A 72,089-nucleotide genomic window follows, 5' to 3' on the forward strand; every position below is an offset into this window, starting at 1 on the left:
GACCCAAATGCAGCCGCCGGTTTTGTGGGAGAAAAGTTCGTGAAGTTTCCTTTCAATTTCGGGCTGGAAGTCGCTTTCCGGCGGCGCTCGGTGTTCCGTACGTTCCGCTTGCGAAGCGAAGGAAATGCGATTTCTGCGAGAGCGCAAACCGGAAATCTGTTTCGCTTAATGTTTGAGAAACCGTCTTGCCGTGACCAGCATTCCCCATGGAGAAGGGTACGAGGTAGAAGGGGTAAGATTTGGTTGTAATTTATTTGAAGTATTTCACCCACCCCTACACACATACACCCAGCAGACGGTTGTTGCAACTGGAGCATTTTCCCCCTTTCCATTTCATTGTGCCAATCTTAATGCCTGCTGGGATCCGTTTCGTTCAATTGTGTCTATTTTATCGTTTTGACAGCGCGCAAACGTCATTTCTTTCTGTTGCATTTGACGCGAAGCTCCGGTATCGTTCCACCATTGTTGCTTTACCGTGCACCTCGTCCGATTGAATTTCCTTTAACATTTTATCCTTCGAAGTTTCGCGAGTACGAAAACCGTTTCCAGCAGTGTCATGTAAAATGTCACACTTTTTCCATTCCACGGATCGCGTTTTTCCTCTTTGGCGCGGGCGAGGAATGTTTTAATTTCGGTTTTAATTATCCTAATTCTGTCAAGAAAATGAATGAAGATTAATTTCTCTGTTAACAAGCGGTTATGGATGGGCAGAGGTTTTTCACGTGTTTTTTGTTTCTTTTCTTTCCGTTGCCATCCGTCAAGGTTTCCTTTTGTTTGCTTTGTGGCGTTTCTTTTTATGCCGGGTGAATTCCGGGCGAAAGAATTAAATGGGTAAAATTCGAAGGGAAATATTGCCGGGGAATGAAATTAGTTACATGAAGGTTCGCCATCACGTAGTCCGGTACGTGGAGTTACGGATGAAGCTTAGGGAAGGATTTCCAGTGGCCAACTGCATTAGGGTAATTAATTTTGGCTTATCACAGAGGCCAGTGTTTTACTTGACATTGATACCGTTTTTTTTTACTCATTAGGCAAATTTTTAATACCCAAATATTTGGTAATGGAGGCGCCTGGTGGCTCAAGAGGGTTTTGTAAGGACTCCCGGGTTTGCGCTTCAAACTTTCCCGTTTTCAACTGTCCACACCGGCTAACTATGTTAGCAAACAAAAATATTTGTGACAAGCATGAAATTTAAAAATAAAATGCAGCTACTGCTGTCCCGGACACCGACACAGACTGTCCCAAATTAGATTATGAACTACGGGCTGTGGATCGTTAGAAAATCACCGCACGGACTGTCATTTTCCGAGGGACGGGCGCCCGTTGGGTGGTGGACTCCTCCGATGTCCAGAAGGCGATAATTGTTTTAATTAAGTTTTCTTTCTCCCTAATGGGCGTTTCATTTCGGTCTGCGTCCTTCGAGACAGGTGGTTTGGGAGGATACTACCCGGTACGAATTAGAACAAATGTTCTCCCGTTGGTCGTGATTCGAAGGAGACGTCGGTTTGTGCATGTGTGTGCGTGTTAGGTTGGGTGTGTGTGTGTGAGCGCATAAGCAACCAACCGAGCAACCAACATGAATGCATGCATGCAGGACAGAAGTTATTATAGCCATGAATTTATTCCTATTAAACGAACGAAGTCCACCACGAAGACTCGGTGTTGCGAGAAACAGATAGTCGACCAAACGCGCTTCCACACAAACTAATGCTTCCACACGAAGAGATGCCGTAATGAAGCTTCCCAGGTTCTTCTTCCGACGCAAAAGTTTCCGGCATACATATATAGATATATTTTCAGGGCTTTCTGGTGGTCCTTACCGATCGGTTCGCCTATTTTTCCGAGCTTTGGTTGTCTGGTGCGGGGTTTCTCCAACCACCACACTGGCGAGCTGTAATGTAGAATTCTAGGGCATATCGCGTGTACGTACGTGCGCCCTCGGCTCGTACTGAAACCTTTAGTCCTTTGGTCAGTTCGCACGTACGGGTTAACATACACACCCTGGGAACCGGGACGCCGTTCCAACTCATTTGATGCCTTACTATCCCCACTGCGCCGGGCAATCTGAGATCGGGAATGGAAAGGGGAAATGAAAACTTGGTCCATATTTGAGTTTAATAGTACCGGAGGCTTCGTACATGCAGCCATTATTAGTAACACCGGTTAGAGTTCCGCCTTGCGGCCATGTTAAAGCCAAGATGAGGCAGAGACCAAGCCAGGTTTATGCCTTCATATGTTGAGCCCTATCTTTTGACGAAATTTTCCCAAGCTTAATGTCTGCTTAAAACGTTAAGCCGGAGTTGGATACGCTTTCGGATGCGGTGAATTATGCAAAAACTGGTCGAGTATTAAATGCCAGGAGGAATCAAGTTCACTAAGGGAAGCTGAAGGATTAAGTCGTCATCACCAAAAACAATTCGATTAATCAAAGTGCTACCGGGGTTTGAGAGGAATGTTGTACCATAGTTAAACCGTTAATTTATATTATAAAGTGATGTATAGGGATCAAATTCTTTAGTAATATTATTTTAAAATAACACTATTACACTTTCGATTTCAAACAATATTAAATGGTACTGATCTACGTGGTGAATAAAAGGAGCCGTATTAGCTGTGGACTTTATCTTAGCTCTTAGCATACCTCTTAACTAATATGGCTTTACATAAAAATCTTGCAAATTATCCTATACAGAACTAATTGTTTGAATCCACCTTGAATCGTACATTTGAAGACCGGTAGACAGTGACCTCCTCCTCACCACCATTCGTCATCGACTTACGGTTTGTTGCACTTTCTCCCAACACTCAGGAGTTCGGTTTGTTGTTTGACTCGGATTTGGGGCTCGTACCGTATTTACGCCGAGGTTTTCAAATGTACATATATACGACCATCTGTGAGAGGGCGCTGGGAGGGATTCGAAAAATATTTAAACAACTTTTAGCTTTCGCCAGCATCAATCAACAATTGCATCTCGCAGGGGCCCCACACCGAAGTTGCTACAGCTCTTGCGTCGCTGGAAAAACCCCAAACCCAGGGCCTCATAGAAACAAAAAAGCTGGTGGCCAAACCCGGACCGAACAGTGCCCGTTTTGTTATGCATACATGCATGAATGCAGCGGGCTAACTATTGCGCTCGGCAGTTGACGGCAAGAAACGTTGTTTTGTGCCGCGAGTGTGTGGGTTTTGTGTGAAATATGCTGCTATTTGAGTTTTTCGGTGAGAGATTTTCCGTCTGGCCATAATACATTCCCTGATTCGAATCATTTGACGGACGATTGTGGAACGTGCGATCGGGGAAGATGGGGCAGGTTGCCCCATCGGTTGCCTGGGCATTGGTTGGCCGGGGGTTTTGCTTATTTTACTAGTCACATATTTAAATATTGTACCTTTTTTGCTCGGTTGGACGGGTTTTCCGGGTTTTCAGGTTCCTTGTTTTCCGTTCCGTTCCTATGCGAACAAATGCCTCGTGTACCAGTTGTTGCAAGTGGCACAAACACACACACACATACAAAACGGTGTACTCTTTTATTTCTCTCGGTCGGTTTTGTGTGTCTGCATTGTTTAATTTTCGACAGTAGTGGCACAAACGGTTTTAAAACGCTTGGCACTGTTGCAGCGTTTAACACGCGTTCGCTCTCCTGCCCGCTTTTTGTTGATCCAAAACGGACGTACGGGGTGAGATGTAAATAGTGTTTTACTCGAGTTACCGGTTTTTTTCTTCTTCGAAGTGAAAGTCGTGTTTGGAAAAATAATCCTCACGGCTGAAATCCTGTACGGATTCCGAAACGAGCCGAAAGGCGCCGTACGAGTGGAAATTCCTCCAGCAACCAGAGCAAGGCGCAATAATATCTCTCGCTCTATCTATCTCTATCCCTCTCACTCTCTAGCACTGTCGCATCAAAAGACTCCACTTCATTAATAAAAGGATTTCTCGAAGACGAGCGCTGCTGCTGCGTTCCAGACGGGCTTAAGCCACTGGGAGGCCACCGACAGCATCGAGCGAGCGAGCGAGCGAGCGTTCCGGGTTTTCGACGGAAGAGGAGACTTCCATTAATTGGCAGCAATTATCATCCCGTTGGCACTCCATTATCGTCGGCTTACGGGGCCCGGAACGAAAGGACGCACGCATCTCGTGCGTCTCCATCGTGCGGAGTTGATGATGTTTTCAATTTAGTCTCTTCGCATCCACCTTCCTCCCTCCGTGCGCCCGAAATTTCCACACTAATGCCAAGCGACAGCAGCGTGCGCCCATTTGCATAATAATACTTAAGATTCCCCGTTTTCCGAAAGGTTCGACCAGAGTTCTTTCCCTTCTTCTGGTGGCTTCGCTCGTTCGTACGTTCCGTCGGTCGAGGAGCGTTCGAAACCGTTCCGTTTTGGGGCGTGACCGTTTGGGGTTAGGTCCACGACTTTGCGAAGAGGGGGGGAAAGGGCCGGTTTGGGCGTCTGCAATCAGCAAACGACATCATCGACATCGTCTGGTGAGATATCGCCTCAAACGGTCAATAATATCTAAGCTCCTCACTCAATTTGGCCAAACAACGGGTAGCTTTCAATTTCGATCAACAGTGGGGAGAGGAGGGGGAAGTTTCTTGAGCAGCGGGGATGGAGTGGGAAGAATGTTTTTGATGGGCCCGCAAATGAAATCAACTTACCTGAGCGAGAAGAGGAAGCAGCAGGAAGCGGAGCGAGCAGAAAATTTCCATCGAAGGTGTTTAGGCAGAGTCTTCAAAATTAATCAAATAGAAAGTAATTAAAGGCAAGCTGTTACGGCAGGACCAGAACAGGGAGCCAGAAGAGCAAGGGAGAGGCGAAAAGGTCAGTTCGGAAAAAAGGTCCACCCTTGGTTTTAGGGCGACCGGAGGCTTAGGAGGGGGAACAAAAAGAACTCCGTTTAATTACCGAAAGTCAACCATAATCGCCTGTCGGTAAAAGCTGTTCTGTGGTTTTCTTGTGTATTTGCGTTGGAGTTGTTTGGAAGAATAATGAGATTGGCGAGGGCGTGGTGGTGCAGGAACGGGGGAAGATGGTGTTGTTTGGGAGAAAAATGGTTTTGGTTTGATTGTAAGCAACCATGATACCCTAGGATTATGTGCCCTGAAGTGATTCTTTAAAACGATGGTGAGCCGCTTCTTCTATTTCTCTCCTACGAATAGGAAGAGATTCCACCGAAGAGCGAAGGTATTTATTTATTATTCTTTTGTTTGTTTTTCTTTTTTGTGTGATAATCTGCATTTCATCAGCAGCCAAGTCCGTTGGATGATGAATCTCGCTTTCCGTTTCCGTTTCTAATTTTCTTCATTTTCTGTTATCTCATCACCTAATAGCGTCCCTAATTCTTCGTAGCGAGATTTCCAATTAACACTGGCCGGAAAAAAGGAACGATGGAGACCTTGAGCAGTATTATTTTGTAGATATATTTGGCCCAACATAAATTTTCCCCTCATCTCTCGTGTGGAGCAATAGTGCGATGAGCTATTTCGAATGTGTTTCCCAGCTCAATTAACTCGCTACACGGTCCCTGAAGTGCCCTTAAAAGGAATCTCTGTCAAAAAAAAAAAAATAAAATAACACTGTACAGGCGATCTTTCGAAAGCGCTTTCCCCGAGGAAGCAGATGTTCGTTCTTAATGGTCCGTATTTATTTGTTCAGTTTGTGAGCGGAAAATCGGTACGAAATGATGGAACATGATTGGAAAATAAATTTTGTTAAAGTAAACAGTTTGCCTCAGCTGGTGGATGAGCGAACTCGTATGTGTGCTGTGTGTGTGCCAATTCTGTTTGATCGCCTTTGAAATCGTTTACGTCCTTTCACGGGAACGGTTGGCCATTTTTTCCCCTTTGGCCCACGCTAACTAGTTGGCATCGTTCCGAAAAGGGTTGAGGCCGGAAAGAGAATAAAGATTGCAAATGTTGCCAAGATTTGGGGTGGGGTGGGGTGGGTTTTGTGGAGCAGAGTTTTCGCCAATGCCGCCCTTTTTTTCCGAGGGTTCCTGATCCTTTTGGCGAACATTAAACGAAAATAAACATATCCGTCTTAACCGTTGGCTTCCTTTGGATCCTCGCCGAGTGCTTTGCATTTTAAGTTGCCAGCTTATTTGGGATTGGGACCATGGGCATGGAGCAAGTGTGTGTGTGTGTGTGTGTGTGAAAGTTTGGTGGGTTTCTGCTTGGTACAATGATGCTGAGCCGAAAGCGATTTGCTGATTTCTTATCCCTCCGGACAGGCTGGGGATGGGGACATCGAGTCCCGGGAAATCAGCGGGAAATGTTGTCTCCGTGCTGGCCTTTGATGCGACGCGCGGTAACGTGCCGCTATTTTCCGGTAGCACTTCTTCTTCCGTTTCGCTCCTTTTCATCTCCTTCACCCACGAGTTTTTTTCCTTCCTTTTCTGTTTCGATCGTACCTTTCCTTTCTCTTCTTTTCATCGGATTGAATCCTTATTGAGCTGAGATTTGTTGGTGCAGGGAAGATACAATTCTATGGCAAAGTCGCGGCCGGTGAAAGGCGAGGAAAATACGGTGGTTGATCTTTTTTTATTACATTTTCACAGGCCATTTTCGGGTAGGAAAAGCCTCCCTCCTTCGCCATCCTCGATTCGCTGCCAATAACTTTACGTATCCGGCTGCGGCAACTTCGTTTCAGTGACCCACCCACGTATCGTGTTATTAATCAGTAGGATTTTCCGTTCCTTTTTTCCGGACGAGCTGGTTGGTAACGGATTTTATTATCTACTGCGAGGGCGAAACGATGGTTTAATCATATTCCGTGGTTTATGAAGTGCGAGAAATCTTTCGACTTTAGAGGCTTTTTGAGGGTGCAATCGCTTATCCACGAATCCGTGAATGTCGCAGAATACTTGAAGAGCAGCACAAAGTGGAATCGAAAGAATGATACAGAAACAACCATCCCACTGTGCCAACTTGTTTGATGTTGTCGATCATTGAGATCACGGTGGATCTTTTCGTTGGTTATTAAAGAAAATAAATACAAACGACCCTTCGAGGTTTGGGTTGTGATAGTGAATATTGCATTGTGTTTTTTACAATACCAAGTTTTTTCGAAAGAATCTAACGAAATTGTTGCAAAACTTTGTCATGAGGAAATAATCAATAATATTTTTGTTGGTTTTACATATAAATGTTTTAAATAGATACATTTGCGTGGATGAAAGTTTTGTACTAATCCTAGCAAATCATAGAACGAACAATTTAGGATGTTTCCTGATTTATAGATTCTTTACATGCCCTTTTCTAATTGACATTGGATTAGCATTACATACAATAGCAAACATTGCTCTATCGTGTTTGTGATGTTATTTGCATTCAAAGTTCATCGTCAAAGCTTGTATGGTTGAATCAATGTATTTTTCAACTGTTTACCATCATCTTTCAGGATTAAAGTTTTGCGCTTGTTCTTTCGTGAAGCGTAGCGCGAGAGAAAATTTCCATTTATTGTCTACGAACACTATAGGAAAAGAAAAACGCATGACAGAACGTTGAGGAAAACAGCATCGCAACGGATGAAAATACTTCAAGACAAAATTGCGACTGAAAGGGTTATGAAAGTTTTGATGGGTTTTAAAAATTATGTTTCATTTTTCACTCCAGAACCATGGCGGGCACTGCGAACTATGGGATTTTTGCTTCTTCCATTCTCGTGTCGGACGCGTTCGTGTGGATGAACGATGGTGAATTATAATGCAACACTTGCAGGGTGCACAAAATTGCACCTTTTGCCTTGGCAGGCGCAAGTAAAGAGATTTATTTGCGTACTCAGTTCGCAAGACAAACAGCGACATTTTGAGCTGTCTTTTTTTTTACGAAATTATCCTCTCAGTACGAGAAAAAGGAATACTTTTGCAGGAATAAACCTGTGCGATTTTTCGACCAACTGTTGCCAATGACGTCGATGCCGTTCGTTAGTTAGCACGTTTATCAATAAAGGAATGCATTTCCCTGCCATTTACACACGCTTGGAGCTTTATCAAAGAAAAACCCGCTGACGTAAAAGCCGGCTTTATGATCGTGAAACGCCGGATGTGGCGTGTTGATTGCGGAAAAACCGGATGGCAAAGTAAATCAATCTGGAAAGTTACAGCTGTAAAAACAAGATCAACATTTCGCTCTCCGTTGTCCACCGTTCGAAGTCCATTATCAACATTGGGCGAAAGCGAACGAAAGAATCCAGAAGCTCTGCGCCTACCATATCCATCATCTTTTCAACGTGTTATATTGTCAGCTCTGTTTTTTACGGAATGGGATACTCCAACTCACCACCGAGCTGCTTTTTCATATTGATATTTTCCCATTTTTTATTTGAATTTTTCAGTGACCAACTTTGATCACTCGCTCATATTCCATATTGCAGCGTGTTTTCGTTCGATTAATTTTACACACTGCACACTTTTTCAATCATTTTTCCGCGATATGCGTGATGAAAATTGGTTCGACCAGTGACGTGAGGGAGGGAGCATTCTGTGGAATGTCAATATCCTTTGTGCCATTTCCACAGCAACGATCTCCAGCTCTTGCGGATGGGAGTTTCTTCTTTCCGCACGTGATGGTTAGGCTCTTTTTCTCATTTTGGAATACGTAGAACTTTGCTCCTTTGTGTTTCCGGCGTCAGAATTATTGCAAAATAAGGTAGAATTGAAGGGTGAAAAGTAGATACTTGCACACTCCCATCATTTTCCGTTCTCCCCCCTTTGCGCACAATGATCAGGTCATCAACATCGCAACCCGCATCATAATCGGTTGCCATTTTGTGCAGGCGTTGCCCAATGGCAATAACCACATCATTGCATTGCCCCTTTGTCCATCACAAATGCTGTGATGCACGAAGGACAACACAAAAAATAATCACACAAACACACACACACACAAAACTGGAGCTAGTCAGCAGGCGTGGAAAGCATTCATCAAAGAGTACTGGTCGGAAAATGAAAATTCGCATATATTGAAACGCCCGCGAATCTGAGAAAACGCAGATTTTTTCTCTCCACCTCCACCTTTGCAAACCTTTCGCCCAGTTTGTACGCTGGCAGTTCCGAAACACAAACACTCTTTTTTAGTCGGATGCATTGGCGCGACGGCGGACGCGATCGGGATCAAGCTGGTGAGTGGATTTTTATGCTGGCAAGGGTGAAGTTCAGCAATGAAATAATTGAATTATATTTAACCGAACCGGAAGAACCCGAACCGGAACGCTACCAAAATGACGGAAGGCTATGTGTGTATGTGTGGGTGGATGTGCAAATCAAAGGGAAAACATCCACCCATGCTTTTGCCGCTCGTCCCACGGAATGGGGATGCAAAAGCGCGCTCGAAAGGATATATTGGAGAGAATTATGGATGGGATTTTATTTTCGAGTGTGGGTGGCGTGCTTCTTTTTTGGTTTGTTTTTCTCGCGCACGACGCGTCGCTGCTGAGAAAGTCTTTCTGGTTTTATTGTGCATCCCTCGAAGCGATGCATCATAGTTGGGTGGGAAAGTATGTATGCACCGGGACCGGAAATGAAGCAGCCAGCCTGATCAAAACCAACAGCATATTGCATATTTGCCATCGGTAGGATTTATGCTCTTCAATGAAGGAGAACGGAGTAGGCGGTAGGAGATGCTTTCGTTTTTGTTAATAATTTTAATTATTTATACTTTACTCTAGCACGAACGCCATCGGGTGATCATAAAATAGTCTCTGTATCATTGCTATTATACACTGTATTCGCAACAGCTGGAGTTTGTTTGTATTTGTTTTTATTCGAGTGAAAACAATCGCCAACAAATTTACTGAAAATAAGTGTAATTTGCGTAATTATATTTTTTCGCAATCTTGAAAAGTGAGCTACACCTATTAGTTGTATATGGTCTGTATATGTTCTCTAGGTTGGGGTATTATTTTTCCTATCGTCATTGCAAATGATTAAAAATATGCAATCAAATTTACAATTGTTGCCGTTGAACGATTTCCGTAATCTCGTGACGTTCTTTTCGATTGACACCTTCTCGTTCTTTTCGATTGACACCTTCACGTTCAATTCACAAATCTAAACGAGCAGAAAAGAGTCGTTAAGATGATTATCACCCTTTTTTTTTGCCGACACCTCTGGTTCTCTTCTCGGACGATTGTTGTCGTTGCTAATACTTCCATTTTTTGTGCGCTGTGAAAATCCTCTTCCACAAACAAATGCCATTAACGAAAATAAAGCAGAATTGTTCACGTTTCAGTGTTAACTTTGCCATTCTCGCTGAATCTCTCTGTGTCTGTGTGCCCATGACAACCGCTGTGGGATGTTGCTATCATCACGCAATCGCCCAAATCGTGCACAAAAATGATACTTTTAGAAGTTTCCCCGTCTGTTCGTTTATTTTTTCCACTCAACACTATCGTTTCCTTCAGTTCGAGTGTTCGCCGTCAAGCCGTTATCGACTTCCGTCCGGCGTTCCGGGGGCTTTCGCGTTTTTACCGCCAGCGAAACTAATCGAATAGTCATCATCATTAAATTTTTGTTCGAATGAAAACAATCCCACCTCGCGTCGTCCTACCAACGCGCCATTTCCAACCGGATTGAGCGGCAACTAATTCCCGCGCTCGTGCTCACGTTGGCGTTGCCAAGAAATGCGAACGGGGAAGGAACACGCCGACGGACACAGATAGCCGGAAACGGAACGGAGTAAAATAGAACGCAACAGACGGTTCAATCGTAAAATTTAATAACGCTAATAACTTTTATATTGCCGATACTATTTTTCAGCTTCTCAAGCGAGAAACTTGTGTACCGCACGTGTATCACGGCCGAGTGTCACTGTTGTTTTGCTTGTTTGGGATGGGTTTTGTTGTTTTTTTTACATCCAATTTTTCACAGTAGCAACACACACACACACATGCCGGGAGGATGGAAAACAGTCGTCCCGTTCCATGTTGACTCCAATGGAGTCGGCCACTCATAAAGTTATATTCTTCCGTGTTCCTCCCTCGTAATTGCCACCGAGCCATCCTTGCCTTGTGACTCCATCGGACATCATCCCCTTCTTCCCCCTCCTTTCCCATTCGTCGCACGTAAAAGTCGAACAGTGATTTATATCGTCCGTTCAGGGCGCGTTTTAATCACCGAGCTCACTGTCGGCAGTCGGGCCCGGTTCGGGATTCGATGCAAGCCGTGCGCCAGGGAAGCATAATGAAATCGAACCGTTAATCCGGAAGCCATCAACAAGCTAGGTACCGGAAGGTTGTCCACCAACCCACCGCCACCAGACTACCAACTGTTTTATGGTGTTTGTTTTGCGGTTTTATGTCGCTGTTCGAAACTTAACTCGTGTATCGTCGAAGCGATGGCAAAAGGTGTACATCACTAAATATGCCCGAGTAATGTGATTATTGGGGCAATATTTGCTGGGCGGGTTCGATGCCAAGGAAGTACGTCAACAATGTTGTTGTGTTTGTTGATGGGGTTTGTGCTATTTACGGATGGCTGTGACCAGTGGCCATTTTAGCCTTCGGGTATTGTTTGATGAACGGATAATCATATTATGGTCTTTTTATCTTTTTTCTGCTTGTTTTTCCTAGTTTTTATGGAAAGGCCACACGGCACTTCCGGTGGATATTGCAAAATATTGATTACTTTTATTCGAAAGCGGTTCGTGGTTTTGCATGGTCTGTTTATTACTTTTTAATTTATATTTCTAGAATCATACTTAAACTCGTTTCAAAAGTACGACACGTGCATTTATTTGCATTTGAAATGTTAAATAAAAACAGAAGTAGTGCGTCTGATTTTGATACAGCTACAATAACTCTATTGATTCTGATATCAAACGGGACTACCAGAAGTAGTTTTATTCTTAGAGTCCTATTTACTTATTGATATTTAATATTGATTAACACTGGTTTGTTGTTGACCCATTTTCGATTGGTAGTGGAATGCGATAGACCAAGGTTTATCATTGGATATTGAACACTCGTATGACCTGAGGCATTGGGTATCGAAAAGAATTTGTCATCATTCGTCGTATCGTTCCAAGGTGATAGTTTTCCGGTTGTGTGCTGTTTCTGTATGCTCGCCGGAGCCAGTATTACTGCTTCGGAAGGATAACCGTCTGCTGGTGTGACAAAAGGTAAGCTAAGAGAAGTAAATACACACACAAAAACACACCTACACACCTACACACACACTAGAGAAACAACAGTAGGGCTTTGATCTCTTGAAGCCGATCCAGACATCGGGGAACGACAGCGAGACAACAGAACGCAGTCCTGTGTGGTTCTTGAAGGGAAAATGAACTCCCAGCTCTCCACTTTGGCTTGCGTGTGTGTGGGTGTGTGAGCTACAGAAGCAATCCTCGTTTCGTTGTCCGTTTCTTATGAACTGGACTGTCAATCACGTCCGTTGCCGCTGGGAAAAATAAAGCGCTTCCGAGCCGACCGGTGTTGTCCGGACCGACGATGTGGTCAAGTTCTAGTTAAAACCAATATTGATTTAAAAACGAATCGATACTGTTCTCCACACTGGCAAGTTCAAGCAGTTGCGACATTTTCGGGGCGCGTACGCTCGCCTGCACGCCTGGTCCGGGTGATGGCGATTCTTGCGGACTAACAGGCGGAAGTGTTGATAAATATGTGTATCGAACGGGTATCGACTGTCATCCGAAAGGCGAATGTGTTGGCTTTATTTTTCCGCCCCCCCCCCCCCCCACCGTTTCGAATTCGAATCGAAGTCTGTGTTTGTTGGCAAAATTTCACAGCAAGCACAAGACGATGACCAAATTGTGTCACCTTTGGTTTTGGAGTGGCTGCCGGTATTTTTTCGTCAGCCGTAAAAACCGGGTGGGATTGTGTTCCCTTTCGAATCGAAAGCGCCGACGATGATGGTGATGATGACGATGATGGGGAGGCTTACGGTCAGTTTCCAGATTTTCACAGCCTTTCATTATGCACCTGATCGAAGGGTAAGGGTTTGACGAGTGCTTCGATTGCCATTTCAACCTAGAATCTCGGCGACAAAGGACTTTTCATGCCGTGTCTCGTCGTATCCGGGGACGGAGCTCTAGTCGAAGGGAGATTGCATTTGAAATGCAAGGAATAAATAAACAAAAACCAGGTGAAATAACAGGAGATGTATTTTTTGCGGCAACTCATATCCCGATTTCCGTACGCCATCTAATATGGTTAGGGCAAGTAGATTTGACCATTGCCTACCGTTCACCCTTTGCTTACAGCCTCAGATCGACAATGCAATAATCAATCATCAATGGGGATAATGAAAAACATTCAAAATTAATGTTTCAATTTCCTTTCTGAATAGGTGCATTGTTGAGCATGATTTCCACGAAATGTTTGAGAATGATATTGTGCTAGCTTTCCATGGTAAAATAGTTCACCGTTATGAAGCAGGAATATTTCTCATCAATCAAATATATTCAATACTCCTGTTGCATCTATCTGGAGGACTTGGGTCCGGAATTTGATTAAGGAAATCGAATTAATTACGTGTGGATGAAATTCATAACCCAACATGGACTTTTACATGAAGAGCTTTGTGTTTTGTGGTTTGTTTAATAGTTATCCAACCAAGAAGATATTGCAATGGCATGAAGTAGAGAAAGGGTAAAACAGTGTCGAGACGGTAGTCATTGGATGTCGAGAAAATCCAGGACAATTGTCACAGTAATTGGTCCAAATAAACAGGGAAAAAAGGATGATAATACATATTCAATGCTAAAATCCGTTCTTCCAGTTACGCAGCAACTGGAAACACGTACACAAATGCGCTGCGTTTCGACGAGAGAGGCCAGAGAAAGCAAACCAAAAAACGCTGGTCGGAGGGATTCCGATAATCCACAAAACGGCAAAGTTCGCTCGTTATCGTTTTGTCGGTGGCACAGAGGAAGGTGTGAGGGGGGGGGGGGGGATCGCTGGGGAGACAAACGGCCATATTTGTGGGTAGAGCAAAAGGATACAACACACATGTGTGGGCTTCCCCCGGCATACATTTATATTCATCGGAATCTTATGATCTGGCACCGATTGTGAGCACTCACGGCGCTCGTTACTGGCGAGGGCGCACCGAGAGTACACTCCTTGTCACTTTATCCGGAACTTTTCCTCCCCAAGGACGCAATCCACCCCCCCCCCCCCCCCCCACGGGCCGTCACTCCTCAACCCGTTACAACGGGAACGAACGGTGCTTGCTTTAAAAATCCTCCGTTTGCCTTTTCCCGTGTTGAACAATTTACTCCGGTTTTCTTCGGATTTTTGTGGGCGACTTCCGGCCTACTGGATTCCCAATATTCTACGGGATTCACATTCGATTATTGGTCCCTTATCTTGCCTTATTTCGATGTCTGCTCGCGCGCAAGAGTGGGCTTAAAGCTGATTCGCTACTTTTTCGATTTTCCACTATCGTAAGCGAGTTTCTCGACGGCAATTCGGGCGTATTCGATTCGATTCGACGAGTCACGGCGCAAAAGATGGAATCGGAATCCCCGGCCAGCAGTCAATTTACATGCATTTCCATTTCCGAACATTCCCCGAGCTCCAAGTTGGGTGAAACCTCCTCCCTTCTGATGCTTTTTTCTTTCTCTGGAGAAAAGCCTGTCAGAAGCTGGGCGTCGGGGAGTGGAATTTTGCTGTCTGTTCGTTTCGGTTTCGGTTGTGTCAAACGTGTGGGGAAATATGAAATGTGTACGGATGGCTTAGACGGGGCCAGGAGTTTTGGCATGGCTGGTTGGTCCTTTCATCATGCGGGCGGTAAGACAATGGCACGTTTCACTGACAGACACCAGTGTGTACCATTATTGTCAAAATATTGGTAACGATACGATGTGCAAACACTCGTCAAAACGTCGGCAGTGACACGCTTTTCGAAGGGTATTTGAATAATGCCCGGGAATGTTGATTATTGCTTCTTTATTATACGCTCGCGGTTTAGCCGATAGATGTTTTCCATTTAGTGCTTTTGACATTTGCGTGTGTGTGTGTTGTAACCAATGTTGTGTTCCAATGTCACGTCGTTTGTTTTGTGGAGATGTAAACGTTGTAACATGACATCACGTAGAATCACACATTTTGTTCAAACGTTTTTCTAACACGTTTGATTTACTTGCTTTATTTTTCTTTAATTCTGAAGAAAACGAAAGATTTGAATAATCAAACCAGAAGATAGACTTCATTGTAATTGATTAATTGCTAAACATCGAGCCTGTTGTAGGTCTTGTATATGAAAACTAATCTAAAATAATTATCGCTTGATAATATTTTCCTTGAAACAATTTTCTCCTCACCGCTCGACGTTATCGGTTAACTGACAATCAAGCCGGGCTGGCTGTGTTCTTTCTCTTGAGCCACCGGTCCCAGTCCTTGTTCGTGGGATAAGGTTTACCAGCCGTATCGTTGCCATCGACACCGGGAGAGGATGCGGGCAAAATGGGGACAAAAACATTTAGCGGCGGAAATTAGACAACTTCTCGGCGGCGCAGTATGATATGTCCTCGTTGGAGCCCCACACACAATGGCACGGGGGATCATTTTCCGGACATGTTGCCACTCTTGCGCACCACCGCTTGTTACCACCGCACCTCGGTGATTAGATAAAGCTGCACAGCAGCCGGAAGCGGAAGCCGAAAGATGAAATGCCAGGAAAAGCACAATCACTTTGTTGACATCTTTGTTCATTTCCTTCCTTCCTGACTGCCTTGTGTGTGCCGGTGTGTGTCTGTGTGTTGCCGGTTGGTATGCTTTGTCTGGCGGGCCGCTTGAGAAAAATCTTGAGGTCGACAGATGGATGCAGACGTACGCGAGGTGGAGTGGGTGAGTGTATTTAGAATTTTTGTTTTCCCACTGAAGTTCACTTGTTTCCCTCCCTGGATGCTACTGACAAGTGGGGGGACGGATCTGTATGTGTGCATGCACATTTTCCGACCGGTAAAAGCAACAGAGCGCCGCGGGAATGGCGTATGATTACAGATATGGTACGTCACAGACTCCTGACTGCAGATTCTACAATCAACGCAATCTGGCGTGTCGTTTTCTGCAAAAAAGCAAAAGGTAACGGAGACAAAGAAAGAACAAAACTACAGGAGACAAGTACACCCAGGGCAGCCGGGGTGTGTTCTTGTTAGCCCGCAATTTCCTCGCATTTTCCTCATGGGAAAACCGTTGCACCATCATTTGATTCTTCCTCCTCGCGCGACGTTCTCGTAGTTGATGAACTTTAACTAGCATTAATGAATGCCTTCCTTCCAATTGCGTATAAAATGTTTGTGAAGCGAGTCGTTATCTGTATCAGCATCTCAAATCCCCTTAAAGAGTTCATCTGCCGCAGGGCAAAAATAGCATGAATGCGTAATTTATAACAATTCGCTGTCAATCGTATCCCCATCCCGTTGCATTGCATTTGCGGGCCCCGGATTAAAACGGGCCATCAAAGTAGGAAATAGAAACTGGGCTCTCGAAACGACGACTGTTGGGGACTGTTGGGTCGTAAAATTTGGCCAACGGTTGACTGGCAAAGTGGGGAGGAAAAAAAAAACCCCTACGTTTACTGCCCATCCGACACGGGGGTCCGAAAAGCGCACAAGATCGGGTCAGTTTAGTTCTCCACGCGAGGAAAGCACACCGAAACCGCAAGCTTCCTTTTTGGTCAGTACCCCACCGAAGGGGGAGGGCAAAAAGAAAATTCAAAGCGGGCACAAATCGTGTGCCATCTGCGTCCATCTGCGATCCTGCTCTGCAGTGCTTCAAATCCTTGGTGGTACGGTGATTCGTAGAAAACCCGAGGCCCGTAAAAAAAACCCCCCGCCCGACGCCGGGATGGAAATGAAAAGATGAAACTTTCATGCGCTACCAACTCATAAATGGACAGATAAATCTAAATATGCACTTCAGGCGTCGGATGGATGGTGTGGTGCTTCGTTACTGCTTAGTTTGGTCCGAAAGCTGCCCTTCGCATTCGCATTCTTCTGCAGACTCCGATGGCCAGCTAGTTTCGCCTCGCCACGTGACTAGTCAGCCGTAGACATCGTGCTTCACGTGGTTTAACGGTTTAAACCCGGGACGGACCGGGACAAAGAATGTTTGGGTTAGGGGAGGGTGAGGGTCATAAACACGACATTTTCGTTGGCGTCATGTCTTGTGGGAGTATTCATCACAAAAGGCAGCGAAATGGCAGCCCCCACCCTCTATCCCCAACGTCTGGCACGTTTCACCGTTTCCAGGCCATTCCGATGTATGTGTGCTCCATGTTGGTCTCACACTTCTTTGGATTGCCACCGCTCCTCAACGCCACGCCACGACAAGCACACAACGTATATATGACTTTTCATTACACATTTGTAGTGTCATGGTAGGATGAAGAATTTCTTCTTCGGTTCTTTTCTTCGCCTCCCTCCCTTGACTGCGAAAGATGTACAAAGAACCAACGATGGGGTATATTAGAAATTTTACGACCGAAAAGATTTCCATTTCAGTTTCATATCCCCAGGTTTGCACACGGCCACCAGCGGAACCAGGAGCAAACGTCAACGCTCAGCGGTGGATGAATTCCAATTCCACACACACACATGCAGCAGAACGGCGTCATGTCTACGGATGCCTCGGGAAAGCAGTTAATGAAAATGGCCTATTAATTATGGCAGTTTATTTCGGCAGGTTGAAGCCTCGAGTTCACTTTTTCTTAACACGAGTTTATATGTCACTTGATTATCGTTAGCACCCTGTCCTGAGTGTGGTTTAATGAAACGCGAAGAATCTTTAAAGCTTTGCTGTTGCCTTGGGGTACATCACTTTCTTCAGAAGTTCTTGTGCTACTGCTGCTCTGGTGACAATATTAAATTTGGATGATTGAGTTTGGTTCCAATGGTCGAACAATGTGAAATTGGTAAGATGTGAAGCTGCTGGCAACTGCTGGTAGTTCCAAAAATTTGCCTGTTTCCGTTAATTTCGTTACCATCGTCGATCGAGTACCAGTACTCCATTGTAGGCAGCAAACCTTCCGAGATCCAACAGATTCCTGCATCGACGAAGCCTTCAGGGCGCCGTTTACTAATCGCCTGAAAAGTTCTCTATTATTTATCAGTCTTTGCTGGATTCTTTCTGCTGCTGCACGGGAAAGTTTTGCGAAAAGTCCACCGGCAGTACGCTTAAACGGTGCTACTGCTCGAGTTTTCCGTCGGCTGCGTTGAAAACGAAAACTTTGTGAAATCTTATTAACTTCATGGTGCGAGACAATGCCCCTGCCCCTTCCTTGGCGCCCGTTTCCCAGCCCCTCGGGAGATGTAGATGGAAGCATAAATCCGTGCAGCTTGCAGTCCATTTCCCTGACCAACCGTAAGTGGTTCGTTGTTTACCAGCCGCACTCCGAAGCACGGCAGCAGGAGAGAAATTCTATTACACTTACTTTGACAAAGTTTCGCACTTCCTGACGCTGGCGGCGCTTCGTGATACCCTTGGGAAGGGATTGTGGGTTGTGTTTTGTGGAATAATTTGTCACTTTCAAACCCTGGAACGGTTCCACTATTTTCGCTCGCTGGAGTCGGTGCTGTCGTCCGCTGGCAGTTGTTATAGGAAGCTTGTCATTCGTTTTGAGAAATGTGATTTGTGTTAGGATTTTTTCTGATAGTTTAGATCTACTTCGGAAGAATCGAATTATACATTTCACATTTTTTACCAAAACTAACATTATTTTTTCTGTTTTTATTTCGGAATTTACGGTACGTGCCGTATTGTAAAGGAAACTAAAAAACTCTTTTCACAAACATATATAATATATTCCTAATCATCATTCTTTGTTTAGGGCCAACCGAAGTACGCTCGAGTTGATTTGGTTTTCCTAGAAATAGTTTATTTTAGTGCAAGATGCCTTTTGACTAGGAGTGGCTGACTAACGATTTCTACTTGTTTAAAATCCAAACACTGAACATACACGTATCCTTCGGTTGGTTCACATTCTCAGTATCCTAACTTGTTGACTGATGGAAATATGTGTATCTTGTGAGATTTGGGTAATTCTTATGCTTGATCGTACGAAACCACGTACCATTGTGTTTCTTTAAGGTGCATTATCCTTTTCCCTAACCCCACTCAATTTCTAGTTTGACCTACGTCTCTACCTAGAGACTTAGAATTCTCTCTCCGTTGGTATTTCTCGATTCGATAAAAAAGGATTAGCAGCCTAGCAGGAAAGGGTTTAGAAGGATCAGTTTCCGATGCAGCAGAATCCCTGCACGCACGATCTGGTCAAACGTCGATGGTTCGAAGTGGTCAGGCATGCATTGATGGGATATTTGTCGTCCGTAAATAGTATTAGCTTGCAACTCCTTTAACGAAATCGAAACGCATGCTGGTAGTGAAGTGGAAAAATACTGGCACACACACACTTTGCATCCGCACAGATGTTCCTCGGTCGGCTACAAGGCTACTGTCTTGTAGGTTTCCTCACTCTCGAAGACCAGGAAGCACACTATCTCGTTAGTTGAATTATGAATCTTCTTTGCGTAACTAACCGCAAACAAGAAAAGCTCCCGATGTGGTTGAAGGAACGACAATATCGTAGCGCACGAAGGAATGACGAGAAGCGAAATGTGAAACTGATGAAGTGGGCAACATATTTCCAATCGTCGGAAAGAGTAAGATTTTAGCATAAGTCAATATTTGCTCGGGCTCGGGTGTATGTGTGTGTGTGTGGGTGGGTGTGTTTGTGTGTTATTGGAGCCTAAGAAGAATGTACCGAAGCGCCCAGCTGGTCCTCTCGGTTGTTCCTCGATGGTTGCGGCTGTGGTTTTGCAACATCCGGAACGACAGAGAACGGCATTGAAGATTAACTCCTCGGTAAACATGGTTATGCATCTTATCGAAGGGTGGATGGAGTCCCATCTAACAAAAGCCGGGAGCATCATGGAGAATCGAAATACGTCCCCATCCTCAGGAACAGCCGGGAGTGAAATGTTGTTTGCCGTTGTTGATTCGATTGTTAACAGTAACAATTACATGTCCACTTGCATGAGGCGCTCGACTGCCGACGAATATTCGCTTGGTGAGAAAGGGGATCGGAGCGTCTAACCACAACACGATCATCTCAAGCCTTCCCGACTGGAGGTCCAAGCTTGAAGAGAAACCGCTCCGTGACAGTCATTAATGGTGTGATTATGTAAAATTAATTTTCGATTACAAAACGTCAATCATGGTCGGGTAGAAGGCAATGCAAGGCAAGGCACGGAGGGTTGGATGCTGGTGCACGTGTTTTCTGCTCCTTCATCAACCTCAACTGGCATCAGTAAATCGAAGGATGATATGCAACCTCTTGTGCGTGTGTCGGACAGCTCGTTGAGCATTGAGCATAATGAGGATTCTCTGGAAAGACGACAAGTGGAGAGTAATTAATTGATCAATAAAATTAACTGCATGACTGAATGGCGGCCGGTCACGTGCTGTCGGATCCGGTTGCTCGGAGACTCGGCATTAAGAAATGTGACTATGAGAGCAAACAATGTCGAGTCTGTTTTGCGTGAAGGTTCATCCGAACTCGTTTGATGAGTGAAAGACAGCGTAGCACGAATAATATTGCAGTAAAATTCAAACAACACACATTTGAGTGATTCTGTTCAAGTGAATTATAATTCTTCACGCTTTGTCTGGATTGAGCAGATCCTTCGCTTACTGGTCAGTTCCAATCGAGAGACTTTCCTCTGGAAATGGCTCAATGTAGCAAATTGATTAACATCTCGAAAACGAGCCACGCTGGTAGTCGACTTGAATCGCTTAACCGCATTTCCTCGAACGATCCTCTCGAAACCAGAAGCTGTGGGTTGCACTGAGAGAGAAGAAGAGAGAGAAAAGAGCTTGGAAAATGGTTAGACATGGCTCGCTTTCCAGCTTCGAAGTGGAAGTGACGAGCGCGTTAGCTTGCGCCAACCATTTTCTTTGGTAAATACACTTCAATTTGATTGCTGGCGAATTGGTTTCGGCGGTCGTATTCCCCGGAACGGTGACGCTTAATGCAATTTAGGCTACCGTGCGCTCATTTTCACCTGGCCGGTTTTCTACTTTTCTTTTTTTCCGCACAACGGAGAATGTCAGGAATGACCGACCGGATCGATTTCCGACTCGGAACAACGCTTGGCTTCGAGAAAAATTTGTAATTGAATTCGCTACTGGGCGTGAAAATGAGCTGAAAAGCACGAATCGAAGCACTTCAATCTCGAGCTTTGGGGAGGAGAGGTGCCTTAACGCGTTAAGTTTGGTTTCTTTCAATTTACAGTTTGTGGAATTCGGGTGGCGTCTATTGTAGCACATTTCCAAGTGACCAATCCCTCTCTATTCGCCTTGGAAGTGAAGAATTTAATAAAGACATTTTAAATCCAGGGAATAATTAAGTTGTACTCCTAAAGATATTTTAAGTGAAGATGTTCTTAGAAATATTTTAAAAATACAGTTGAACAGCGGCCCAAACCGAAGAGGCGGTGACCCAAAAAAAATCGCTTTTCCGAGCAGGGAACATTTGTTGCGCGAACGGTATCATTAATAGTGCGGCACAGCCGAGGATAATGCTGACGAACGACGGTGCGCTGGTTCAAGTAACGCCATTAGTCACATCAAAAAATAACACAGCCATCATTAGTACGTCACCGTGTATTGCACCCGGGGGTTGTTCTGGGGAAATCTTTGGCCCGCTTTTCGAACAACACATGACGCCCAAGCCGAGGCACTCGGTTGTTCTCGGCGAACATTTAAAACGACTCCCGTGCCCGGATTCGCCCGCCTTTGCTACAAAAGGTAGCAAGTGAATAATGCGTTTTAACCTATCCCCCCCCCCGGTCGGAGAGGTACCTGGGAAGGATCCGTTGCGCAACATTATTCAAATGTGAGAAGTTACTTCGTAAGACGTCTTGGCGCACCATTATCAATCAACCGGCTCCGGCGCTACGAAATGCTCTTCGCTCGAACGGGCTCGAACTCACAAGTTCAGCGGAGTGAGTTGATTTTATTACACCTTAAAGCCTGCTGATGCCCCTTCGTGCAGTCGGTCGAGTGTGCGATCGGTACGAGTTTATGCAAATTGTACCTCCGAATTAACAAACGCATTAATCCTCAGCCATCACTTAATTGGCCTGACAGGAGAGGAGGAAGTTAATGTTCGGTTTCGTTGCGGAGATCGAAATAATTGATGATGTTTAACGTTAGGTACTTTTTTTATTCTATTTCAGAAAATTACGGAAAATGTATACCACCGAAAGTTTTCCAACAAGCATACATGAACACACACACCCACACATATCCTCCCCTGTCTACGTGCAAAATGTTGTTTGTAATTAAAAAGAACCTTTATTTTGATTACAAAATTCCAATCCCTAACCCGGAAATAGTGTGGTAGAGTGGGAAGAGGATTGTTCGGTGCAGGGGAAATGGAATGGAATGATGTGTTTTGGACACGCATCGGATTTTTCCCGAAATATCGAGCCTCCGACGGAGGACCTCGGAATCGACTCCCATTCGCCAAAACCCAGTTGGCGCATTTCGATAATGGGGTGGAAAATTTCATTAATGTAGCATCCTTCCATTTTCCTACCCACAGACACACACACACACAATCATGTAGCCCATGGCTAAGCAACTGTAAAACAGTGGTTGGATCTGTTCTGGTTCTCCAGAATCAGCGAAAAACCAACGTTGCACACTCACGCACGACGCACGTGATGGTGGAGTATGAATTCAAAATGGGTGACCATCCAATGGCCGGGGACACCATTTTCCCTGCCATGGTCTAGGAAACGCAGCTGGACACGGTGTCCACTTGTGTCTATTAGAGACGTGCGAACAGACCAGCTCAAAACAAAAAGTGGAGTAAATTTGCAACAACCGCCTGAAACATTGTCACCAGCAACACACACACACACCAGGGGATGTCGGTGGGTGGGCGAGGTCTCATGCGAAATTAATGCCTCGTGCGTGTGGGGCGTGTGTGTGTGTGTCGATGTCGCGGAAAGCATGTCGACGTGGTGCTCATTTATTTGTAACGTGCGCGTATTGTTTATCAGTCGCTGCTGCCGTGCGTGTGGCTTTCGGGAAAATCCGTTGTCCGAACCAGAACCAGCCGGTTGCTGCTGATGTGATTAAAATACAGTCATTGCGTTGTCCGAGCAACCGCCAACCATTTGCCATTTCCGGTTCGGTATCTAATCTTGATGGGTGCAGAGTCCCGGGCGCAATGAGATAATTCCGACGGCGGAAAACGGGTGCAATGGGGTGTGCCAATGTGAAAAGTGTCAAGCGGGTAATGACAGAAAAATACCTCGGTTGGAACCACAAATAACACGCATTGAAACGGGAGATACTGCGCATCATGAAGGATTCATCGGTTAAAAACCTGCAACTATAATAGGCGAGGTTGGCGAAAAAAAGACACTCTTGCCGTACAATATTCAACACAATTAAAGGGGAACGCCTCTACGTGACGAGTCACCAAACTGAACGGTCCGCCCGAAGGTCAGCGTGCCAAGGTAAACTTTACTGCCAACTGCAAGCAATAAACGTTTAAAGTTCACCAAATTGCCCTTGCCTCTCGCTTCGTCTTCTTTCGTAATCGATCATACGACATACAGCTCACGTTCACGGGGGTTTCCCATTACCTGCGCCCGAGGGTTAAGCGTTTACAAACAAACATTGCCCACCGCACCAAAACATGACCTGGCTTGGGCCAACCTGGGGTAATTAATATTTCGTTTGCCACAACCCTCCAAGCTGACGTCAGCGGCCGCCTCGTCGGTAATGATTGCCGGACGACGCCGGAGCCTAAGCTCCCATAATACCTCGTCGTTTGTGTGCGTTTTTTGTTGTTGCTGCTCGTATTATGGCTGCCAATTCCCATTACATCGGCGCCATCCCGAAACCGTTGCCGATCAGAGGAATTGATCCCGGCAAACTGTTGAGCCGCGCGTCAAGATCGATTACGAAAGACCGGGGGAAAGCCGGAAACCACGATGGAGGATTTTAAAATAGTGCCACAACAATCGCAGTTGTCAGCTGAGTTTGGAGGGGGTGGCGGCAACCACAACGCCCCCCTCCACCTCCACCTCCACCGTGGGGGAACCTTGGTGGACAGACAAGGGGTAGAGATAACGTTCGATTGTGTTAAAAGGTTCTGCTCAATTATACTAACACGTAATTAAATATGGATGCATAAATCCGCCAAATTGAAACCTAATGGCCCATTGAGAAATTAATTTATGGATTTTGAACGTCGGAATGTCCTTCCCTTTCCGCTCGCCGTTGTACCGGGTTTTCCGGCGTTTGGGATCGGGCCATTTAAAACCCCTTCCTCGCCTCCTCGCCGAGGGAAGCCTACGAGTTCGAGTTCCGCGTTATCTTGAAGCTTCTCGGTGCCCTCTCGCCTTTCAACTCCAGTTTGTCGCCGTCGGTGTAATTGTGTAATCGTTTGGCCAAGAGCTTCGATGCGAATTGCAGTCGCTTTTCCCAATCTGCTGTGCGGATAACACACACTCTCTCTCTGTGTCTCTGTTGCACCGAACGTGAAGGTGCAGCCGATTGTTGCAGCTGGTCCACGGGCAGCTGGAGTTCCCACGGAGATTTTGGGGCCGTCCGCTCGGTCATAAATATAACGAAAATTTTACGCAAATGCGTGCAGTCCGGCGCCCGGGCTCTGAGGCTTTCAGTCGATTAATCCTCGATTAAGATACGTTTTAATATTTATTAAAATTCATTCACACAAAACAAAAAACAAAAGGGGAGAGGAAATATGTACATATATCCCGCATTAAAACATACCCCCCTCCTCACCGTTCCCGGTTCCAGACCGTCTCGATTCACTGAGCACTGATTAAAATTTCATCCTCACCAATCATATTATAAAAAGGCACGACAAGACAAGTGGAAACCAGTGGGGGGGTGGAGAAAACAACATTTAAAAAAGCCAATACCGAATGCAATAAAACCGGTTCGACCAATTTAACATTCCGGGGTTTGGTTTTTTTTTTCGGGAAGCGCTGCACGCACCTCACGAATGAATATTGCGATTGTAATCGCGCAAAGCCTATGATTAAGTGTTTGCTGAGGTCGCACGGCGAGAGATAGCAAATCCTCGGAAAAGTGTGTGTACCGAAAGGGGGTGCGGGGTTACCATTAAGGCTGTTTGTAAACGAATCGGGGTGGATTTGACGCGCGGCACACGGATTGTGTAAAAGTTTACGCGAATTTTTATTATCGCGGCCGGCCGGTGGAAAAACCCCGGTGAGCAAACATGAAAGGGAGGAAAATTTTGTTCCGATGTGTTGGACCGGGGAGGCCATGATTAATTTTGAGCTTAATAAAGGCTCTATTTAAAGGGAAGTAGCACAAAAAGAGTAAAAACAAAAACATATAATGGCCGCATTAAGCACGCATGGATGAAAAATAACGGTGGTTTTTATGTTTCGTTCTATGCTCATTGGTGTTGGACAATAATTAAATGTGGCCTGTGTTTGTTTAAGGATAGAGAAAGGATGTTATGTTTTATTGGAATTAAAGCATCAAACTTACACGATATGTTGTGCTCTTATCCAAAACCAATGATGAGTTTCATGTCACAAACACGCAAAATACTACCGAAACGATTAATGAGGTGTCATAATACATAAACTGTTTATCGTGTGTTCTACATTAGATTTATTATCCCTTGGATGGTCAAGGTTTCATGTTCTTCCTTGCTTCATGCTATCATCTTTCAAAAACAACACTCAACCCTCTGGTCCAGCGCGTTTGGAAGGTTTTCATAAACATAACAATTAAATTAGCTTACTCCTAAAAGCTGCCGTAAGGATGGCCCGGTTTTTCTCCCATTCTGGCATTAGCAAGGTCCTTCCACCCTCCTCAGCGCCATTTGATGGTGCGTGTGTGTGTGTGTGTGTATGCATCGGATGGTAAAATAAATTATGTTATAAAAATCCCATTAGCTGGCTGCTACCGGCAAAGTCCCGAATCCGGTTCACTTTTGGCGCCATAATTTTGTTTATCCCGAACGCCAGACCCCTCATCCTATCCCTTTCCCCTCCTCGGTCCTCGGTGTCATTTACTACCTCTTCTTGTGGCCCGCGGTGGGTAACCAGAGCTAAGGCGCCCTACGGCGACCCACCCTAAGCTGGAGCTTGTTGTGTCGGGACCAGCATGGTTTCCCTTTTTCTCCTTCGTCCTCTCTTCCCCAGCATCCCCACCAGGGAGGGAACGGAAAGGAGGCCATAACTTCTCTCGGGTGCCAGTCGGTTGTAATCCCCTATTAAGTGGTCTCGAGGGGATTTCTTTTCGGTTAATCCTCTTAAACGGTTTCTTGTGTGTTGTTTGTTTGCTCGGAAGGAGTCCCGGTAGGAGATTTTCCCCGCTTTCTCACTCTCTCTCGGAGGAAAAGTTGTTTCCTTTGGAATTTCGTTTTTCGGCGTGACAGAAATAGATCTTACTAGCTTTTCGGTCGTGTCTCGTGTGTGTGATGTTTTGTTGTATGAGGAAAATTAGTCCCGAAAGGAGGTGACGTTCCATGATGAAGTGATTCCTGATAATTGTCGATTTTCAATTAAGAACCACGGCGAAGAAAGGCTTGTATTAAGTTCTAAAGGAATCAGAATTTAAAAGTATACAGTATTATGAAATATAATAATTGGCTGGAGCTACAAATCCACTTTTTTGAGCTCTCAGTTATCTCAAATCGCAACGTAACGAAGTATTTCCACGCCATATCTGGATAGAGCCGGATAAGTGTAGGTAGTTCTAACCGCGAATAACGCATTAAACTCCCCGCTCTCCCCTCCCAACGTTGTTGGCCAATTCGAGCCGCAGGCCAATAAAGGGTTTGCTGGCGAGTTTCATGACGGCTGACGGTAAAAACCCGAAGCCCCGGTGTCGCAACCTTCGGAACTCTACATTACGTCTTTCTTGAGTCTGTCATAAACTTGCCGCCGGCACCGGGTACCTCCCCCGTACCTCCTCCACCTCCACCGATGTGTAAGTTCGATCTACATCATTCGAATGACTCTCTCTCTTTCTTTCTTTCTCCTTTCCTCTCTATCTCTGCCGAAGTGTTTAGGCTGTGAAGTCCCCCGAGACACACAAAGGCCCGGTCCTCTGGGGTGCGTTGCACCTGGATGGATGTCTGGCGAAAGTGAGAAAATCAGCACCACGGCCGTCCATTTCACCCGGCAAAACCCACGATGTAATTTCTTCCAAGTGCCCACCTACATTCCACACAGAAACCTGCAGGTGATCGTTACAATCCCCGCGGGCCCTCAGCTCGTGTCGCCCCGGCCACGTACGACCCGTGCGTTGAAAATGGGTAAGAGCAAGAGGGAGGGGACGAACGTCTTGCCGTTTCTCATGGGCAGCTGCAGCCGTGGTTGCTCCCACCATTTTTCAATCACCCACCCGGTCGAGCGGACGGACGAGGTTTTGTGGTTTCTCAGCCGCGGGTCCACGAGCCAGTGGACAGCACCGGAGTTCGCACTCCGTCATTTGGCGTTGCTGATTGATAGCCACCGGTAAGAGGTTCGCGTTCGGTCGTTCGGCATCGAAGTTGGCGAGGGTTTTAATACAGCGCCGTGCAATCATAGCTACCCTGGCAACTGTTGCTGTAGAATATTTTGCCAAGTGAAATCAGATAGCGTGAGTGCAGGAATAACCGGCTCGAAAAGGTCTATTTCAAGCTGGCCGCTATGAGCAGCAGAGTGTACTAAAAGGCGAGGGATAGTTTCATTACCCATTTATCGAACCATTCTCCAGTGTTTAGGAGTCTGAGAAATTTAACTCCCACGAGTGTCCGCGAACGAGTGCTTCCGAGAATTCTGCAAACCCATTTGCTCCAGAAGCTGCCAGCAACTGTTCGCTAGCGAATCTGTGAAACTTTTCAGTGCGGCCCCACCTTCCGTGTGTGGCTCAGAATCTAGTTCTCGAGCGCGCAGCTTGCTACCGAACAGCTTTAACGAACAAGTTTCCCAACTCTCACGCCCCGTTGCAGCATATCGCATCCGACTCGCTGGAAAGGGAACGCAGCCGTCCACACCCGTTCGGTTTGATTTGCCAGTGAAGGAGAAAGTGACAGTTACACAATACAACGGGTGGCCACTACTCTTCTGACATCGTGTCGTCACGGCAATCACGGTGCCGGTTGGGATTATTACCAGTTGTTTGACGCTACGCCAACCTTGCGAGATTCGCTCGTGAGCCCAAAGCCGCGCCCTGCTATATAGCGCGAGTGTTTACGCTTCCTTCACCCCCTGTCACACAGAAAGCGGCCAAAGATGTCTGGCAAGGTGAGTAATAGTTGGTTGCATAATAGCTTTAAAGAAAAATCCAAGTACGCGCGGTGTGCGACGATAAAGACATAAAAGGGATCCCAGTTCCAATCCCGTCAAACCGAGAAGGTGTACATGATGGGGCTTGCAGGCCGGGTAGCGAGGAGATAATGTTTGCTCGTATTGGTGATTAAAGCCCTCGTGCCCACCGGCCGGAGTTGAAGCCCCTTTCCCTTTCTTTTGGCCCGCGGGGCTGGGAATTGTTTTTAACTACCTTGTCTTACTTTCGTCGTACCTTGCTTGCCTTTCGCTCTTCGCTCAACGCCCTACATAACCTCTTTCTTATGCCATTTTGTTTTGCTTTCTTACCCTCTTCTCGTTTATATTTGGCTTGCTGAAATTTTTGCGGTCACATATTTACCCGGTTCGCAAAAAACCAGGTCAGCAGTCGCAGCAGCAGCAGCAGCATATGTTGGTTCATCGGAGTTGGACTGTGCGCGCTGGTAATGGTGGTACAGCTGGCCGGTTTGGCCGAGGCGGACGCAACCACCACCTCCCGGACGCAGGTATCGGACGAGGCGCTCGACAAGGCGCTCAGCGACAAGCGGTACCTGATGCGCCAGCTGAAGTGTGCCCTCGGCGAGGTGCCCTGCGATCCGGTCGGGAAGCGGCTCAAGAGTAAGTAGACACGTGTTCCTGCCTTCCCGAACGGGGTCAGCCGAACGGGGTAGGCGAAAGTTTTCATTGCATTGTCCCGGGGAGAGCAGATAAATGGAAGCTATTTCACGTTAAAGTTGGAAAAGTTCCGCCAGTACCATCGTCTGAAAGGCGAGGACGAGATAATGGGGTTCACTTAGGAGAAAAAGTAAAACTCAAAAAAATAGCGCAAGGTGGGAAACCTTTACCCCCCGGGGCGCATCGAATCACTTCCATGCCGGGCCGGGAAAGCGGGGAGGCATAATGCGAAACGATTTGAATTTGGCGCCTCTCAAAATCGCACAACTCAACTTGTTAGTTTGTTCGTTAATTAAACACAAGCGCGGGGTGGTGGGGAGGGGGTGGAAAACGGGGGAAAAACGTAAAGTGCAGAATGAAAACCTCGCAATCCATCACCCAGTAGGAGGACGCCACTGGCCAAATGCAGAAGCCAAGGAATTTGACCAACGCAAACAAACCATCGGGATGGAATCGGGGAAAAAGCAAAAAAAGGGGAAGGCTAGCAAAATAAGAAGCTAGGATTTTGCTGTTTGGCCATTTGCAAAGGCAAAGTTTGGCCCACCCTAGCCTCCCAAACAAACGCACGGTCGGTGATTATTCTACGATTTTCCTACGTCCCGTTCCTGCTTTAGTTCATCCGGTTCGGAGTCGTTTTCTTTCGTGTTCCGTTCGTCGTTTTCCCCACTCGTGTTTCGGCTCGGGGCTTCAAAAAAACGCAAAACACAAGCGGAACAAAAGCGGTCTTAATTAAAATTAAAATGATAATTACGTTTATTCCGTTCGATGACGAAAGCGAATGGCATTAGCACGGATTGAGTGTGTGGTGGAAAGCGTGGAAAGGGGATGGAGTTTGCATTATTTGGACCAAAAGTGGCTCAAAGTGTAGCAAGAACTATCTGGCCAATGGAGGAAAACTGAAACCCGGGGAGGGGTGTACTTTTAAAGTTTGGTGGGTTTTCGGAAGTTTGTCTTTGCTGCTATTGGTGTCTTTCCTCAAGTCAACCATGCGGTTTGTTGTGCATTGGGCGCCATCTGAAAATTGTATAATTATTTTTATACGCTTCGGACATAACACAGTTTCCGATTGTTTCCGTACGAATTAATTATTCTTCTGTACTGCAATCGCACTCCAACAACTTGGTTTACAAACTCGGACGAGATTGAGTGTATCGTAGCTGTTTGAGGAAGTCATTGGGTGGAACTTTGTTTAGTTAGCTAAAAGGCATCCTAATCAAATTCAAACTAGAGCTGCAAACATATCCGAAACAACTTCCCCCTGGTATCTAATTGCAAGTTTTTGTGGTTCGCATTCGGGTTTGCCCGGGAACACTTGTTTCGTCTCCGTCTAATGACTTTATTGCTTGTCTGGAGCCCTGATCCCTCGGGAGCTCAATTTTACTACTCGTTGTGTGGTGTGTTTGCATCCCTGTTTGCTTCTTCTGAGGCAAGCAAAGTTTATCGTTTTTGAATAATACTATTGAACGGTGGGGGCACTCCGCATGATCTCCACCCAGACTTTGTGTGTTTGTTTGCCTTTGATTGTTGTCTACAAATTAATCGTCGCTCGTCGTTCCCCCTTTGCGGAAGCGGAAGACTTTAAACGCTCGCTAAGTGACTCGAGAAGGAATAAAACGCCTTCCGTTGCGATGGATGGAGGGGAATATATATATTTTGTCAAGCATTTTATGGGCCGTAATTTCTCGCAGGCAGTCAAACCATTTAACACCACCGCGCGCGGCTTGGGCGACAATAAAAATGCGATTTATATCGTGTAGAACGGAGATGATATGGCCAAACAAGGATGGGAATAAATGATATATAAAGACACCGAAAGTTCCTTTAACCGGCACGCAACGGAACGCGTTGTTTTTCAATTTGATATCAACCCCGGAGTGGATGCAAATTAACATCATTGGGAACAATTGTTGTTGAAATTAATTATGAGGAATTTGTTGCCGAGCAATATGATTTAATTTATCAACGCAATCGACGGCGCACCGAAGTTCGTGCGTGAGGTTGTGATCTATCAAAGTGTCGTTGAATGCCCTTGATGAGGATGAATATCAATTATGAAGCAATTTAACGCATTCGCTCGATGGAGGCTTCCCTGTTGCGCGCGGTGTTCATGAAAATTCCTTCATTACATTGTTTCATTTAATGCGCTTTCGAGAGCATTAACACGCAGGGCACGCTCAGTGACAGCGCCGGGCGTCACGGGCTCATAATGAGATACATATGCGTTCATTAAGTTCTATTCTAAATTCAGCGATTTATGATTCCGTGTTTTGCCACGCATCGGCAGGTTTAATTGCAACAAATACGTCAGCGTGGTCCATATTTTGTGTTGTCGCGTTTATTTTTTAAGTCTCACCTCAGCACACCGCACCTCAACTCCTGTTTAAAGCTCTACCCCCTTTGGTGCAGCTCTTTTGGGGGCGCCATTAAGTGCGCTTTTAACACTTAATTAATTCGCACTTCATGGCACAGGGGTGGTTGCACCCCATTGACACCTGAAAGCGGGGTGGGAGAGGGAGTGCGGCCGGGGTGTCGATTGTCAAAATTGTGGCCCTTTTTCTCCGCTGTTGCTGGAACCCAATTCTGCGGGTGTTTGATTACGCCATGCGTTATTAGTGGTGGTGGTGGGGTTTTACGCGGTTTTAGAAGCGCATAGAGAAGTGCATAGCCGTCGGTGCAATGTGTCAATGTTCTGGTGCGTCTCATGCACGTCCGCCTGTCATGGCCGTGTGTTCGTGCGTGTCGTGCGAGCATTGGCCGTTCGGGAGTGGCAGACGAGCGTGGAATAAATATCACGAACTCGATGGTCGAAGCGCAGGGGGGAGGGAGAAATCGGGGGCAATGTTGACGATGGCAGCGGTTATACATAATTCATCGCCTGGAACGTTTCATGGTTTTGCACCGACCGATCCGCCGAACGTCAAAGAGCTATCCTCCGCGCCCTACCTTTGTTTACTTCAATGCCAATAAATTGTTGCATCCACCAGAGAGACACAGAGGGAGAGAGAGAGAAAGAGAGACAAGGGAAGAGAGATGGTGTTAATGCTGCTGTTGTTAATTAAATTGTTCGCATTAGTCCTAGGAAACCATAATTTATGGTTTGATAGATCGGTTTCGAGTGCAGCTTTGAGTGGGAGTTGGGGGAGTTGGGGGGTGGGGGGATGGACAACGTTTTTGTTTTCTTTCTATTAAACCATTGCAACGTTTTGTAAATGCCTACGACGAGACACGAGCGTCGCCATAGGGTCTATGTAAGCATTTATAAAACAGTTTATGAAACCACCATTTCAGATTGATGTTGTTTCCAAGCAAGCGGTGATGCAATTGGGAGGCAAATTAAAATAATTACTGCAAAACTCTCGTGGAGATTCGTAGAATTACAATTGATTTAATAATATTGACTCATCAATTGACATTCGTTGAATTTATGTATGTGATTTATTTATGCAAAAGAATTGAACATGTTAATTAACAATGGCAGTTAAATTTAAAATGCACTTTAGTGATGAGATCAACCTATTCTGTATACGTTAAACCCGGTTTGACCTTAAACTTTTACTTCCAATATTACCATGGAAACCTCTACAACTATGTAGTTTACTTGGATGGGGAAATTGTGGACCGAGGCAATGAGCGATTAATTTCAATCAATCAGATTTTTGTGCATCTTAGCATCCATCGATCAGTTTGGACTTTAATATAGCTTCCCGATGTGCGACTTTAATGCAAGAGAACGGTGGAAAGCGGACCGGTTTTTCGTCTGAGGTTTGCAATTAAGGATCAATTAAATCAGCAATTAAAAGCTAATTGTTTGCACACATTGCACATGCCTTCGGGGTCTGCGAAAGCTGGCGGTGGTGGCAAACGAGGGAGTTCTTTTTTTGCTTTCTGCCGTTGGTGAAGAGAAACATTATTCGTGCAAAACCATCGCCGGGAAGGACGCACGAAAATGAAAGTGTAAAATTACTAAATTCAACCATCCCATCGCCGCACAACATATCATCATTAATCGTTTTTCTTTACGCTTCCTTTTTCCAGGCTTAGCCCCGTTCGTCTTGCGTGGCGCCTGTCCGCAGTGTACGCCGGCCGAGATGAACCAGATCAAAAAGACATTAGCCCATTTGCAGCGAAATTTCCCGTCGGAATGGAACAAACTCGTGCAAACGTATGCTGGTTAGCTGGGGACGGGAAAGTTTCCGAAAGCAAGCGGTGGAAAAACGGGAGGGAGGTTTAAGTGTTATTAAAACTTTTGTAGGATAATGTAGTAATGTAAGAGTACCTGGTGGACCCTTTCGGAATTGACTGACAGACGGCCAGGGCGGAGCTAATGTAAGAAGATGTGCTGCAAAAATGAAGACACCAATAAAAGCTGTAAAGTAAGAAGAACAAATTCAAACATGAGAAAATTGGTTAAAAGCGTGAACAAATAGCTCGTGTAGCAAGTAAGCCCTTCAGGAAATCACACAATGTTTGCCGTCCATTTGAGCGGGGAAACAACAAAAGTCTTTCCAAACTAAATTGCTTCTGTTCGGGAAGATGAAAAAAGTTAATAAAAACAACTAGCGGGAGACAGTAAGAAAGGTAGAAGTGTAACATGATGAGATCAGGCCTGAAGGACGGTTTCGGATGCTTGAATAAAGTAACAAAAGCGTTCATAAATGACGCTACGAAATGACACACCGGCGAGTCGTAGCCGAAAGTTAAGTTTCACTACTTACCTACTGCATGTTACCTGGTTTTCCTTCCTCGCGCGTCGGTTACGTTTCACTTCATCCTCCTCGACCTGGCGGTTCGAAATTGGAGCCTGGGCCGCATTGTCAATGGAAGGGTTTTTCTCGGGGCAACTAGAAGCAAACTGTCAAGTTTTCCACATTTTCCCACACCCCCAACGTCCCCGTTACCCAAACCCCCACCTGTCGTGGTGATGGCATTTTTGTTTCGAATCTGGAAGGCAATAAGGCTGGCTGGCTGGCTGGCTTGAAAAGTGTTTTCAAAGCGACGGGCATGAATAATTTAGTAGCGAAATATTGAGCCAGTTAATGATTGCAAAGGGATGTTGGGGGAGGGGGGGGGGGGGGGGGGGGGTGGCGACATAAGAAAGCATGAATCGAATGGTGGAAAAATACACAAAACTTTATTGTTGAAAGAAGCATCGGATGGACTGTCGCCGAGAGCCAGGTCCTTCGCACGTATCAATTTTGTTCACTGTGAAGCTGCCGTACCAACACATGAACACCGTCTTCTTCAGATGGCTGAACGGTCTGAGACCGTTCCCTTCCCATCCCCCTTCCCAGAAGGGACATTTTCGTGTGAGCATTATTTTTCTTCACGTTCTATTGTTTACCGGCTGCGTCGCTTCCGGCGGAATACGAGCGTGGTTTAAACTAGCTTGACTTCTGCGCTCTAACGAAAGTGTTTGACTGCAGGCAGGAAACACAAACGCACATGTCCTGGGAATTTACCCCCTGTGTATGTGTGTGTGTGGGTGGGTGTAAAAGCCTTTTGACAAAGTTAAATTATTCTTTCTCAAAGCGTGGAACGCAAACGGAAGGTGTTAAATCCCGGAGGTGACGTTGGAGTGAAGTTGCAGAGAGAGAGGGGGAAGGAGAGAGACAGTGAGTGAGGCGAAGATGAAACTCTCCACCATTTCCGAAGGCTCAAGTCGATGACGGGGAGGGGGGTGGGGTGGTTTGTCTCGGGATGGGGATTAGTTTTGGCTTCTCCTTTCGCTGCCACACCCGACCGAATGATGCTTGGGATTCCGTTTTTCGAGTGTTAGGAAAATATTTTCCTTGTTCGGAAACAATTACACCCGTTTTCGTTACACTCGTCTGGTTTCATCTTGCTCTTTCTAACCGTTTTCCGTCTCGGTCGTTACGGTGGATGCTGGTGCTAATAAATTACGCTCGCTCTGGCCAACGATCCGTATTCTTGGAATGAAGGCAAGAAAAATAATGCCATGCTAGCCTTGAACTCAACTTTACCGTACAAACTAACTTGTTTGCTGCTGCTGTTTTGGCACAACTGTGTAATGATTACGATGAGAATACCGCAACCGGGTTACCTTCAGACAGGCCGAAAGGAACACTCCGAGATTGCATAACAAAGTGCATTAAGGTGAAGAATGCACTTTCCACCTTGAGAGCGATTGCTATCGTTTAGTGAAATATTCCTTTCCGTAAACACCCGCAGCAGGAATACTGGAACTAGTTGCTCAATGTCTGCATGTTATCTTCCTTCATAAGTCATACGATACTTTGCCAAATCGATAACATTACGAATCAAACCAATGCACCACGTGTGTCGGTTTTGATTTAGAGAGTAATATAGCAGGCCATGCTTGACAAAGGTTGTCTGTTGTGGGGGAGAAGCACTCTTTCGTTCGTTCGTCAGACAAGTTGAAGAAAGGGTACCTGAAAGAATAGGAATGGAAGTTTCGCTCAAAGAACCCCCTTAAGGAAAGGTGTAAAGTCCTGTTGAATTATTAATCCTTCCCCGAAGACAAACTCGGGCACTTGAAACGGGAACGGAGGAGCGCAAGAAAATCGCATTCCGCATCGTTCTGGCACTTCTTCTCGTGGAGCGATTGTCGGTTGTGCTTATTTGTGTGAAGATGGCGCGGGAGGAAAAGCATCGGGGAGTGCTGCAGCTCCCAGGCATCGCAGCAAGTTTCGCCAAAGGGAACGAAATCATTGCACACTGGAAACGCCAGGCGACAATCAAGGCGACCAATGGGTTCAACGTCGGTCCTTCGGGCCCTTGGAAGAAGCCTCAAGAACGTGCATTGCAACGGACCGAACGTCCCTCCTTGAATGTGTCGTCAATTTATGCCCCGTGGTAAGTGCCCTGCTGGAAGCACAGGGCGGTCGTCGTCAAGCGTCTGGAAGGCAGCTCGCTCGATTTGGCGCGATGTTTCGTGCTCTATTGTTTCTTGCCCGATTGTGCTCGATTGTGTAAAAACAGTCCGCGCCCGAGCAATGGAGTGCGGCGGAGTTTCCTTTCCCCACTTCGGGTTGGTCTGTTTTCCGTTCGCCTTTCGCAATTTATTAACAATTTATGAGGTTACTATTTGCTCGAGTGCAGTTTCACCTTTTATGCGCTGCATGGTGCAATTGAGGGAGTTTGTAGATCACTTGACGGTAGAGTTGTGTAAATCGGATCCAGATTCATGAATCTGAATGAATCTCTGCCTTATAAGGGATTCATGAATCTTTCGCCGCGAGATTCATGAATCCCAAAGACACACCAAATGGTGTAAAGTCACCAACCAAAAGTCGGTTGAGGGACCACCTTTTTTTTTTTTTTTTTTTTGGTCTCATTGTCCACGCCTATCGGGGAATCGGGGAGATTCATGACAGAACCATGAAAGATTCATGAAGATTCATTAAGGTTTCGAAAAATTCATTAAGCTTTGAATATTCGAATCCGCGAAGATTCATGAATCCATCTGAATGAATCTTAGGTAAAAGATTCATATGAATGAATCTCGCCAAAACATTCATTAAGCACAACACTACTTGACGGCGTCGTAACGGGGCTTGCGGCTTCGTTAGATTTACGAACCCGTGTACCGTTTGTTTGGAGAGCAATAAGAGGAACCTTTTGCCAATCGCAACTGCTCCGAAAGCGCAACCATGGGAACTTATGGCGTTTGAAGAAGTACATCACATAACTGATGCCATTACTACGCAGAAAGCGATTAAACTAACTCCATTTGATATTTAAGTTATATTTTAACATAAATAAAATATTAAGTTCTGTTTACACCACGACCAAAAGTGTTCCTAGAAATGTTAATGCAAATAAAGTGTTCGTAGTACTGATGACAGAATTTTTCCTTCGAATAAATAATGCTTTTTCAATAGAATATTTTGCGTTACGACAACAAGCATCATTAAGGGAGCTCAGTATAAAAATGTTGCCCCTGTTCGGATGTTCCGGCGAAACCGTGATCCAGTAAAACACATTAGGTCCACCAATCACAACAGACTATTAAATCACATCAACACCAGGCTTAACAGAAGCCCCGGTAGCTTCGCTCATTAGGAAAAGGAAAAGATTTTCGTCCCACCAGAGTTGTGCTATTTTTTTGTGCTTTGTCTCCTCTGCGTCCCCCCCCCACTTCATCGCCACCCAACTCATCCGAAAACATTATCTTCCGAAGAAAAACGCAGCTCCCCGCAGGCCAGGCTCTAATGGAACTAATTTCGCTGTTTACAGGCCACGGCGAGGGCTTCAGGGGTTTTGTGTTGCCATTTATGACGCTTATCAGCACACACTTTGCTCGGATGGTTTTGTTTCTTGAGAAAAACGGCTTACGCCGTCGGAGGAGATTGTTTTTCTTCCGTTAGTTTTTTTTTGTCCGGCGCCACGTCGAAAAGTGGCGGCCAAAGAAAAAACACAAACGCCGAATTCGAAAAACCGAGTAGCGCAATAGTGGAGTCGAACGAATAAGATAAAGTAATTATTTGTAACTAATTGCATCGGAAGTTTTTACGCCTTAAATGGTCCGGGCGAATGGGGGGGGGGGGGGGGGGTGTTCGCAACACACAGTCTGACTTAATTATTTTCCATTTACTACCACACGTCTACCCGGATGAACCCGGTCCCCCCCACCCTGTCTACTTTCCCTATTAGGGCCATTACTGTGGGTTTGCCTTTTTCGAGTGAACACGAAAGAGTGTTGTTCTATTTTTGCGGTTCCGCATGTCCAAACCGGGTGGGCTGGGTGTGGGTGTGTTTTGGTCCTTGTTGGTCCTGACGCACACGGGCGACCTTCGCATCCCTCGGATGTGGCGTAACCGATGTTCACGCGTGTAATCGCCCCTGGTCGCGAGGCGTACGACATTACCGGTTTTCCCCACAGCAAAAAGGGACCCACCGTTGGATCCTGATCCTTTCTACGCCAAAGGACTCCCATTGGTTGTCGGATGCGGAAGGTAACGGTACTCGGTCTTGTTGTAATTTAAATGTCACTTTGGTTAGGTTTGCCAAGCATTGCGTTTCGTTTGCGGAGTTGGGGAACTCACTCCCTCCACGGGTTTTCGGCTTGTGTTCGGCCGGTGTCGTTGTCTGCTGCTGACACACGTTCACCACAATCTTTTGCCCGGGCCCCAAACATGGGCGCACTCGCGCACTCGGACCGTTTTTCCAGCTTCAGCGTATCTTTTTCGCAGTCGACTCTGGTTTGGTACGCCTTCCGGGTGGGAGAGGCATGGTACGCCTCCACGTTTAGCAGCGACCCGACCCGGAGAACGTTTTCCCTTTTTCTGTCAAATCCTTCCCTCGGCGTGCCATTTCCCTCCCATTCGTCCCGCACTCCGAGGGTCCGGCTGGTAAGAGCCGTCGCAAGACGTTCTGACACGTATCTAATGCGATAATATATAATGAAAATTTATGCTTTCGCCAACTGACAGGCGAGAATTCTACCCTTACGCAGCGTTGCGCCCCTTTTCCGGCTCTGCACCTTTTCGAATGGTTGGGCTCGAGGTTCGATCGCTCGATGGATGTCGACATCCGGTGTCAGACGCTTGTTCTTTTTGCCGGGATGATGTAGAACAGCAAAGCTAAGGGCGGTAAAGGTCGAGTTCCAGTTTGGCCTGTCCTCTTATTGTCAGTCAAATCCGTGGGCTTTACAAGCGACTGTTTTAATAGAAAAATCATACGACCCCGTATGTTCGATCTAACAAATGTATGCTGTGTTCAAAGGCAAATTCTTGCGGTAAGCGGTAATTAGTTCAAATGTGTTTTACAAAAGATTACTTCACTTACAAAGACCTTTTCTTAAAGTCCTCACCCATGGTAATGCAAATCATTATTGCAGTTTTCAAAAAAGTGTTATAAATACTTTAACAACCGTATTAGCAAAATTCACAACAACGAACCATGCCGGAAGTTTATAGCAACGATAAAAAAGCTTGAGACAAGCAGATGTTACACATTGCAAATGAGAATTTAATTCTATGGTCGAAAGCGAAAGGTTGAAATTAAACTCTCTTGAATGAAGCGTCAATAATGCACATGTTGTTAGAAAACCTCTCAATTAAGATGTTTAATAGTATGGTTGAAAAATTACAACAATATAATTAAAAGCCAACCTGTATCAAGCTTGCTCTACGATATGCATAATAAGTAGTAGTACGTGTACTAAATGTAATTAAACAAAGTGACAACTTCCTCCGATTGCTCTGTTGCAAATTACTTGAAGAATTTCAGATCGATCTTGAAGGACGACTCAATTTCACTTTCCGCAACTATTTGCTAATTATGACGAAGAAACGCTAGCAATCCTCTAGCTCTCTATTTAGCATACAAATTAGGAGATGAACTTCGACGGCAGTGTCTCCAGCGTGGTGAACTTAAATCAAGCATCTGGGCCTGTCTATCGGAACTAGTTGGCTTCCACTTCAAAGACGGTAGAGATGGGTTGAGTTAGTGTCGGGGAAATAAACGGCCAACTATTTGACGACATTACACGGGCACGCCGCACCAACGGAACGACGATGTTGCTTTGAGGGGACGATCTCAGCCCCCTGAAACGACAACTCCATCTCGGTAAACATTAATTACATTCCTCGGGGCGTTGCCTTGTTACCTTGCAGCTCAGGAATTTGCACACTTAATTTGTACTCCATTCGGAAAACCGCAAAACCGGCTATAATCATCCTTGGCTTGTCTTTTCTTCCCACTGATGACCGCAACGTGTCAACGGATAGGGGTTCCGGTGCAGAATAAGCCACGGGGATGCCATTTTTGCCAGCACTCCGACCGGTTTTCACATTCCTGGGGAATAATCGATTGGACTTCTAGTCCTGGCGTCGGAATTCTATCGGAGAGTCAACCTTCAAGAAGAAAAGAACCCAGAAGGACACTAACGATCCCCTACCCCTCTCTACTGTCCCTCCCATCTCGCATCGTTCCTGGCAGCTTATGAATGCAAATGCCACGCGGGGGAAAAATGCATAGCTTATAAATAACGACACGCCCCGTCCGGTTCCTCCCGCGCTGTGTTCCATATTATCGACGCGCAGGAAAATAAAAATGAAACGATAGCGATTTTATGGCCACATTCTTGAAAGCACCACTCGCGAAATAGCCTTCGATCGGAAGAGCGGCGCGGTGGGGGAAGGGGAGCAACTGTCAGGGTGGGTCGTCGAAAAAAAAAACGGAAATACAGTAACCATTACACAAACTAATTCAGTAATGCTGAGCAATTTATTCATGAAAAGATGTTCTAACGTCGCCCGCACCATTCGGGCCCGAGAATGACCGAAGGACGGGGAAAGCAAGTGTGAGGGAAAAGTGTAAAAGAAAAGGAAAATCCCCGGCGAAAGCATGTTTATGGCATAATTTCGTGTCCGACACCACCATGACGGAAGCGTCTTTTCGCGCGCGCATGAAAATGGAAAAGTGGTCGCCATGACGGCAGCGTGATGACATTGTCGTCTTCGACTTGCCCGTCGTCTTCGCCGTTGCCGCCGATCGACAACGGTTACTATGATTCGTCGACTCTTGATATTCATTAGTGAAGCTCTCAATTTGCATGCTATTAGCCGTGACGGCCATAATGAGACGGGGGGAGTGTGTGCGCGTGTTTGAGAGGAATAGTCCAGAAGAACCAGACTTTGGGTCCCGCTTTCATCGAAGGAAGAAAATATGAAGCACGCGTTATGCTCCGATGCACACCTTTCGGTCCGTTTCGGACGAGTGGGCATTTTCGTTGCCATAAGTTCGTGTTTATCGCTTGTCGAGTTCAGGGCTACTGGATGACAGATTTCAACCGCCACAAGCATCCAGAGAGCATGGCGAGCCGGGACGGAGCACATTCATCTGCGAGGCGTTGGAGCGAAGAGGAGCAATAAAAAAGACGGCCATAAACAAACGGCGTGAAACATCTGGAACCTAGAATAGCCATCCCCCCATGGTTCGTCGTCGTCTTTGGAGTAAAGAACATCGCCACGACCAACCGACGTCGGGTGGGTGGAGTGGGAATGAGTTCGATGTGTTGTGCTGATTGATTAATCGACGAACCGAGCAGGAGCCGGCACAAGATGGCGCCCGCGTCCGAAAGGGCGGGACGGGGCTGGCGTTCCGTGGTGACAATCATTGATTGGGTAATCAATCAGCAGGCGGAATGAGCATCGCAATTGTTAATCCAATGAGCCGTACGCCAACCTCCGAGGCTCGCGATGCGGTGCGATGGAGCGAGTTTGATCGATTTGTCGAAGGCGAGCGGATGAATTAATAAGACTTACGCCGACTTCCGGAACCGCCGCTCGTGGTGGTGATGGCGATGAGTAATCTTCCCCGGAAATGGGGAAGAGAGGATGCCGGGGAAGGACAGCAAATCACGGGCGTAGTGAGGCGTGATTAGTTCCTACATTTAAATGCCTTTAGTCTCAGCCAGTCCGAGCTGTTTGGCACCAGCCGGCCTTAATGTGATTCCAGTTTCAATCGAACGCATTCAATATGCTGAATTTGATCAGCCGATAGTGAATATTTAATTGGATGATGACATGTCGCGTTCTGCTCTGTGTGTGTGTGTGTGTGTGTGTGTGTGTGTGTGTGTGTCATTGTGGTAGATGCATTTTCGGAAAACCGCCTCTTTGATGCCGTTGGTGCACAGCAGCGTCATCTGCAGCATGATCCTGGTTCCGGTTTAATTTAGAAGCTAAATTAGACGAAAACAAATCTTCCAGTGGTTGTACAGTGGATTGATGTTAAATCTTGAATCCATTTAATCGAAACTTTATTCACATTGAACCAAAGATTTAAGGGGTGATTTCCTGGAAAAGCAATTTTAAGACAAATGACAGAATAGCTACCGCCATATAGAAAATATAGAATCAAATTCATAGGAAAAGTTCTTCCCATTTTAAGTAAGACTTTTGTTTGTATAACCATCCTGCACACTGTTCTACATTCATAGAAACATACTTCATTTCTCCTTCGCAAAGTCTGCCTTAAAACTCTCGACAAATAAACCGATCCGTACACATCCCCGGAAGATACGTTTCCACTGTAATTGATCTCGGAAGTTTCGTCCTCTTCAACAACACCAGACGTACGTGCAATTGATGCCACTTAAATAGTTTTGTAATGAAAAAACTTTTCCTTCGGTTATTTTGCAGATCGTTTGCACATTCCCATATCCGAAGCCCGAATCGGAGTGGGGTCTATCGCTTTTTAGCAAGTGTATCGATGAAAGTTTTGCTTCTACTTACGATCGTAACGGCGCAAGCGATCGCTTTTGTTATCGCCTTTTTGCTCTCTTTCAATCGATCCAAACGCCCAGTGGAAGATCTGAATGTGTTACCATAAAACTGGTTGAAAACCGTTTGTACGCATAAAACATTTTCATTAGATACATCATGGCGTAAAGGAAGATAAATACTCCTCCCGTTGGACACAAGTTGTTCGGATGAGCAGCAAAAGTGTAAAGAAGAGGGTTTGTGAAATTGTTACATGCAGAAGGGCCAATCGATCGATCACTTTGTTTCTCAATGTTTCCCATCATCAACATACGACCATTCGACACCGTGTGTTCGTGTGACTTTTGATTCCTTGTTCTGGTTTTCGTTTCTCTTTTATTGGTTAGTACTCTGATGCGTTTCAGTGTTCCGTTTTTGTATGATTTTTATTTCCTCATTTTTTTTTCGCCTCCGTTCGACATCTGTCAACTAGGGTGATACTTTTCTTTGTTGTCTATTGCAATTTATTACTGGAAGTATTTGCTTAATATGTACATCGTAACATGACCGGCCCATTTGCTCACTCTCTGCCTGCGGGGACTCGGTGCTTTCGCTGTGTATGTCTTCCCATTTTTCCCTAGCTCTTGGAGCCCGTCCATTTTTCTCTTCTTCTTGTATACTGGCTCCATTAGCCTCACCTGCTGTCCCTTATTCTATCGTTCCTTCCCTCTCGTTTCACCCTTCTATAATTCGATCGGCCACTCGGTACCTTCCCCGGTCCGGGCGAGTCCGTGACGGTCGTTGTTTTCTGATTAATCCTAGCAAATTAGAAAACAACATTACCTTCGTTACCTCTTTCGCAGAGGGTGATGTCGTCGTCGTCGCCGCCGCCGGTGACAGATGGCGTGGAGAGCCGTTCGGGCCCTCACAGACCGTTCGGTGCGTGGTGAAAGACGAGCTCGGCCGAGGTTTTCTCCTTCGGCTTCCGGCCGATCAGGACGAGCAGCAGAAAAAGCGTTATCCAGGGAAGATAGATTTGAAAGTAGCGAAAAAAGGACACGCAGGACAGGGCCGTCACGATCAGGATGCTCATAAATCTATCCTGCAGCCCCGGCAACCGGTTCGGCCAGCCGCCGAGCGTCCCGGCGGTCCAGCGGCCACCGAGCAGCACCACGGTCGAGGGCGGCGAGGCCGAGGAGGCGGCGGACGAGCCGTGCGGGTTGGCCGAGGCGGAGGAGGAGGACGACGACGATGACGAGGAGGAGGACGATTTCGAGTAGGCCGTCAGCTGGGGATAGTTGATGTAGGTCTCACCGTTCGCTCCGTACTCGACGTAGGCTGGCGAGTAAGTGACGTACTCGACGATGAACCCGGTCGGGGGATAGGGCGTCGTGTCATGGGAGGACCCTGTGGGCGCGGGGGACGAATAAAAACGAGAAAAAATGACATCATTACAGGACGAAGGTGTTCTTGTCACGTTGGAGGGCTTTCGACCGAAACCGACCGGCACATCGATCGACTTAACAAGCAGCAGCCCAACAAAAGGGCTTCACTGGCGCACTGGTGTACACAATGTTGGCACGCTCTATTTTTTATTGCACTGTTATATTTTACGTAACTCTTATGAAAATAACCATTAAACAATAAATTTATTAATTCCAAAAAATAAAAATTCATACCCGCAATTTTTAGTTAATAATCAAATCAGGTTATAAATATACTATTATTATACAGTGTTTGTTAAGGTTCTTTTTAAGTTAGGGGGAAAAGAAGAAGCGTAGAAGCCATGCCTGTTTCATCAAAGATCTAGTAGGCTTTTCTCATTTATGTACGTGGAAAGTTGGTCCTTTTCTATAACGGAGGGTCTAGTCTCGGAAAGGATAACCGACGTATCGGCCAAATGTTAAATATTTGTTCCATTTCTTCACAGAATTAGTAATAACTAGTCCAATGAGATAATTAACAAACCATCCAGTATCGAAAAACGCAAGTGTTATACGACTTGTCCATAAAAGTAATTACCGCATTTGCTAGATAAAGATGTAATTGGAAAGTAAATAACTACTACAAGAACGCAGAGTCAACATTTGGTTTAGAGCCTCGAGAATATACAGTGTGTCATTTGCAACTGTTAGGAAGCTAACTTTCGCAAACATAAATAATTGTGCCACACAGCCACACACAAGTGTTTTGGATCGAACTGGAAAGGACATTGCTGGTGAAAGCTACTCACTTGGGCCCATTAGTGTCGTTCGACGGCGCGACGGCGGAGTGGGCGGAGGTGGCGCCGGGGTGGTGGTGGTGGTAGTGGTCGTCGTTGTCGTCGTCGTCGTGGTCGTCGTCGTGGTGGTGGTTGTGGGCCTTTTAATCTCTGCAAATTGCAATCAGGGGACGAGAGAGAGAGAGATGGGAGAAAGCAATCGATCACACAACAGCAGGCACAAACCCCAGAATCTAACCTAATTCATGAGCCCAAAAGTGGTTTCCCCACCCCAATGGGAGGGTAGTCATTTGGCCTCCGTTTGGCAACGTACCGTACAGCCGGATCGTCCGGTTGGCCTTGCCGAAGGCGTTCGATGATATGCACATGTAGTTGCCGGCGTCGGCCGCCGAGAAGCTGCGTATCCGGAGCGTCATCTTGGACGCGTAAAGGCTGCCGTAGTGCTGCTCCCGGATCTCGTACCGGTCGCCGTTCAGCATGATCTCCTGGTAGTGGTCTGCGCCGCCGCCGGAAGTGGTGCCGGAAGCTGATGGCACCTCCGAACCGCGGACACCCTTCGCCACCTTCGTCCAGTAGTTGACCGAGCGAGGAAACGACTCCACATCGCACTCCAGCTCGACGTCCGACTCTTCGTAGGCACCGAGGAGCGTTTTCGTCGTGGTCACATTCGGTGGAACTGGGGGCCGAGATGGGAAACGAGTACCTTAATAAACCTGAGACGGGGAAAATCTTTTCCCAACCCTCGACCAAAAGCACACTTACAGTGAACGTTCAGATAGACACGCTTGCTGACGGCGGGCGGAACCTCGTTCGAAGCGATGCACAGGTACGCACCCATCTGCTTCCGGCTGACGTGGGTTAGATTCAGAAAGATGCCGACATGCTGCTCAACTACCAATATAGAATGAAAAAACAGAGAGAGAGAGAGAAAAAATCGAATGCAAACCATACGATCAAAGTTAGTTACTTGAAAACAATAAAGAAAATTGATATGCCCAAGAAAAAAGGGTCAATAGAGCGGACCATCCTTCCCGACCTTCGCACACAACTTGTTGCCTTCGACATCAAAGTACTTTTACGCCGTTTTTTTTTTTTGTGCTTCGGAAAAGGGGCAGACAATTTCAGTTACACTTTTATTTGCTCCTCTGAACCTTTGTCGGTTCTCGGGTTTGGCGGTTGAGTGATGATAAAATAAATAATAAAAAAATATCCATCGTAGCAAGCGAGGAAGGATACTCGATACGGAAATGGGGAAAAATAAATGGTGAACAATATTGGCCTCAATTTGAGGTTAGAGCCGCCGCCGCCGTCGGTTGGCTATAAATCAAAAAACCCTTTCGCTGGAAATTTGAAGGAGACTATATGGAACATAAAAGTGGTTAAAGGTAAAAAAATGATTTTTCATTTCAGGGAAGGAATTTCCCATTTTCACTTACATTTTCGCATTTCGGTGCCATTGCGCTGTACATAGATTGGGCTTCCATTATCTCGTCGCCAGGTAACCTTCGGTGCTGGATGTCCGGTGGCGCGGCAGAAGAACGTTGCATTTCCACCCTCGCGCACGGTCAGATCCGAGGACGACTGCTCGTCGGAAATGTCGGGCGGAACTGTTGGAAAATGGACATGAATTGCGCACCCCCCTGCACCGTCGACGAATACCTCTCGGCTGATTGCTACTTACGCTGCACGTCGACGCAGCCTACTTGCTTCTGAAGCGGCGTGACGTTTATTTGACACATGTAGCAACCACGGTCGGATTCCCGCACGTTCCGTATCTTCAGCCGCCAGACGTCGCGCTCCTCCTGCGTCACGCTGTAGCGCGAGTTGTGGGTCACCACCCGTCCCTGGAGGGCCAGGACTGTCTGATCGGAGGCTCGCATCCAGCCGACCTTTGGGGTTCGCGGAGGGGTCACGAGGTTAGCTTATGGTCGACGGGAGAAAGGGAAATGGCACTTACCTTGTAGGCACCTAAATTTTGTACAATGCAACTGAGCGTCGCCTCTCTACCTATAGGAACTGTCACGTTCTCGATGGGACTCGCAAAGCTCGGCTTCTGCTCGTGCTCGTTGCCACGTGTTTCCGGATTTCCTAAAGGGAGGGAAGAACACACACACACATGCGCGTACATACAAGGTAAATCAAATGTCAGACGGGAGAAAAAGCGTGAATTTTCAAACTCACAACCGGAAGGGCTCGCAGTCCCGTTTCCCTAGGATGGTATTTTGCCTGCCACGGAAAAATCCAACAATCCGAAACTATTTCCCTTTCCCTAACAAGGGAAAAGTGCCCTTCGTGGGAGCTAGGTTTTTGACAACCTGGCGACAACCACCGGTGTGTTCGCGTTGTCTCTAATTTTTAATACCTTCCGTCGAAATCAACTTTTTGAGTACAAAAACAAAAAACCAGTGGGAAAACCTGCTGCACGGGGCTGCAATTGGATTTTTCCATTTCAATTTTGCGGCGGTGTTCGACGGGTGTTTTTTTCCGTCGGGGGGGTTAGTTAGTTTGTTCGTTGGACCGGCTTGGTTGGAAGCTGCTGGACGGTATTATGTAACGAAGCCCCGCGGTGACGTTGATGAGACACAAAAGATAGCAAAAGCAAGCAGCAGCGCCCGTGGAAAACTTTCGCCACCAAACATTGCAGGCAGGAAAACATCCACTGGTTGGTTGGCCCTGATTGGAAAGTTTGCTGCCTGGAAAGCTGCCTGGGCGTGTTGGGGGGGGAGAAGGAAAATATCACGCAACAAAAAAAGGAGTACTATCCATTTCCCAGGGCGAGAACTCCCCGAAAACCGAACCCTCCAGCAGCTCACCGGTTTCGGGCTGGTGCGAGGGTGTTTTCCAGAACAACGGGTGGTTGGAAAAATCGTTGGTGGGAATGTTAGAGTACAGTAAATTTCGGTCCACACGCATCGGTTGTTGGTGACAGTTTACAAAGCCAACAGTAGCTCTCCAGCTTTTCCTCCGACAAAACACACCCCTAAGATTGGAACGGGAACGGAAAACTCGAGGAGTGCACAACGTGTTAGTGGGTGTGTGGGTGTGTGTGTGTGTGTGTGATGATGCTGGATAACTTTCCTTTTTTTTCCTCTTTAGACTTTTTTCAAAAGGACCTCAAAAGGGAGATTCTGCAATACCGAAGGGTTGGGGGGTGGTTCGAATTTTCGTGTTTACTTTTCACAGTTCAGTGTTTGCCATGTTGAGTGTGAAAGCATCGGGCGGATTGGTGATGTTTCCCACCAAACACACACACACACACACATACTCGTTAGGGAAGGGAAACTTTCCACCCGGAACAGAGAGAAAAAATGCGTGCTCGGGAAAAACCCGTGGCGGCGGGATGCAAACGGTGGAAAATTACAGTTTAATTGTTGTGTATGTGTATACGCCGTTGGCCGCGGCGACAGCTGGTTCATGTTCCATGTTGTTCGGCTTGTCGGAGGGTCTGGTTTTGGTTATGGGGCGTTTGTGATTAACAAACAAAAAAAAAGGAAAGAAAAACGAACCGAATTTCGAATCGTTTCCACCCAACTTTTGCCCTTCGTTTTTGGAGCAAACCCGCACACCTGGAGGGTTTCCGATGGGGGCGTAACAATCAAAGGCAGTGTTGCAATGTTGGTTTAGGACGCTCTGTTTGTACTTTAATTCGTTCGTGCCCGAAAAAATGCCACATGTATCGTGCCAAACGTTGACCTTTTACGGTCACCTAATGTAATGCGATCAAAAGCGTAAAAATTCGCGAACATAAAGTGAGGTGGGTGAGGGATGAAATGAAACGTGATCATTAAAAGGTTAATCAAAGGGTGAACTTAACTGTTTGCAATCCATGCGGTACGTAATTTTCTCTTATCTTCGTGCCCGTTTTGCTCGTGTCATTAACAGCCAAGCAAAAAAGGAATTGTTTTTACGAAAAACAGCAGATCGAATAAAATTAACGCCCTTCCCACGGTTGCAGTTTGTGTCGTGTTTGGTATATCATTTGAACATCTGATCCGGTTGTCGATTGGATGTTGGATTGCGGGTCCCCGATCCCCCGATAACCACCACACACCGGGGCGGTGTTTGCGGGTGCGACAATTTCCCAACCCATTTCCGAGGAAAAACTATGTCCACGCCACACATGGGGCAGGTGGGTGAAAACAATACGAATCATGTTCAGAAAATAAATCATCGCTCGAAATCGAATATCGAATATTTATATTCGGTAGGCAATAAATTCAAGCCGATCTCGTAAATTACCTTTCCTGTTCGGGGAGGAAATGGAAACGAGAGAAATCAATTCGAGTGTGTGTGTGTGTGTCGTCCGAGGAGACCAGGTGCTAACACTTCCTTCCCACTTCCGTTTCGCTCCTTCCATTGGTTACTCAAAAGGAACGAAGGAAATGAATCGATTCAACTCGAGCAATGTGCGAGCCATTTTTCTTTCTCGAGACTGAGAATTGAAACTTTACTCCAAAAGGCGCATTGGAATCTCACACGGGAGCGTCCGTTTCTTCCCTTGGTCCACCTTCGGCGAAGGAAGGTATCCGGGACTCCGGCAATTGCAATTGAAACTCAAATGAATCAACATTTGGGCAGCGAGAGGAATGCGATTGAAAATGCGAACGAGCCTTCGCTCCGAAAGGGGTTTTCCATTTCCCCGGCGGGAGAGAATCGGTAAATTACAAATTATTCTGGTGTGATTTTGGACCTGTTTTACCCACAAAGGAAAGGACAAGAGGGAGGAAATAGTTATTAGCTACCGGTTAATCGATCTGCCAAATGTTTTTTTTTTTTCGGGAAAATTGGAAACGATTTTTAGTCGAGTCACACAACGGGTCGTGGAAATGTGCTGTGTTGGAATTGCTAATGGCTTTTGGGATGCGGGATCGCATCATTACCTGAGGAGGCACGTGAGCAGACGTACACGGAAACGGTTTCAAGAAGTAAGTCATGTAGAAGACGATGTGACTACGATGCATTTTTCGCTTCCGCATGAGCAACAACCTATGGCTTTCATTTCAATTTCCGCGCTACAGAGAAATGTTTTACGCTTCCGGTTTCATTCAATTTCCTGAACGATTGTTTTCAAGCGCTTTAAGAAGGACCGGATTTCTTTTCGGGCACTGAAGTGTGCAATATTTCATTGAAAATCTGAAGGAAATTCATCCCTAGCTACAGCTTCAATCAAGCTTAAATTTCAATCCAACAGTGATTGTTACAGATGACTGGGATTTAATATGGAAACTGGCGACCGGATCTCGGTCTCTTGGAGCACCCGGAAAAGTGCTCAATCCGAAACCCTCGGCCCCGGTTTCGAACGAAAACGCCGTGAGCCAAATAAAGTGTTATAATAGTGCGAACAAGTACAAAAACCGGTTTCCCATGTGTCCTCTCTTCCATTCCGAAGGAACGGATTAAGGCAACTAAGCTGACGCCATAAATTGTGCCACCCCCCCACACGCCGGGTGGGTGGAAAAACAGTTCCCATTGCATCGCGCAAATTGCCCTCCATCAGTCTAATAACGATCGATTGGCTTCGGGAGGAGTAAAAGAACAACAACATCGTCCCCGTTCCGAGCGTGCCACCGAGATTTGCTTTTGCTCGACGAGACACACAAATTTTCCCCCCACCTTTTGCAGAGGAAGAAGAAAAAGGCAGCGAAAACCTCTCCCGAAAGTGCTGACTAAGCGTGCGCTCGGCGAAGCAGACGGTTTCGGGAGATAAATCAGTGCATCGCATCGTCGTACCATCAGGCCTTGGGCCGGGAAATTTATTGGTTTTCCGCCGAGACCGAGCGAAACGGGGATAAACACATGCCTGGTGTCGGCGGGGTGTCACTGGTGTTGTTGTTGGTGTGGAGGAAAACCTGCTCACCATGGAGATGGTATTTTTCAATCAACGATTTACACTCTAATCCCATCTCGTCCGCTTCAGGGGTGTCCGAGTTCCGGTGGTGCTTTTGTTTTCCCACCCCTTTGGGGGTTCGTTTTAACGTTCCACACTTTTCCGGTGATCAAAAGGCGAACCTACCATTAACCGATACATCCCATAATGACCAATTTCCTCCATTTTCCGTTGGTGTATTGTTAATGGTGCGACGGTCGGACCAAACCGGTGGTCCGTGGATTACGACTTTCCCTCAAACCACAGAAGCCTCACCAAAAAAAAAAAAAAAGGAGAACGATTTTCCGCATTGTCATGAATACATTCTCTCGGCCAAAAAAAGACAATGAAAGCTACATCGTCCACAGTTAATGGGATCGCTTCGGGTGGGGTTGTTGGCTTCAGGCGGAACAAACAGGGACCAATCCTAACTCATTTCTCGGTTTTCCGGTCAATCAACCGTTTTTCCCTCCCCCTCCGGATCGTCGTCAACCAGCAGTCCTCGTTGTGGCGCATGTGGTGAACCTCGATCCATTTGAAATGTGAACGGAAATGTGTGTCCTGGCCGTTGCCACTTTTTCGTTGGAACACTCAAGCATCAAAGAAATGTTTGTCCTTTGCTGAGAAATCGTGATTGGCGCCGAGGAACAAGTCAAAGCTTCCAATCGAAGTTGCAAAATGACCAAAATGTTGATGCCGTAGTTTACCTTCCCTATTTTTGGAAGCGCTTAGAACAAGGGTTGTTGTAAAACTGATTGAAAAAGGTGTTTGCTGTAACTGTTGGTATAAGCTACTGCCTTCATAGACCTTAAAGCAAGAGTTGTTTATTAGGAAAACAGCAAGCAAATGCAACCGCTTCCAACGTTCAACCATATTTGCTGGATGCACTGTGCAGATGCAGCCGAGTTTTACTGCGATATCCTTCTCTTTGACGCAACGCATCATCCGCATCAACCGTAAGGTAGATCCGCACACCGGAAATGAAAATTTAGATCGATACCAATATCGTTACGGGTGGGGGGAAAGTGGGGTGGGCAAGAAAGGCGCCAATACATGACACACATTCGAACGCGTCCCGGACGCATCCATTGGGAAACAATTGGCACTCGCTGCGTCGGCCGATACTTTCCCGGATTTCGGATTCGCCGAGCTTTATTTGTGCCATCCGGAAACCAGATGTATATTTTCTCTGCAAAATGAACCATTGCGTATGATCCGGAATTAGGTTCGCGTGGGAATGTTTCGAGTTTCGGGCGAGTTCCATAATTTGCCACGATGTGCCAGATGTTGAGCCCAGCAAACTGCACCGAGTGTTCCCTTTTATGTGGGGCCAAGTCCTATCATCAAGGTTGGTTCCCCGGATTTAACCCGGGCCAGTAATCGGAAACGCTCGACCAACCGACTCCGAACCGAACTCTGTTCGATTCGAAAACCCTGCCTGGTTGTATCGAGCTCTTCCTTCGAGCTCGACATCGCATCACAAACAAATGGTGCATTTGCGCTCAATCATTATTCAAACGCTGCAACTGCTGCACGATAAAGCGTTCAGGAGTGTCCCCATCGTATGCATTGGCACAAACACTTTGCCCGCAACCAAAGGTCGGCAGGTGGTCGAATCGGAACCTTGCAAATGTAGTTTTTGTCACCTGCTGTTTGTTCAACCAGTGGAGCGGAGTATTGCTCCCTGTTAACTGGAAGGGAAGCGAGGAAACCGATTGTCCGAAGTCTGTAACAAATACTGCAATTGTTCAATAGGAAATTTGAACTCTGCAGTGATTATATTTCATTGGAATAAACCCGATTCTTCGACCGGATTTATTTGCATGATTTGTTTCTTATTTAAAGTAAAAAGTACCAAGGGTTTCACGAGATGTTTTACTGTATTCTCTTATAATGTTGAATACAGCGAACGATGCTGCTGTTTTTAAAATATTACTTTCCCTCTGTATATCCCTCAAACTTCTTCACGTTTCTTTCTTCATCAAAAGCCCAACGTCATTCAACGCCAAAGTCACCATTTGAAGTATACGAAGTAGACCGCTTCCGGGAAAACCCATCCTAAAAGGAAACCTTATACCGTAAGGAATTGGTGCTGGCAACGGTATTGACGACCGCAATCCTCCAAGCTCATTAAATACAATACACCCTTAGCCAGCGTGTTCTGTTTTGTAAAATGTTTCGCTTCATTGTAAAATTCCCGTGCGGCTGGTGAGTGTAATGAGTTTCAGATACTTCCGTTTTCCCGTCGAGTTTCCGATACTTTCTAACCGAGGTAAGGAAGTAAAAATAGGCAGGGAAGTAAAACTGAATGAATTTAAATTTATCTCTTGAGTAAGGATGGGGAAAATGGAGGTACAAAAGTGGACCTAATTTTCGATCAATGAAAATTCAAACATAAATATTTTTTATGTTCGCTCGTACGCAAAAATGAAGCAGAAAATTGACAAGAACGTACAAATAATTCCATCTGCTCTTTTCTTTTTTGAACAATACTGCCGGAAGTGATTAAATAAAAGATAATCATCATTCCTTTCATTGTGCTTCAAAATTATGTGTTCATGCGAGATTTTCCTCGAATTAACATAATTATTAACATCTTTAAAATGTCCTCTTAAACGCCCTGATGGCTGCACGAGCACCGCAAGAAGAGCAACGGCCACGAAGAATGGTGCTTCTCCATCCCGCAAAGATGCTAAAGGTGCGAGTAAAAAGTTGCAACATAATTCAAATAAAACACCCACTAAATTAACGCCTACAATTGACGCTGGCAAGCGCCCCCGCCTGGCGTACCGGTGGATGCTAACGTCCACGACATTTTAAAGACAATCCTGAGGATGGAAAACTGGCGAGAAGGGCGAGGGAAAGCTACTCCGAGCTACTCTTCCCCGCCACGCTCGAGATGGCAAACATCACAACATCTTTCATCGTTCTCGAGAGCCCATAATCCACTTACTGCCGCCCGCCACCCGCGTCGTCAGCAAAGGGAAACGAGGACGATTTGAAGTTTTCCTCCCTTGCACCACGCCACGCTTTTCTTTTCCACCCGCTTTTCCACCCGCTTTCCACGGGTTGAAGTGGCCGAAGCAACAGCGAAAAGGGGTTAATTCCTGCAGGATGCCGCTGACAGTTGGGTGACTCTGTTTTAAAAGCATTTTCCACTGATGCAAATGAGAAAACATTAGTGAGTGAACGCCGTTTCCCGGGGTTCATTTTTCCCGCTCGGTCACAGTCGGGGACGCCGACTCGGGTGGTCCAGAGTGCACTTGTGGAGGCTGTTAACTTGACGGAAGTAGAGTATGAATCGCTCGACACTTCGCTGCCCGGACAGTTTGTGGCCAAACGCGCAAACACATTAGCACACACACACACACATTTTATCTGCGGTTACTGGCGCTGTAATTGTTAGTGCGCGAATGTTTGGTAAACTTTTGACAGTAAAGTCGGCCAACGCTCAAGCGAGGATTAAGCGCGGTGACCGGCACTTCGGTTGCTTGGCTTCGGCTTGAACCTTTTGCGACAGTTTAGTCCTTCGTCGACGTCGCTGGAGCTCGTGGGAACTCGCGGAGTTCGTAAATCCACGCACTCCAACATGGATCCAATAATCACCGCGCTGAGCTCCGAACACTTGAACAATTTATGCTACACCTAATCGCTTATGGGATTTGGGAGATCAGTGTCTTTCTCCCTCGCTCTCTCTCTCTCTCTCCTCCTGCTCGGCGCAAAACTTTCGTCCGCCATAAGCCAAAACCTCGAGCAACTCCCGAACCGAAACACATACAAATTGTTTCTCGGAAGACGGGCGAGCCGTTTCTCCGACAAAATGTGCCGCGTGGGTAACGGCCCCCGTGTTCGGTCGGACAAATCGTTCCGGTCCGGGGCGATCGCCAGACTCCCGAAGACTCGTCGGTTTTTAAAATGGCCTTATTGGGTTTGTATCAATAATGCAGGGACCATCATCCGGACGGTCCAACGACAGCGTTCGTTCGGGCCAAACAAATGCCAAACTTTTCTCTTTTTTCCATTTTCATCCACCGTTTCCGGCCTCCCAAGCTCCTTTTCACCCCCACGGTGCGATAAAGTTTTACTCTATTGGTTTACGGTTGGATGGATTTCGTCGAACTGAGCTTCGGCGGGGGGTGGCTTTGAATGGTTTTAATTTTTTTTTTGTGTTTAGTCCCGCGTTCCTCTTCAGGTTGCATTCATTTTTTCCGGGAAGTTGTTGTTCGGCGGCATTAACGGCAAATGTGTTTGTTGTTGTGTGCGTGTTCGTGTGCCCGATGCGTGCTGAATAAGAAAGAGGATTTTCCTTCGGTTCCGTACCGCTGAATGTGGTCTTGCCATTCGGCTTTTCCCCCGCTCATCCCACTCAGCACAATGTTCCCCTCGGTTCCGTGTTGGCTTTTGTTTGAGAAATCACTCGGAAGCGCCATTGATCCTGTGTGATGGTCAGGATGTACCATATTCCCGCCTTCATTCAATTCCCCTCCCAGCTCCACCGAGGAGATTCTTTCCGTTTTCCGAAAGACATTTTTTTTTATTTCATTCGCGATCGGACGTTCCCAATGCGAGTCCCTGGCACGTGTTCGAGTGCCTTTTTTCCACTTCATCCAACGTGTGGCAGCAGTTGTGTGTTTGTTTCTGTGGAACGGAATCTTCAATAAAGAATATTTTCCTTTTCGATTCGTGAGCGAGCACGAGAAGGACGAAAAGAAGAGACAAACTCGAAGCAAGAAAACGGTCAGTGGAGCATAAGCGTAGAAACTCGTGTTCTTGAACCTTCTCCTCTGTATGCCCAGTGGCGGGGTGGGAGGTCGGAAAACATTCCCACATTTCACCGCTGGTCACCACGTGCAGCATCCAATCCAATATATATATATATATGTACCCGATTTGGGATCGATAGCCAAAAGCCTGTTACGGGGGTCACAAAACAAAACAAAAACGAACCGAACCAAAGCGAGCAAAAAAGCCCGGGGAATCAATGGGGAAAACCCGGGAAAAACTCCCTCAACAAGCTGGCCAATAAAAACCGGAAAAACATGATTGATGGATTGTCATTTTCTATCATTGCACTCTTGCAAAGAGCGCTTTCGGTGGATTTAATTTTCTCCCCCGCGTCTCCCCTGTGCTCTGCAGCAACCTTCTCACCCGCCGGGAGGGATGTTTTTCTTTCCGGGATTCTATTTTGGAACAACATTGTCCCGCTTGGTGGAAAGCTTACTACTAAACCGCGCACCATGTGCAGCTCCAAAGCCTCTCCGGGCTTGCTGAAGAGCTGCTCTTCCGAAGCGAACGATACTCGAAAGAGTGTCATTGAGGCATGGTAGTAGCAGAGGTGGCCTTTGGGGGGTGGGAAAGCATCCATTCAATTTTAGCACATCGACTGTGCGCGCGGCGTGGCGTCTAAGCGTTTGTGTTTGACAAGCTTCACCTTGCATTCCGACACATGATTGATGGTTCCGATAGAAGTCATCATCCGGTGATAGTGGCAAGCGGAAAATGAGCGAGGGGAAGGGGGAGAACCTATCCGGAAGTGGGTGTGAGTGTGTGTGTGTGTGTGTGTGTGTGTATTTTTGTCTCACTCCGTCTCAGCGCCCGGCGTTTGATTGACCTATAGGTTTTCGGCTCTCGGGTAATAATTAATCAACCTATCGGAAGCGTACTTAATCAACACTTGAGGTCAACCGTAAATTATGAACGTTTCATCCGCCCCGAACCTCGAAAGCCAGCCATCCCGATGGTGGCGGTCCCGTCGAAGCCGCAAACGATTGAAACCGACTGGCCCCCTTTTCCGCTTCGGCCATCCTTGACTGATGGCGTTGCTGAATTTATGCAGCGCTCGAGTCATCGAATATGAGACACCATTTCGAGCTCGAAGGGCCAAACCCGTATGCATTAAATGCAACCGAAGTTTATGGTTCACCGGGAATAAATCTTTCCCGGATGATGAACGTCAGGGACGCCGGCCCACTGGTGAAACGATACTGTTTTCAATAAAGCTGAAAGATGAAAATTGATTATCAACTCGAAGCAGATGTTCCTTTGGGTAGTTGGTGGCTTTATTTCATTAAAGTTTATGAATGACATATTAATTTTTCCAATAACTCAAGCATGTAAATTTACTTAAAAAAAGGACAAGTTTACTTAACTAAAATACCATTAAGAAAAATGATTTACGCATGACCGTGCAAAACCATAAAATTATTTGCACCTGCTCGAACCACTTCGAACTCAATCTAATCACTAATAACTGACCCTTTTCCTTTATCTAACTGGCAAGGGGGAAAACCATAAGCTAGAAGATGCTGATGTGAATTCCCCATACACTCGCGCAAATTCACGAACCCTGCAAACCTTTTCTGCATTAATGTGATAAACGATAACTACTTCTCGAAATCCAATTCCTATTTCAAAATCCATTTCCAAATCCCACGACCAGCGAACCGCATTTTCTAGAAAACCCCGAAAGCACTCCCAGGACGTTCCCGTCAGGCTTACGCTCGCAAACTCCTCGGTGGGGGGAGAATGGAAAACCCGGACCAAGATGTTGAAAGTCATCACAATCTCATAATATCTTGATTGATCATCAGCTCGATCGGGGCATGTGTGCGGAATAATAACGCCTCCTCTACTCGAATGTGTGCTTGGGATTTTCCATCGCCCGTTCGTGGGCACGATGGGAGCCCTCTTGTGTTTGAAAATTAAAGCCCTTCGGAGAGACCTCGCATCCCTCCCCGCCCCTTTTGTCGCCGAGTGTGAAGAACATCCCATCTTTGTGTTTGCGAGGACCTCGTCCCTCTTACCAAATAGTTGAAAATTCCAAAGGATTTGCAAACACGCGCTACGTGACCATTTGCGAATCCAAATACCGAGCTTCCGAGCAGCCCGACGATGTTCTCCTCCTCCTCCTCCTCTTCCTTCGCTGTTCGAGATCGAGCACTTACCCTTGACAAACATCGTCAGCCACAGTCCCAGCCACAGCAATAATCCACCGCCGGTCGGAAGACGCCGGCACCGGACGCCGGACGAGGTTCTCCGCCGCTTCGGGTCGCTCATAACTTCAGCTCCCTTTTCAGCGTTTTTATACCGAGCACGTACCGTGCGGACGCGGACGACGTGGTGGCGGCCCCCGCTTTCTACGCCAACTCTTCCGACCCGTGGCAGCAGAAGGTTGTTCGATTCGTCCCGATTGTGTCGTTTCCGTCCGTTTGTGTATTTGGTTTGTGGACTAAAGCCACGCACTAAAATATGATGAGCCAGATGGAGCGGCAGTAAGCAAGTTTTTCACACGCTGTTTTCCGACTGGGGGCCAGTCGTTTGAGAGGGCAGTTTCATAAATTGGTAAAATATTCTCTTCCACCAAAACCGGGTTGCGGGCCCGTTTTTCCGAGCGGAATCGTTTTACGACGAGTCACCACCACCACCACCAGAGGCCTCAATCTGGCCTATATCTACGATTCGATGCTCGTAAGCACTCCGTCGTTAACCCTTTCGGTCGAAATCGATGACGACGTCCTTCGCCTTTACGATTGGCCATCATACTCGCACATCCTGTGACGTACGGCCGGCGTTGTCAAATTGGCACATTCGTGAACTAAATATATGTGTGTATGTGGCTGTTCGCAATAATCGTAACAATCGTTCGACACTCGCACTTCCCGGGCCCTGGAGGCGACCGGAACGGGATTTTCACGAAACTATGTGTGTTATTTCACGGGCAGGCTTTCACTTCACTCACTCACCCACCCACCTGACCGACCGACGACGTGGCCGGGCCGTCGATCGAGGCCGAAATTAACGATTTGTATGCGTGGGTTTCCGGCGCACGTACTGGGCACTTCATTTTTTCTTCGCTTTCTGCGTGCCGCTCCGGATCTTGCGGACGGTTTTCCACCGGCGCACCGGGTTTATTTACTTAGGGCGCACACGCAGCCCCCTCCCCCCGCCCCGGAACCCGACTCGAAACCTTTCGCCTGTCAGATGCTGTGAGTATTCCAATAAAACCACCCGCTTTTTCTTTGCGATAACTTTTTACGGCCCTCCCTCCCGTTCGAACTCCCGTTCCCGCAAAGCACAAATTGTTAGTTATTTTCACTATCTGATGTGGGTTCCGTTTCCGGCATCCGTCCGGTGGGGCCGCTGAGAGCACGGTGGAGCGATCCCAAACTTCGGCTCGAGCGAACTTTTGCGTGAAACTTTGCTTCCCCGTCGTCGTGGAACCGTGGTTGGCACTTTCCTGCAAATGGGATGGTGAGGAAAAGATAAAGATTCTCTTAGCTGATGGTTTACATCGATTTAAGTAAATTATTTATGTCAAACCCCGTTCGCCCCGAAAGGGAGGTGACCTTTTTTTGGTCAATATTTTACGACCCCGTAATGCGATATTGGAAAAATGATATCCATCTCGATTCGACCCTTCGGCTGTCGAGCTGTTTGCAGATCTTTCGGCGCGCTGGCGATATTCCTTGGAGGATGGCGTTTTGGCATCGTTCGAGGGCATGTGTAGCCATTTTTCGATGTGCTCGTGCTCGTGGGATGTTTGCTTTCGGACGCGCGTGACGAAACTAGTGAGATTAATTTCATTTCGCCACGATTCGGAAGAAATCACTTAGCGTTTCGGGGTGAGCAAACAACTGCACGGGAACTTGAAATGTTTACTGAACGATTCCTTTTCCGATCACCACCATCGCGATATTTACAGCAAAGTTTACTCCTGAGCAGCTGCTTTTTCAGCCCGGGACACATGGTCATTTAGTAGATTGGAAAACTTCCGTAGCGCTTGCGGTTTTTGCATACTTCATGAAGAGCGGCAGACATGAAAGTCAAAGTGGCGACGTCGAGCAAATATTGCGAGTACATCGCAATCAGCAGAACCCACACGAACAACCCACGAGTTGCTTGTAGCGGGTGGAAAGCTGTGAAGTCATTTTTACGACGGACAAGAAGCGAGCTACCAGCTTCTGGGAAGGAGCAGCATTAATTGATTAAGTGAACTTTTCCAGCATGAGAAGTTCCGATTGATTGAAAAATGTGTCGGCTTGTGGAAAGTATCCCGTTCAAGTTAATTGTAACCTTTCCGACCTGGCTTTTATGCGTCGTGAAGCAGTGGATCCACAAAAAAAAACAGAAAAGGCCATACCTGGCAAGTGTTCTGAAAACGCCTCAAGGTTGTTCTTCACTCCCACTCCCACAGCCTTGTAAGTGCTTGTCCGGCAAAGATCACGTTTTACACCTTCCGAGAACATAACGAAAAGCTTTGTTTTCATTTCGCCTTTTCCACCGAGGCCCGCGTGGAAAGCCTTCCACCCGCAGCCCTTTGTTTCGCACATTTATCGCCCATTAACAAACAGTTGAAGATTTATGTCCCTCCGCAAACCATCACGTTTTTCGAAGCCCTCCTTATCCACCGTAGAAAAAGAGAAGTAGTTAAAATCCGACACCCCCGCTTTCCTAGGACCATTTGCCTTCATCATAGCAAATTGTCTCTCAAAACCTGCCGACGGTGACGGTGGGGGTGTTTAGGTATGTCGTTAAAACTCAACCTCCACCATGAATAGGCTGTGGGGGTAAATCCGGGGTTGGAAGCGAAAGGACATAAAGTGCAAAGCAAAAGGTCGAAGTACGAATGAAGCGTCCTTGTTGAGGTGACGGTGGTGATGGTGGTGAATATTTTCACACCATTTCAGCCTCAGTAGGCATTGAAATGTTTATTTATCCTTCGAGCTAATCGGTGCCATTGCGTTAGACGATGTTTACTTTTAAATCCATGTGGAATGTTCGATTGTTAGATGTTTTGTAAGGATGATTTTAAATTCTAAGTTAAATCCAACTTTTGAAATTACTCTTATTTAAGCCTTTTAGGGTATATTGTTTATATTATCAAACGAAATACCAAAGAACATCTAAACGAAAATTAAAACAAATAAAACTTCACCAAGAAAAAACTTTTCTACAGACTTGGGAGTGGAAATGGCAAGCAGGCAAGGACAATTGGAAAACAAAGCTCCACTTTTTCGTGTACCGTCTGTTCTTTTTTTGCAATTCTAACGCATCCCTCAAGCATTGTACTTCAATCTCTTGAACAAAGAAATGAGAAATTCAAGTCCATTCTCCGGTCCCGTTCTTAATGTTTTATCTTCAAAAGCGAAAAACAAATTGGATCACAACAAGGGCGCAAGGAAGGTGGAATATGAAAGTAACCAACAGAGGAAGCTAGTAATGAATTAAACAATTTTTTTAACATGAAAAAGAAGGGAAGCAATCGCTTTATGATTTGGTAGAAAATGGAACTGCTTATGTTTTTTTCGGTTTAATGTGAAGTCATCCATATTGAGTCACGCAGCCCGTTGTGAGCTAATTCTGGTTCTCTTTGGGGAGTTTCGCCAAAACAAGGCGAATATTCAGGTCGAGTCGGTCACGCACTTTCGCTTGCAGGCGATACGTGAGTGGGATTCGATAGGGTTTTCCTACATTCGATTGGCTATAAGATATAAACAGTTTCGATTTTAGTTCTGCAGCTACGTAAGCGTGTCACTTTAACGCCCCACTGAGCGGCAGACGCAACCATTCGCCGAGCTTTGTTCGTGGAAACCCCGCAAGATGTCACTGAATTTTCCTTCGGAAAACGAACTTCCGCTTTCTCTCCTTCTCCTTATCTATTCATTTCGATCATGGGATCGAAAACACGCGATACGAAAGTTTTATGGCTTTTCTCTCGTCGGTGATTTAAATTAAATTGCGGCGTGATTTCCATCGTCCATCGGATCGACTGGCCCCTCAATCAATGTCCGACCGCCCGTGGCGCGTACACCGGTTTCCCGCCCAGCCACGATAATGGATGGAAAAGTTTCGCATCATAAGCATCACCGGATCACGCCGGAACTTTATGCTTTCTTCCACCGCCCAAGACTCCCGTGGCGAGCGAATGGCCGCGCCGGAAGCGGCCGGGCGGAAGCGCTCAGAACATCAGCCGAGGTCCAAAAGATTAATAAGAAAAAAGGCCAATATCTCGCAAGTCGCGAAATGGAAAGAATTTCATTAGCCTTTCCGAAAGTTGGTAAGGTTCCCATGGCTTGTTCTAATTTTTCTCGAAGTCTTTTCCACGCCGGTTGTCTTCCGGCGCCATTTACCCCGGGAAATAAAGGGTAAATTTGATGGTGAAGCTCGACATTTTTTCCGAGCGAAAAGCAGCGTAAGAAGGAGGTGGAAAGGCGAAAGAGAAATCGTAGATCAATAGGACAGCTTTTCTAACGATTTTGATGTCGGCCACCGTTTACCGACAAGCGAACGATGTAATCTGATGCGAGAGAATTTTGAAATCAGATTTTCTCCATTTCCCCCGGGAAACAACCGGGGAATGGGGACGGTCTGGGAGAGGAAAGAACGAACCGTCGAACGGACTGAAACGCATGATCAAAACATTAAGACCGAGGAGCCGAGGAGTAACTTATAATTACAAAACTAACCCGTCATTTGCGGTAACAGACAGCTGCCAGCAGTCAATTTCCCCATATCGGAGGATCTTTCCGGAGTTTAATGAGAAAATGCCGGACATTCATGCCAGCGGTGGAGGATAGGAAAGGCCCTCCACGTGTAGCGGAAGTCCTCTGGTGCGACAATATAGAGAGGGTGGGAATTTCTCGTGCTTGAGTAAATAGTTTTGCCTTGGAAAAACAATTTAAAATTAAACCGAGTGGAACTGACTCGTCCCCAAGGGAGGACAGGGTGAAGAGCACGGGAGGTGTTGATGGGACAGTCGGCTGCGCAAACGGGAAAACCAACTCATTTTGGCTTTTCGGAGAGCATGGCGAGCACTTTCGGGGAGTTTTTCCCCCCACCGAAGCGCCCAGGGGAAATTCGGCCATTTATGTAACGGCACGATAACGAGGCAATCGAGCAATTTTGCGTCACGGGACCAACGTAGAAGATACCTCTTTTGTCTGCGGTGGAAATATCTTCCGCCCGGGAGGAAGTCGGAAAAAAGGGAAACCGACGAAAAGAATATCGAAACTCGCCGCTAAACACGTGCGATAAAAACCAATTCCCAATTGGGAAATGTCATTTATCCAAGTGAAGCTACGGGGAAGGTTTTCGTCGGAAAAAGGGAGGACATAGCACCGAAACACTTAGCGCTGATGAAGAAAGTGCCAAACGCCGACGGTTTGGCGCAAAAGTTGGCGCACAATTACCTACGCCAGAGTATCGTAAAGGCGTTAATAATGCATATAATCATATTTAATACACTTCTTCCGGCGCGTCTGAGTTTCGCGCCTGGTCTCGGCATGAGTCACGACGCCCCGGGTGGGATGCCCCGTTGGTTCTGGGATGCCGCTATTTTGGGCAAAATTTAAGATTATCTTGTGGTTGTTACGGCCTACGGTTTTCCTCGGTTTTTCTCCTTTGGAGAGCCAAAAAAAAGGCCAAACTCATTTCCACTTACGACCATACGCTAAAGAGGAAGGAGGGGTGTGAGGTTTATGTGGAAATTATTTCATACCTTTTCTTTTATTCCTCGCCGGAATCCTTTGAACTGCGAAAAAAATCCATCCGAAATGGTATATTTTACTCCCGCACGGCGAACTTCTCGTCGGATGTTGAATTCAGTGGATGATAATGCACTCAACCCTGCCGGTTTCCATGGAAACGGAGGGATACGCTCACGCAGCAATACAGGAATTGCTTACATTTTCCTTGAGGGTGAGTTCTCGACGAGTCCTTCTCGATATCATAACATCGTAACTGATCAAACTTCCATTAAAGCGTCACTTCTAAATCACACGAACATTTTACTGCCTTTTCCTTCGTTCTTCTCTCTTGAAGTTTGTGAGGGAAATATTTATGTTTTATTGTTAGTTACATCTACTGGTAAGTGTAAATCCCCGCGAGGTAAACTTGAAGTAGATTTTGATGAAATGTTTTCCGACCATTTCAGGTTCGTGGCTTATTTTTATCACGCTTTAAGTTTTACTTTCCCCGTGGTATAAAAATTCTAACAACACTTTCAACACAACAAATGGTACCTAACAGCACGCAGCACAAACATCCGGCAGCAAACACACCACCGGACGAGAGTTTGAACCCTTCTCCTCCGTCGAATGTAACGTCATCTGTCAATAGAGCGCCATGTAATGATTCCGACACCGAAGGGCCCACGAGCGGCGACGACAGCTGACGTTCGACACCGGGGAGTGATTGGTTGATACTGAAACTGGTCCTTGCGAGCCACGCGTCTGGCGACCAGCAGTCTGTAACTCGGATGAACTCGAGCTCGCGCGTTTCCCCTCCGCAATGGGGCCGCGTTCATCGGGCGCAGGCGCACACACAGCACTCCCTCGACCCGTCGACGACGAACGTCACGGAGGCTGCATCCGGTGTTGGTTCCTGGTGCCGGCATCACTGTTGACTCCGCAGCCTGCTCCAACGGGAATCGGGGCCAGCGAGTTGCAATAAATGACTCCCAGGAGAAATCTTTTGCCAAATACGGAGGGACGTGCTGCACCGGACGTGGGAACCGGGTTTCCATTCCTCCCATCCGCTGCTTTTGGTGCATTAAGGACAACCGATGGCATTAGCACGAAGGCACCGGGAGGTTGGACCCGCGTTTTCGATTGAAGTCAGCACGAACGGCGAACGGTGGATGAATAATTTAAAACAAATCAATCGTGTGTCGAGCAGCAAAACCCGTCTGCATCGCCACGAAACCATTGGATGCACGGGAATCGTGGTTTGTCAGCAGGTTGTGGGTGCCATTTCCCTGCCAGAGAAAATTACACCTCAACCTCAAAGCAACGTTACATGGTGGGTAAATTAACCCATCAGTACGAAAATGTGTCTTTTCATCAAACACAAACACATCCATGCGCCAACGTACGTGGACGCTAAAAGTCAAATGGAAAGTAAACCTATTTCATGATGAGGAAAACTGTTGACACCGCCCCGTAGCATCTTAATGTCCGATCACATGCTTGTCAACGCGGTGGTGCCTCGGGAAAAATTGTTCACGTTCGATGAGGGGCTTACCTTCATCCAAACACAACAACAACAAAAAAAACATGAGGACACAACAAGAAAATGAAAATTCCCTCCGAAGGGCCCCTCGGGAAAGGTACGAGGGATCATACGAGGGACCAGAAAGGGCTACATTCTTTCACGTTGTCACATTTTTCGTAACATTCCAATGATTTATTGCATCACGGGGTTGGGGCGCTGCGGAAAAACGGACATTCGAGGGTAATTCATCTCAAGCGAAGGATCGGAGGTGAATGAACGTCGGTCCCCAGAGTTCACGTCGGGCGCGTTCGAAGGCACATTCCAACCCAAAGATCCTTGCGTTGTTCATCGTTATCCATTGCCGAAAGCCGAACCGTTTCCGAACGCAGCCTCTTCCAGTTCATGCGGACGAACTCGAGCGTGGATTGGGTTTATGTTTACGCCAAAACTTGTCCTCAGCGTCCTTTTCCTGGGACGGGGAGGGGGTGGAAATGTTTACCCCGGCAACACTCGGTCACGATATGACGATATGATGGAGGACGACTCGACAATGCAGCTGCGTTTTCACGCGTGTTTCTGACGCTGACCGCAGTGGACGCACACAACCGTACACAATAAAGCTGTAAGGGCAGCGGTAAACAAACACTCACTGGTGGTGAAGGTGATGCACATACAGAAATATACCCAGACAACACGAAAAAAGGTAGACAAGCAGTTAAGACCCATGTTAATACCATTATTATTCACCATGTGGTAACTAATTAATTTCATCCATTCGTTTTGAGCTGTTACCGCCAACAACTGTGGGAGTGTGTGTGTGTTGAAGTGAAAAAAAGGATGAAGGATCGATCCGGTAGACTGTCGCAACGTTTCGGAGAATTGAAATTGAATGTTTGGCAAGCACCAAACAAAAAGTGGGGTTGAAACGTTTTGTTTTCAAAGCGTTATGCAAATGTTTCGTTTTTCAAACACGAGAAAAAGTACGGGGAGATACTTTTTGTACGGGGACCATTAAAAATAAAAACACTCACCACCCGTTCCAAACATGACACAACACTAGTTGTGATTTTTGCTCGCTCGCTTCGGTTTTCCGTTTTGTGCCGTGGTTGCTTTCATGCTGCTGACTGACCGCGTCAAGTCAACCTCAATGTAAGTAAACACCGGCTCCGGACACAATTCGGGGGAAAATTTGAAAAATCTCTCTGTCCCGGGAACGCTGCGATACGACAAACGTTTACTTTCGTACACACACACAAGAAGTGTAATGGAACGATGCACAGACTCGGTGTGAGCGATAGAGACGGTACGATTTTTAATTAAAATCCGAAAACGATTTATGACCAAAGGGAGCGCATGGCGACAAGCCTCGTAACTGTGTGTTTGTGACAATTTACGTTCGGTTCCAAATACACACCAAGGGAATAATATCAACTTTGATGAACAAACAAGGTTGGCTTTGCTAACATACGTAAACATACACACGGCATATCAAGCTGTTACTTTTGTCACACGTTTGATGCAAGTGTACGATTTGGGGAAACAATAGAGATGCATCGTTGCATTTTTCTGTTAATTTGATTTTTATTTAGCTATTCCTATAATTCTTTGAACACCAGGTTTTGGACCAAAGGAAAACTATTTGCAATTTCAGAATGAAAGAAATTTACACATTCCAGGCTTGGTTCGATGAAAAATCAAAGCGTACTGTGATCTCCAATCTGCCTTTTTGATTGAAGTTCAACTAGCCGTTATTTTTGATCATAAATTATTTCCCGCTCTTCTGATCGGAAAAATACAACTTCTCGGAAATTAATATGTCTGGCATGTGCGTCCTGCGTGTGTACGTGTATGTGGCGGAGAAGTTTTTCCGTTTGAAGTAGCACTGTTTGAAGTGGCATACCCGAATCGAACTCTTGGTCGCGTGTGTGTAATCTACGGCCACCGGAAAGAAAAAATATGCTCGGAATTTTTCCTCCAAATCAGATCCAAATGTAGTCCCCTTTGTTGAGGAAATGAAAGGATATGATTGCTTCGGGTAGAGGTAAGTGGAGTTTTGAAACCAAGTTTCAACAAAGCACTTTCCACCAACCGCAACGCGCCTCAGTCCTGCTTTTCCATGCACGGTAAACTCCTGACCATGCAATGAACGAATTTCCTCTTTGCATCCCGGTCACGTTCGCTGTTTTGAAGTTTTCCTCCTGCTCCGGAACTCGTCTAGAAACATGGCACAGACACAAAGCTGCTAAGGAGGACAATGTGCATGTGTTAAGGCGTTCGGAATCTCCGACTAGCGCGGATCGGTTAGATTAGATGTAATTTTCACACAATATTCTAGCAAAAGTTTTGAACCGTGCCAAAGCATGCTGGTGTTTGGAAGGGGAAAATGGGGAGAGAGTATGTGGGGAAGGGAGATGGATATTCTCTCCTAACATCCGATACTCGTAGGTCGTAGTTTTAGCCACCTTTTGCAACAACTTTTCGATCATCGTTACAACTCCGTGGCGTTTTCCACCAACCCACCCATTTTTGGATCGATCTAGCCCGGTCCCATTTTATTTCCTTCTATTCTATTTTTAAGGTTTTCCCGATGGCCTATTATTGGTCGCAGTGTTGCTTCCGTTCTGCGGAACATCGATACATATTGTTCCATCGTGTGTCAGAGCGATGCATTTCCCTCCGACCACCTTTGAACCCAAGCGAAACGGGGCGAGGAGGTTCAAAAATAGATAAACTTTGGAACGACCTTTGCCTGCGGAAGGAAAATTGAGCCATTTTTCTTCTATCGTCTTGTCGCGTCTTCCCACTTTGCAACGTACAAGCTTTAATGTCCAATTTTGAGGCATCCCGAGGAAAGCTTTTCAGGGAGAGAAAAATACCTCCTTGTATTAATTTTTCTAATCTGCGTATGAATGAGAAATCCGTTAGATTTTACGATGGACCAAAAGAAAGGCTCGCACACATACACTCAGACACGTTCAGGCGTACGGATTTCGGTTCGAAAGCGTTAAGGTCCGAGTGAGTGACCGAAAAAGTGATAACCGTCATTGGTCGGGGAGAAAAAACTTTATAGATCATAATTTATTTCGGGGTGTCCGCTTCTCCCTGTCTTCCGTTTCCCCACTCCCTCCCCGGGCTTCCGAAGCGTGTCACGAAGCTCACACCGGATTTTGGCCATTTTGGGTGCAAAACGAACTCCCCTTTCCCACCCACTCCAGCCCCTCACCCGGTCCAGGGAAGCATGGTGGATCATCGTCTCTTAATTCGATTATCGCACTCGTAAAATCCGGCTAACAATTTCGTTTACCCTGTCCCCGCCGGTGACTTTCTTCCGTGTCCTCTCCACCCATCGCCTCCGGGGCAGGGTTTCCATGCGAGGACCATCCGAAAGGACACGTTACTCATGTGGCCGGAAGCGCACGCAGACGAGAACGGATCCCGGCTCCATTTCCTCACCGCTCGTTTCCTTTCACCCAGCGTTCATGTGGAAAGGATGCGCAAGGACATTCTCGGTGCTAAACTCAATGATGGTATACATCGTTACAGGCCAATACTTTGCAGCATCGTTCGCTGTTCGTCGAAGGAAATCTCCAATAAAAGGAGAAAAAAGGAAACCTGCTTCAGACAACCCGCCGGACATGAGTGAAAGTGTGTATATGTGTGTGTGTATATGTGCACGCATGGGTAGCTTGTGTCCGAAGGGTAATCACATGATATCCTCGATCTTTTCCTATCGCCTCTATGTACAGCAATATCGAGTACGAAAATAAAAAGGATAATAGTGGAAAGCGTTCGGATTACACATACACGCACATACACACATTCACACACACACACAGGCTACCACATAGCCAGCGGGACAATATTTGTTGCCATTTGCTCGAAGCTTTCTCCCTCCGTTTTGTTGGTTTGTATCATTTCACTTTATTTGTTTAGGTTAGCTTTCCACTAGGATGGGCGGAATGGGGGGCGGGGGGGGAGGAAAAAAGGGTGGCTTTCTCTGAGAGGAAAGAAAATCAAAACCATACCCATTGAAGCATACCGGTACCGGTTGTTTTCGTTATTTTCCTATCGGTTTGACTGTTTTCCCACAGTGCAGCGAAACTCTGCGAAAGATAAATGAAACTTTCTCCGGCTTGCATTGGCTTCATCGGTTTCCTTTCCGTTCGTGCCTCGGTCGTGTGGTCGAACAGTCTTGGGACTAAACACATCCACCAAGCACCACCGCAAGCTGCAAAACAAACTTTCCCCCGGTACGAAGGCACGAACAAGGAACGGCACCAGTGAAGAGAGAGCTAAATAAAATTATTATTTCACTCACATTATTTCCATTAAGAAGGGATGTTGTTTTTTCTTCTGTTTCATTCTTCAAACACTCCTTTTCCCTGCCCACCCCATCAGCAGCAACGTCGGTGTGTGTGTGTGTTTGTTTTTCTCCAACCCGTGTGAACTATTTCTGGGGAGAAAAAGGAAAAACTAATCCAAGGACGAAAAACAGACAAGAAAACGGAGTGCAAACGGCCAAACCCGGAACGAAAACAGTCCACAGTTTCTCTAGCTATCCTTAACAATCTCACATACACACACATAGATAGAAACATAACCCACTTTCTTTCGTCTTTTTGTGCCGGAAAAGTGAGCAAAAGATTTTTAGGTGAGGTTGTTATTTTATCCATCAACTGCTTCCCGTTCTCTCGAACGTACGTTATTTATACGAGCGATATTTAATTCTAGGAAATGTTCGCTGTTTGTGCAACACACATTCTAACACATTGCATATTTTTTCGGTGTAGGTGTTATTTTGTCATATTTATTTTAACAATTGGCTTTCTATGGAAACAAGTCAGATTGAAAACCATTATATTTATTTTATAACTTTAAATTTCACTTATAATTATTTTAGATCAACTTATATTGTCTCATTTATCGTTAAACAAATGGCAAGCGAAGTTATTGCGTGGCGAAAATATATGAAGGTTGTTTCTATTTTCTTCCAAGATGCTATATTTATTCGCACAATTCCTTGTTTGTTCTTCACACTGTCCTTGCATCGATTGAAAAATACACCGAATACAGCTATACGCAACTAAATGGACCGTAAGAGAAAAACTCAACGAATGGAAGGTACCGTGGGGCAAGAAAACATCCGGTCGAAAATAGCGATAATCATCTTCCCGCTCTAACGCGTCTGGCCAACGCGAAACAATATTGAATTTTTCGATGTAGGAGGTCTACTTCTACACCGTTACACCCGAAGCCTCAGCCCTGAACTGAGCGTAATCTTCATGATCAACGGCAATCGATTTTTCACCATAAATTGTCTGCCATCTTTCCACCACTAGCAGGGCGCAGGCAGATTTCGCCGGCTGGATTAAAGGATATTTGTAGTGCCTTCTTTCTACTTGGAAAGCGGCGTCGGGGTAGAAGAACTCTTCCCGGTTGAAAACGAAACGACGACGACGGTGCGCAACTATGCACAAGTGATAAATTATTATTATTGGAAGGCGATAAAATCTATTCAAATTAGTTCTTTCTTTTCACCGGTTTCCCCAAACGTATCGAGCGACTAAGCCTTGGGTGGGTGAGAATTCACGACGGATTTCAATGCGAGCCCACCCGGTCCCGGTTGGCTGGCTTTTCCTGTTGCTCCGTTTTTCAGCCGGACGTGTTGGAGCGTATTTGCTTGGCGCGTTTTTGGTCCCTCACATAAGCACATTCATAGAAGGAGACGAAAAAAATAACGGATTCGTATTCACGAGTTCCTGCAAGAAGGCCCGGATGGTCGCGAGAGGGTACGCGAATTAAAATGATTAATAGCTAAAGCTATTATCGATGGCAAAGTTGGAAGAAATAATTTCCCAGCCTGTCGTGAGCCGATGAAATCACAAGTACAAACGGAAACGTGAAATTAGTCTCGGAGGCAAAGCCCCCACCCGGGGGAGGGGGAAACTAACGGCCATTTCAACAAGTTTCCCCGGAGCCTCTTGGGCTCGGGATGGAGGCGCCTGGTGCTTCACGTGGTGCGATGGAGGCGCCTGGTGGCGTACTTTGTGGCCTTTGGCGAGCTGGCTGTTTGCCTGCTGCTTGTCGTTTGGGCTCTCCGGGCGCTCGCCAGGCAGCGAGCCAACACTCCCATTACGATCGGTGAATGCATTATGGCAATTTATTTGCGGTGGTCAACGCATATGCTAATCGGTGTTTACTTAAAGAGAGGTCTGCTTGCGAGAGTTTTGGGCTTGAACCGACGCAAAAGGAGTTGCCTTCTGAAACGAATGGTGGTGTTATTGGGTGTTATCAGATGGAAACGTTAGGAAATAATTCAATTTGGAAACTTAAACAAATTTACTAAATTGAATCAGTTTGCTTCACCAAAAACAACTTCATTGGTGAGTTTTTTTTACCAAGTAGTCCAATATCAAATAGAATGAAAGTGCTTTCCTAAACAAGCTTACAAAGTTCGCTTTACAGAAGTGTTGAATTAAATATTAATAGTAACTATTCAAGTAAATCGCATTTGGAAGCCACTTGAAAAATAATTCCATCCATAGCACGCTTTAAGCTCGCTCATTTCACGGATCTGCACCAAACGTTCGTAATCATTGCAGCTTCCCAAAACCGAGTTCACTTTGCATCGTACCTGCTGGATTTTGGATTTTAAACACCTTTTTCACCGAATCTGTCCAACCGTGTAATATCCACCAGCTTTCCCCCCTCGCAAATACCTTCCATTCCCTTGCGGATCGTTCAAACGACTGACATTTCGCCAACGGGAACATCGTGCTGGAATCGTCCGGACTTTCCCGCACACATTTCCATCCAACCGGGGGCGCTTATCCGCCCGAGAAACGGGTAATCAAATTCAGTCAGCTCAGTTTCGCCGCTGGAACGGTGAGAAATTTTAATTAGGACTGTTAGCTTTCTCCATTTAGCATCTGTTTGATTTATTCCGTTCTGATTGCAAGTTTCGGTGCAATTTACGGATCGTTCTAGCAGCGTCCGCTGAATTTTCCACACACCCTCTTCTGCCAAGGTGCTGGTTTTCTTTTTTTCGTGTTTTTCCTGTCAAGGAACGTCCCTTCCGGGGACCAAAACCCCCAAACACTGATTGGAGGATTGCACGAGGGTTAAAATAGTCGATTCCCCAATCTTTCCTCGCGAACACGAGGTAAAGGTACGGTGATGAGAGGAACGCACCCGGTTACATCCGCATCCGTTTCGCGAGCCAGTAGTTCTTAAGTAATCTTCCGAAAACTCCCCTTCCCTTTCGATGTTTGGCGAGCGGCTTTCCATCCCGCTTGGCCCAACATAATTGGAATGGATGCTTCAACCGGTTGTAATCCGTTCGGTTTTCTTATTTTCTTTTCCGGCCGGCTCGAAGTAACCCTCCACCGTTCGCGTATCGAACCGCGTGGATGGAAACTTTATTAGCGGTTACCTTCTCTGTCCGGGGCGATAAATCACTGTCGTAAGGCATCTTCGCCGCGGGAATGAGTTATTGCTTCCACCGATACGGACCCCTTTTCCCTTTCCCGAAGCCCACACTTCCGGTGCGGATGATTGTTTAGAGCCGTTGAAGCGAACGGAAGCGTAACTTTCCTGCCTCGCACGAAGGGGATGCGGCTTGATTTTCCGCCGTCCGCCAGAACTGGTGTTCGTTTTTTCTTTTCGTCCCCCTGTTTTTCCTCGCACACCTTCCGGGCGCCGGAAGCCCGAAACCGGAAGGGATACTGCCGGATCTTTACCACCTTCAAATTGCCAAATGTCGTGATGACAGTAAATCATTTCGTTACTGAGTTACTGTCGGTTTGATATCTTATTTCGTGTTGTCGTCGTC

At 46.3% G+C, this 72,089-nt stretch overlaps 2 protein-coding genes across 2 annotated transcripts; one reads left to right on the forward strand and one right to left on the reverse strand.

Annotated features, from left to right (window-relative positions):
• Nucleotides 1–26,516: 26,516 nt before the first annotated feature.
• LOC131287554 (putative odorant-binding protein A10) lies at nt 26,517–33,170 on the forward strand. The gene is given in 3 exon segments (XM_058316612.1): nt 26,517–26,537; nt 28,779–28,938; nt 33,031–33,170. Coding segments are annotated over 3 exon segments (321 nt in total).
• Nucleotides 33,171–43,107: 9,937 nt separating this feature from the next.
• On the reverse strand, nt 43,108–57,325 carry LOC131289183 (lachesin-like). Its single transcript, XM_058318391.1, has 8 exons — nt 57,214–57,325; nt 46,361–46,491; nt 46,085–46,292; nt 45,840–46,010; nt 45,166–45,294; nt 44,717–45,079; nt 44,416–44,553; nt 43,108–43,589 (listed from the first exon to the last, which is right to left on the reverse strand). Exons 1-8 carry the CDS (start codon nt 57,323–57,325, stop codon nt 43,108–43,110), a joined length of 1,734 nt encoding a protein of 577 aa, XP_058174374.1.
• Nucleotides 57,326–72,089: the final 14,764 nt, after the last annotated feature.

The sequence above is a fragment of the Anopheles ziemanni genome, chromosome 3 (genome assembly GCF_943734765.1).
Source record: "Anopheles ziemanni chromosome 3, idAnoZiCoDA_A2_x.2, whole genome shotgun sequence".
Lineage (NCBI taxonomy): Eukaryota > Metazoa > Arthropoda > Insecta > Diptera > Culicidae > Anopheles > Anopheles ziemanni.

Coding starts and splice junctions, on each gene's coding strand:
- LOC131289183 (XM_058318391.1), bottom strand. CDS start 57,325: ATGAGCGACCCGAAGCGGCGGAGAACCTCGTCCGGCGTCCGGTGCCGG. Junction 46,011..46,084: donor AGGCTGCGTCGACGTGCAGC/GTAAGTAGCAAT, acceptor ATTTTCCAACAG/TTCCGCCCGACATTTCCGAC. Junction 44,554..44,716: donor CCGGACGATCCGGCTGTACG/GTACGTTGCCAA, acceptor TGCAATTTGCAG/AGATTAAAAGGCCCACAACC.